The 60948-nt window shown below is 41.3% G+C and overlaps 4 protein-coding genes across 4 annotated transcripts; 3 read left to right on the forward strand and 1 right to left on the reverse strand.

Annotated features, from left to right (window-relative positions):
• Positions 1-5946: 5946 nt before the first annotated feature.
• fgg (fibrinogen gamma chain) lies at positions 5947-10403 on the forward strand. Its single transcript, XM_034231212.1, has 9 exons — positions 5947-6183; positions 6264-6311; positions 6430-6616; positions 6735-6819; positions 8060-8190; positions 8507-8640; positions 9176-9360; positions 9513-9790; positions 9961-10403. The coding sequence occupies exons 1-9, from the start codon at positions 6121-6123 to the stop codon at positions 10146-10148; spliced, it is 1299 nt and encodes a 432-aa protein (XP_034087103.1). The 5' UTR covers positions 5947-6120; the 3' UTR covers positions 10149-10403.
• Positions 10404-19906: 9503 nt separating this feature from the next.
• Positions 19907-26177, forward strand: plrg1 (pleiotropic regulator 1). Its single transcript, XM_034231216.1, has 14 exons — positions 19907-20070; positions 20294-20400; positions 21217-21353; positions 21471-21524; positions 22415-22508; positions 22677-22767; positions 22875-22970; positions 23092-23184; positions 23834-24085; positions 24533-24635; positions 24732-24840; positions 25063-25202; positions 25337-25530; positions 25622-26177. Exons 1-14 carry the CDS (start codon positions 20062-20064, stop codon positions 25679-25681), a joined length of 1539 nt encoding a protein of 512 aa, XP_034087107.1. The 5' UTR covers positions 19907-20061; the 3' UTR covers positions 25682-26177.
• On the reverse strand, positions 25832-27523 carry LOC117556146. Its single transcript, XM_034231393.1, has 5 exons — positions 27321-27523; positions 27035-27235; positions 26649-26854; positions 26202-26339; positions 25832-26040 (listed from the first exon to the last, which is right to left on the reverse strand). Exons 1-5 carry the CDS (start codon positions 27455-27457, stop codon positions 25832-25834), a joined length of 891 nt encoding a protein of 296 aa, XP_034087284.1. The 5' UTR covers positions 27458-27523.
• Positions 27524-28828: 1305 nt separating this feature from the next.
• On the forward strand, positions 28829-60704 carry dchs2 (dachsous cadherin-related 2). The gene is made up of 20 exons (XM_034231466.1): positions 28829-30690; positions 33699-33890; positions 34037-34268; positions 35552-35788; positions 37602-38627; positions 39150-39337; positions 41275-41374; positions 41457-41626; positions 42433-43273; positions 43928-44167; positions 45961-46095; positions 49033-49242; positions 50553-51413; positions 51502-51615; positions 52864-53075; positions 53187-53338; positions 53910-54040; positions 54139-54425; positions 55491-55632; positions 57173-60704. The coding sequence occupies exons 1-20, from the start codon at positions 28945-28947 to the stop codon at positions 59773-59775; spliced, it is 9819 nt and encodes a 3272-aa protein (XP_034087357.1). The 5' UTR covers positions 28829-28944; the 3' UTR covers positions 59776-60704.
• The last annotated feature ends 244 nt before the right edge of the window (positions 60705-60948 follow it).

Raw genomic sequence — 60948 nt, forward strand, 5'->3', positions numbered from 1 at the left:
TCTTTATAAAGCTAATTTTGCCCCCCTTTTGTCCCGCGTACAGGAAGACTTCGACCGCTGGTCAGTGTTAAATCTGTCTCTGGTTGCCCCAATTAACTCTATAAAGATGAATATGCTCCCCAAATTTCTATATTTATTTCAATGTGTGCCCATTTTCCTACCTCAAACTTTTTTTCGTAAAACTGACACTATTATTTCTAACTTTATTTGGAACAAGAAAACCCCAAGGATACGCAAGCAATTTTTACAGAGACCAAAGGCGCGGGGTGGACTTGCTCTGCCGAATTTGAGGTTCTATTATTGGGCTACAAACCTGAGAATAATACAGTCCTGGCTGCAGTCTCACTCACAGCACTCTCCGCCTGTTTGGCTTGAAATGGAGGCTGCTTACTGTAGTCCAGTATCTCTTTCAGCATTGGCTCACTCTCTCATTAAGACCCCCTCCTCTGCTTACACTAAAAATGTAATTGTCAAAGCAACCTTGAACATTTGGAATCAGTTCAGACGTTTCTTTGATCTCCAAACATACTCTACACTAGCCCCTGTAACTGCAAACCATGTTTTCCCTCCATCCTTAGTAGATGGCGCCTTTACTATTTGGTTTAACCAAGGCGTTAAAACATTCAAAGACCTTTTTATTCACAACACATTTGCCTCTTTCCAACAGCTATCTGATACATTTGCACTACCTAGGCAACATTTCTTCAGGTATCTACAGATTCGCAGTTTTGTTAATAATAGATTTCCTCAGTTTCCTAATCACCCAACTGATTCGCCGCTAGACACACTCCTGGCTTAGGCCGTTACCTACTCTGAAGGGAATGATGACGTGTATTTACGCTCAGATTTACTCTCTTCGTTTGGTTACCCTGAACTCCATTAAATCTCTTTGGGAAAAAGCCCTTGCTAATGTACACAAATCTTCTATTTGTGCTAGACATGGACTGATTCAGTGCAAAGTAGTACATCGCACACACTTCACTAAGCTCAGGCTCTCTAAAATATATAAGGAAGTGGACCCAACTTGTGACAGATGTAGACAAGCACCGGCGAGTCACGCACACATGTTCTGGTCTTGTCCGGTCTTACACTCTTATTGGACTGACATCTTTAGATCACTGTCAGAAATTACTGGAAAACCGGTCACTCCTAATGCCATGACTGCACTGTTTGGTGTAACCCCACCCACATGCCCACTCTCTTCTCTGGAGACAGCCTTCATAGCCTTTGTTACCTTACTAGCCAGACGCCTGATATTGCTCATGTGGAAGTCTCCAACATCCCCTTCACACACCTCGTGGTTAAAAGAAGTCCTAAATTCAGCCAAACTCGAGAAAATAAGGTGCATAGTGAGGGGCTCCTTGGGGAAATTCCACAAGATGTGGAACCCCTTCTACAAGTATATACGGGAGCTGGACATGCCGGATGTCTCTGTACAATAGGGTGGTGGACCTGCGGTGTTAAACTGTGATTAGCGGGCGGCTGACTGACCAACAAGTGCTGTGTTTTTATTTTATTTGATATACTTGGTCTTTTTGTTCCATTTATACACATTATTTGATCTCTAAATTGTATTATGGTATTAATAATGGACTTAGACTCAGAGCCTTTAGATTCTGACTTTGTTTTTTTTTGTCCTGTCCTAGTCCATTTTTTGTTTTGTTTTATTCATTTATTTTTTGTTTTGTCTCTGTTTTTTATCCTGTCGGACTCAAATCACACTGTTGTCATCCTAACTTGTTTGCCAACTGCTATTGTGTTGTCTGTCTGGCTGTTTGTTGATAAAAAATAAAATACAAAGTTTAAAAAAAAAATGGTTGTCAATTTAATAACTGCCTTCTTTTGAATTGTGCACCTTCTTAGTTCATTTTGGTGATTAGACCACTGCTATGAGAAACTAATTGGGCTATAAAGCTGATTGCCCTCCAGACAATGAAGTGCGGAGGACTTAGTTGACTCACAGTGGCGAGTTTGTTCTGTCCCTTCCATAATCGGGATCAGTGTTGGAAAAAATCAGACTGTTCTGGATGTTCTGAATCTTCTCAAAGGAACGGTACGACAAGATAAAACATTCTTTGACCAGATAACCTTAATCCTGTAGGCTTCAGTTACACATCCATCAGAAAATAGAACTGTAAGACCTAATGAACCCACTCCAAACTAGTTGTAAGGAAATTAAACATGGAATGCAAAGCAGAGGAAAATAAATCTTAGCTTACATTAAGAGTAACATCAGTTTCTTCATTTGAAAACTTGAGAAATACATTAGGTGTGTGGAAAACAAAGTGTCAAACTGGCTGCATGTTTTTCCTGCTGATCTACGTTCAGCTCAGTCGACTTACCGCTTCTGACCACAGGTTCAACCCTGGTGGCATTACAACAAACCTTTGCCCTCTGAGGGAGATTTACACCATGGTCAAATTATTCCAGACTCTTGACACATGGGGGACCCTAACAAGGCTCTTTAAGTTTAATTCCTCGTCAGACCTCTTGTGAAATACGCTAACATTGTTTTTCAGGACTTAAACTTAAGTTGATTACTGAAGTATTTCCTCCGGTTTCTTCAAAAACAATGATTCAGCAATAAACGAATAACTCTGAATTTCATCTCTGTTGCTTTGCATTCTGATTCAGTACGCCCAAAGTGACAATGTGACCTGGCATCATTGTCTGATTGCATCGATATAAAACAGCTGAAGCCACGTCTCAACATCCCGGACACGATGTTTGGAGAGTGTCCATGTCTTCATGGCACTTTGAAAAGAAATAAACTCTTTCCATCTGTTTTTTTTCTTCACAAAGAGGCCAGTTCAGGAACAGTTCAGCACTGTTTGGGTTCATGGGCCTGCCAGTTCATTCTCAGGTCAGCAACGCTTTATATCCATCCTGGGACTGTGTTTTTTAAAACCAGGTCACACAGAGGTAGTTAAGGCACGATTTATCATCTAATGCCAACATGTGGCCCACAGATGAAGCCTTATTAAGTTTTATTTTGGGGTTTGTTTTGATGTAATAAAGAGTAGTTTGCCTAGAGTCCTGAAGAATATCCTCTAATTTCTAAATATTATCCATTTGGGTTTGTTATTACCTTGCAGCATACAAAATATTGAAGTGACACAACCAGTGTAAATTGGCTTTGAACAATATGAACTTCAAACATTCCTCGGTCTAAAATGTCAAAATATCATTCTTTACTCATTCATATCACTCACTTTAAAATAGCAGAAGTGAAGAAATCATATAATTCCTAATGTGATCCAAAACCCCACTGAACCCAGACCCACCTAAACCCCATCAGCTACATAAATTGGAAAATACCCCGAATATCAAGAACATTATCTGGCAATTCAGATGTACTATGTGTACATTTGATTTCTCAATATCAAAGACTAGATTGTGTTCTACTGTGGGAATTATATCACAAACAGTTTATTTATTTATGTGACCAAACAACATGTTAGGATTATTGTGTTATGTCACATTTTGTATGTCTTGTTTTGGGTGTTTTGCTGTTCTCCCTGTCATGTTTTCCTCTTGGTATATTATCTGGTCCCTCTCCCTGGGTTTTTCCTCCCTGTCGTTAGTTTCCCTGGTGTGTCTAGTTGTCTGATTGTGTTCACCTGTGGCCCTTGTGTTTCTCCTCCCCTGCCCGGCTGTTTCTCGTCTTGTGATTACCCCTCCCTGTATTTAGTCTTGTCTCTTCCTGTGTTCAGGGTTGGTTCGTCGTTTGTCTGTGACTGTGTTCACCGGGGAGTGTTCTGATTGTCCGTGTGCCATATCCTTGAAATAAAGGTATTTTCAGTTTTTTCTGCATTTGGGTCCTGCCTGCTTCACTCACCGTAACACAACAGTTCCAAAAAAAAACTTGTGACTTTCTTAAAACCCTCAAATTCCCCCAACACAGAGAACATTACCTCAGTCATGAATACTTATTCTTGTTTTTGATTATTCAAGTGTTTAGAGAGATGTTAATTAAAGTACTCACCCCCTTACATTTGGAATTACTTGTCCTATTGAAGCTGTTCTTCAACAACAACCTACGACAACGCATCACTTGCCTCCACTTTTATTTAATTAGATGCATTTTTCTGAAGCCAATCTCCCTCTAACTTTCTGTTAAAATGTTATAAATTTACTAAATCCGTTTTGTAATATATTTAAGGTCCCATGTCATGCTTTTCCGGTTATTAACCGTCCCCTTGTGCTTTTTATGCATGTAAACGGTCTGCAGAGTCACAAACCCTCAAAGTACACCCTGTAGCGAGTAAGACTCTAAACACAGAAAATACCTGTTTATGCTGCCCCAGAACGCCTCGTTGGAGATTTTTCTTTTTCCATTGTTTTCTTCTTATAGTGTAGTAAGTACAGTGACGTATTGGGTATAGTGACGTAACGGGCCAATCCGCGGACTTCCTCACACACACACACTCAATCTTTTCTCAGCTGCAGCTCGGCGGATTTCTCAGCCTGAGAAAGCGAGACGCGGTGGGCCTCGGCCTGGGCTCGTTCTGAGAACACACGCAGACTCACAGCCAGGCTGCAGGTGGGTGTGTGTGTGCTCGGGCTGGGTTCAGGCTGGGATTGCTGTGTCTCGCTGTCTCGCAGATGCCCCGCAGCAACCAGGAAACAACACCAGTAAGCCAGCTCACACTGTCCGCTCCAGCAGCGAGCCCCGCAACGTCCCGCCAACACGGCACCCAGACCCCACGCAGCATTCTCATCTGTTTGTCATTACTGGTGTCATTTTCTGGTTGCTAACGCATAATCACTGATGTTCCGCTGTAACAGTGGTAGACTCATCAGAACATAGTGGGCGAGCTGACCAATCAGAGCACAGTGGGCTCACAGGGAGGGGGGGGCAGGAGCTCCAACAAGGCGCTCCAACAAGGCGTTTAGGACATGTGAATAGTGAATACACATACTATACAGAGGTGCTGTATGAGAAACCAATGTGAGTTTGGAAAATTGCACAATATAAATCTATTCTAGTAGACCTCAACAATGGAATTATGATCAGTAGAAATGGCCATGACATGGGACCTTTAATATGACTCCAAATATTCATCATTCTTTCTTTTGTGACACAAATCAACACACATCTCCATGCAGCATTTCAAGGGGGATACATTTATTTTATCCTGAAAAGAGTGTACCAATTATGTTTAAGTTATAACTAAGATGTGTGGGACAAAAGAGGCTTATGCTTTGAATATACTTTGAATGTGTGCTCACTGATAAGCTTGTTTGGCTTATTGTGGTTCCACTCCCACTGGTGGTCTTACCCATCAGTGCAGCCCTGTTTCAATCAAGAAGTCAAAATCAATAAATTAATGTTTTGCAAAGAAAAATATTTAATTTGTGGTTAAACTCCCAGAAAGTGTCCCCATGAAACCTGAGCGCTCATAGTCATATTTTGTCATTTAATATAAACCATGTTGATTAACCACCTGGAAAAAATAGATCAGTGTCATTGTCAATGTACTTATGCAGCCGAAAACTATATCAAGTACTGTTTAATCTGCAGTTTAACATTGCACTCTGGTGAATTTCTGAAGCGAAACGAAAAAGGGAAGAAAAAAACGTTGCGAGTTGGAATTTTAGCCGTTAAAGTTAAATTGTAGAAAATTAATCAAATACATTTTGACTGTTAGTATCAAGCCTCAAGAAGTCTGCAGTGTTATCTTTTACATTTTGTCCTAGGGAATTTTAAACACGCAATTTTCTAATTTGCCGTAGTAAGTAAAAAGATAATTTCTTTAAATCACCAAATCACTATGAAAACATTTTTTTACCAACAAGTGCTTGGTAGAAAAAAATTCACAATGTACAAAGCTGAGTCATCAGTCTTTTCACTTTTCTTTGTCATCATTACCGTCACTGGGTTCACACAAGTATGCATTTTATTTTCAGATGGCCCACGTACATCTGTCCGTAGAAAAACGTCATATCTGAGAAATGTTTGAGTCAGAGATTTGTCCCAACACAGTGAGTTGGTTGTTTGCAGATGAACCTCTTATCTAACAATGACCTGAGGACCTTGTTCAGATAAATATCCCACCGAGTCGAGCTGCTCTTCATTCTTCCAAAAAGACCAGACCACAACTGGTGGCAAAAGGCAACATGGCTCCATCACTTGTTTTCACAGCAGGAGGTCTCCTGTTACTTTTCTCCTTCTCATCAGCAGTAAGTCACTGAATTTCAATGTTTTCATCCGTGTACTTGAACACAGACATCAAATTCTTTTTTGTCTTTTTGCTGTGTAGGAAGTCAGAGGAGACAACCTTGCATCATGCAACATGGATAATGACTTTGTAAGTATGATGTTACAAATAATAATGATGTATTATTTGCCATATAGATTGTAAGTCTTTGTATATATGGGCAAACTATTATAAATGTTGTATTTGAACTTCTTTTGTCTGTATTTAGGGAAAATACTGTCCTACAACATGTGGAGTGGCGGATTACATGCTGAGGTATATGCCGGATGTGGACAAGGATTTGGACAATTTGCAAGAGACACTTGAAACAATTGCCAATGTGACCCAAGAGGCCAAAGAAACTGTTGTCTACATGAAAGATTCTACTATGTCAGCTCAGAAGGCCACCCTGCCAGGTAACACGCTTCATCTGGTGTCATCTTCTTTAAGTAACTGATCGTTAATGTATTAAAAGTATTAAAGGACTGTGGGGAATGTTTCAAGATCAGCGCTGACACTGGCTTTTTATTTCAGATCCATACTACAGAAAATCATCGAATATGCTGAATGATGTTGTTCAGTTTGAAAAGACCATCATCACACAGGAACAGCAAGTATAGTAAGTCACCTTAGTATTACTTAAGTTATACAATCTAACATCAAACCTTAGTGCCAAGCTACTTAAATGTAGAATCAGTAATTCGGAGATTGTTAATATTTTAACTCAACCAAAGCAAATACCCCCCTAAACATTTACCGTCCCTCTCATTTCCACTGCCTTTCTCTTTATACATCTGTGGCCTTCCCCCTGTCGTAGCCATAAGCACCAACGCCTCCTCTTGCTGATTTGCTGGAATATTTTCTGGTGGCTCTGTCCAAGTCAATAAGTTTGTTGCACATTGACAAAGCCAGGGCTGGGCATGAACCCTTGTTTTGTTTGCGCGCACACAGAACAGATAGCTAGTGGACCATTTTTGCCTAATGTGCCAAAAATGTATTGGTTCAAAACAGCTGACTGCACTTTTTAGTATTCATACACTTTTTAAATCAAATAAATTGATGAGACAGCTATAGGTACTTTGTAGATAAAAAAATTCTTCCACAACATATGCATAGTTTGTGAATCAAAATACATTGTTATAGATTCCACACGTGACATCTTCTAAGAGAAAACTTCGAAATGTGAAATGTGAATTCACAGAAGCAAAACTCAAACTAGTCAGAAATTATAAACAAAGGTCATGTGATGGAAATCTGGTTCAATTATTGGTCCTACAGTAACATAGAGTAGTAGAGTTATCTTGATGTGTGAAGTGTACCTGCCTACTCTTTCGTAAAAGTTTGTTCAAGTAGCACTAACTGTTTCTATTCCACTAATTAGTAGCTTGCTTGTTTCTTCTATTGTGTTTTCACCTCATACTAGTTCGAGAACATTTTACAAACCAACAACCTCTCCGCCTCATCCCTCAGCCCTAAGAAACCACTCTATACTTTTTCTTGTGACACTTTTACCTACTTTTACTTCTCCAAGCCACCCACACTTTCAGGTCAATGCACGCCAACCCTTCTCGCCCACACAGTTTGCACTGTGCACAGATCATGGTGCGATTGGCCGCCCCCTATTCTTTCGCGTTTCGACACAGGAACTCAAACTCACTTCTAAAAAGAAAAAAACACTTATTTTCCAAGTTTCTTTTTCAAATGTGTTTCATGTGTTACTTTTGCTTCTAGTTTGTTCCTATTTTCTTATTCTTGTCGTATCTATTTTGTAAAAGACTGTACATTTGAGCTTCACTGTTTTTACTACACGAGTTTCTCAGGATAAAGCTCCTACAACTCATTTTCTCCCCTTTTTCTAGTGAACTTCAGGATTTAATTTCATCCAACGAGAAGAGAATGTCAGACTTGAAACAGCTCTCCGTGCAGCTGCAGCAGAAATGCGCTGAGCCCTGCAAAGACTCAGTTGAAATCCAGCCCCTCACAGGATCAGGTAAAAAAATCAATCCATTGACCTTCAGACCTTCCCAGAAATGTCTCAATCATGCCTCATCTGAACGGCATTTGTCCTTTTTCAGTGTTTAGTCAGAGAGTAACATCAATAAGGCAAATCAATGTAAAGTAAACAGATTTATTTTAGATTGACTTTATTTCAAAGTGGTTTTTTCTAAAGCTTAAAATAAGCGTGGACATAATGCATAAGCATCAGCAAATAATATGTGTTTATTTTATCCTGTTTTATAGTCAATAAAACCACCTCTAGACAGTCTTTTATGTCTTGCTGTTAAACCTTATTTTTCGTTCATCAGACTGCCAGGATATTGCTAACAAAGGTGCCACCACCAGTGGGCTTTATTATGTGAAGCCAGCTAAAGCCACTGAGCAGTTCCTGGTCTATTGTGAGATTGACAGCTTTGGACGTGGCTTCACAGTCATACAGAGGGTATGTTTCACTTGAACAAATGTTGAGAAAAAACACTCTCTACTGCCTTCATCTGGCCCTGCATGATTCCCAGAGTCTTCTCTCAGAGAACTACAACTACTTAATACTCTAATACTACTAGTAAAACAACCTTCCAGTCCTGATAGCAAACAACTGATAAGAGACCGTATGAAAATGATTAGGGTTGGATGGGGGCGCTAAACCCTTATGTTTTCATCTTTGAAAGCACCAGGCCTTTGCCCAATGTAATTAAAACATTGTTTGACTTGTTTGAAATGATACCCTCCCCCCAATATCTCAAAATGATATGAAAGAAATGAGTTGCTACAATTCATCTTGACTCAAAAAGCCAAAGCATTCAATTGCACGGCAGGGATAGACTGAGGACGGTTGCAACACTTTTTGCATTTCTCTCAGTAACTCTGAGTCAGGACAACTACATTTGTATATATTAAACGTACATCTACAATCAAAGATGATTACATATCACCTATCGTATCGTCATATGACACTGAGGACTTTTTTTTGTCCACAGAGACGCGATGGCAGTGTGGACTTCCACAAGGACTGGGTCCAATACAAGGAGGGCTTCGGATATCTCTCACCAGACGACACCACAGAGTTCTGGCTCGGTCTCGAGAAGATGCATCTTCTGACGGGCTCTACAACCATGCCGACTGTGCTGAGGATAGAGCTTGTTGACTGGGAAGGCAACACAAGGTATGTATACACGATAACAGATTACATAAGAGGAGAGCAAAGGGACTCACTGAAAAGCAAACATGACCCTGATAGTTAATTTTTCCTTAAAAGAACGAAAAAAGGACTCAGCGGAAGTCAACAAAAACTAACAATAATCAATCTTTCTCCAGGTATGCCGATTACACCACATTCAGAGTTGGAACCGAGGGCGACATGTACCGTCTTACATACGGTTACTACTTAGCCGGTGATGCTGGAGATGCTTTCGATGGCTTTGACTTTGGTGATGATGCCAGTGACAAGTTCTACACCTCTCACAATGGCATGCAGTTCAGTTCCTTCGACAAGGACAATGACAAGTACGACGGCAACTGTGCTCAGCAGGACGGCTCCGGCTGGTGGATGAACAGATGTCATGCTGCACATTTGAACGGCAAATACTACCAGGGTAAGACAACAGGGCCAGAATCTTTAATTGGTGTTCATTTAAATGATCTGTTAAGATGTTAAAGGTTTTATTAATATATTTTATTAACAACTATCCTCCACATAACGATATCCAAGCACATGTATTCATATTAAAGGTCCACACTAAGCTGTCTGTGTTTTCTTCTATAGGTGGCAGGTACACAGAAAAGGATGCAGGTGAATTCGGCTACGACAACGGCATTATCTGGGTCACATGGCACAACCGCTGGTACTCCCTGAAAGAGACCACCATGAAGATCATTCCCCTCAGTCGCATCACAGCAGAAGGTGGACAGCAGCAGATTGGGGTGAAAAACTTTGGCGGGCTTGGAGTTTAAAAAGAAGACTAACATGGTTGTGGTCTGTTTTTTGCTTTAGTTATGGTGTTCAGCACCAAATCACTCAATTAAATGCCTCCGCGGTAAAAAATCTGACTTTATGATGTGTAATGCAGATGGGGAAAAAGCATTTGGTAAAAACAAACACTAAAATAAGATGTATCTGAATTGACTCTGCAAAAGTTTAAATATGTTGTCATAGTACAACAAATATACACCTGTATGTATATAAATAAAACCTTCCTTAAATGTAAAGAATGTGTCCACTTCTTTTTCATATGCTGTGTAATATATTATCCACCCATGCATCAGTGTTTATTATTAATAATTAATTTATAATTATAATTATGAAACCTTCGCAAATGTAGTAAGAAGCTATGGTTTTGATTAGATTAAGCTTCAGAAGTCTGAACACTCACTTAAGTTTTTAGAATGCACAGTCACAGTCTTCAAGACAACACACACACACACACACTGTTATGAACCGAGACACAGGACCCAAAAGCAGGACTCGGAGACAGTTGTCCAAAAATAGAATGTTCTTTAATAACAAAAACTAAATCGTACTTTCAAAAAATAGAAAGTAGTTAAACAGCCAAAACTAACTTGTACAGCAACACAAAAACTCACTTGGCAAAAGGTCTAAATCTCAAGGTAGGTATCAGGAGTCAAAAGGCCTAGGTGCTCACGACATGAAACGTAACGAACTGACAAAGGAACAAAGAAACACCAGGGCTATATATAGGTGAGGGGGATGGGCACAGGTGAATACAATCAGGGCAGGGCCAAGCAATCTCACGGGCGGGAAACACACAAAGGCAGGAACTGTGGGATCTGGAATGACAGGAAAGATTACATTCAAAATAAAAACAGGAAGTGACAAGATCAAAACACAAAACTATAGTAAAAACATAACTAAACCTAACATATCTGTCGAGTCAACACATTTCCCCCCCCCTCTAGGGACGTCTCCTGACGGCCCAGGCAGATTAGGATGTTGCCTGTAGAAATCCCTGATCAACTCCTGATCCACAACGTCGCGAGAAGGGATCCACATCCTATCCTCTGCTCCATAGCCTTTCCAGTCAACGAGGAACTGCCTGCCACATCCCCTTCTCCGGACTGCCAGCAGTTTCTTGACCGTATAAACAAGGCCACCATCAACAATTCTGGGGGGTGGCGGAGGTTTAGTTGCGGCCTTGCGGGCACCAAACTGCTTTCCTTGACAGGCTTGATCTTCCCAACGCGGAATGTAGGGCGGACCCGCAGGGACCTGGGGAGTCGCAGGCGCACAGACACAGGGTTCACAATCTTCGTTATTGGAAAGGGACCAACAAACCTGGGGGCTAATTTTCTTGAAGCGACATGGAGGGGTAGATCTTTCGTGGACAACCACACCTTCTGTCCAGGCTGGTACACTGGAGCTGGCCGGCGGTGTCGGTCAGCCCCCCTTTTCATTGAAGAAGAACTCCTTAGAAGGGTTCGACGGGCAGCCGCCCAGATGCGGTGGCAACGTCTGACCAGGGCATGTGCAGAAGGGACCAAGACCTCCTTTAGGGCTGCAACAAACGACTAATTTGATAATCGATTAATGAAACGATTAATCGACTATCCGGACTATTACTGTATGCCTTGCACAATTTCTCAAACGCTCTTATTTAGCCATCAACTTTTAGATTTAGCTTGAGGTTGTTTTAGGCATGTGGAAACTAACAATGAAGACAATAAAGGCAAGGCAAGGCAAGTTTATTTATATAGCACCTTTCAGCACCAGGCAATTCAAGGTGCTTTACAAAAAAAAGACATTCAGACAAAGGCATTTAAAAACAGTAAAAGATAATAAAAGAAACATTAAAAGAAAAACAAAAAATGAAAGACATTAAGAAAATGGCATTTAAAATCAGTCATTAAAAAGAAAAGCTAATAAAATAAACATTAAAAGATTATGCTCGCATAATAATGAATAAAGATGAATACTTGATTCAAAAATACATATATTATTAAATTAACTAAACACATTTTGAACAAAATTAACATTGCTTTTTATTTAAATAAAATAAATAATATTTCACATCAAAAGAAACAACAGTGTTTTAACAAATCGTATTAAATAATCTGATGACAGAACTGTAAACAGAATAGCTGAAACTTTAACAAACTAAATAACTCAGTTACCTCTAATCATTAACCCAAGTTTGTATAATGTAGTTAACTCCATGTGTTGCTGCTAGCATACATAATACCTGACGTGGAAACGTTACTCGTGGATGGGGCTACAGAGCTGCTAGAAACACAGTCGAACCCGGTGCATTCCTCCGTCTGAATGTGGAGCACTTTTGCTAAATGTTTAGACAAATTGCTCGTGTTACCGCCCTTGTATGCTAAACTCTTATTGCACTTTTGACAACGAGCATTTTCCACATCGAGACGGGTAAAGTTTAACCAAACCTCGGAGCGCGTTCTCTCCGCCATCTCCTCCGTGTGTGTGTTGCTGCATGTAGCAGCTGCGTGTGTGTAAACTGCCCCGCCCCCTCGCACGCAGACGGGGGAGAGAGATCTCGTCTGATCGAAAATACATCAGACGCATTTGTTTGTCTTTTTGCATTTTAGAAACGAGTTGGCGACACTAAGACTGCGATATAATGTTTTTGTAGCAATGATACATGACATATATATTTTAAATGTCTCCAGTACCGATAAAAAGACCAATAACGTTGGAGCTTAACGGCGCGTAAAACACATGTGATGACGTCACCAACGAATCGACGACTGAATTAGTTGGCAACTAATTTGGTAATCGATTAAGTCGATTAGTTGTTGCACCCCTACTTTTCAGTCTCAGCAAACACGGGTGGTTGGTAGCCAAAGACGTACTGGAAGGGAGTCAGACCTGTGGCAGAGGTGGAAAATAATTGTGGGCGTATTCCACCCAGGTTAGATGCTTGCTCCACGATGAGGGATTCTGAGCCACCAAGCACCTCAGACATGTCTCCAACACTTGATTTAATCTCTCCGTTTTTCCGTTGGACTGGGGGTGATACCCAGAGGAAAGGCTAGCGGTGGCTCCAATGAGACTGCAGAACTCTTTCCAGAACTTGGAAACAAACTGTGGGCCCCGGTCTGACACAATATCCCTGGGAAATCCATGTATCCGGAACACATTGACCATCATCATTTCTGCCGTTTCCTTGGCCGAGGGTAGCTTGGTCAATGGAATAAAATGATTCATTTTAGAAAAACGATCTACCACTGTTAGCACAGTGGTATTACCTTGAGACACCAGGAGTCCAGTAACAAAGTCCATGGATATGTCAGACCAGGGCCGTTGAGGAATGGGCAATGGCTGCAGCAACCCGGCCCGAGACCTGGAAGAAGTTTTGCTGCGAGCACAAACAGGACAGGCATTCACATATTCACCAACATCTTTAGTCATGGACGGCCACCAGAAACGCTGCTTAAGTGCAAACATGGTTCCTCTAACCCCAGGATGACAAGTGAGCAAGGACGTGTGAGCCCAGTAAATGATCTTGGAGCGTAAGGGCACTGTAACAAACAGCCTATTAGGCGGATACTCACTAGGTGCTGGGCTCTCAACATTTGCTTGCTGCACCTCTTTTTCTATCTGCCAAGTTACCGCTCCTACCACACGGTTCAGTGGTAGGATGGGTTCTGGTTCCTTGGCAGCAGGCTCAGGGTCAAACAGACGGGACAAGGCATCTGGCTTGGTGTTCTGGGAGCCAGGTCTAAATGACAAGGTAAAATCAAAACGACTGAAAAAAAGTGTCCATCTAGCCTGGCGTGAATTCAGTCTCGTAGCCTTTTTTATGTATTCGAGGTTCTTATGGTCTGTCCATACCAGGAACGGCTGAGCGGCCCCCTCTAGCCAATGTCTCCACTCCTCCATGGCTTGTTTCACTGCCAGTTGTTCACGATTGCCCACGTCGTAGTTCCTTTCCGCTGGGGACAACTTACGGGAGAGATAAGCGCAGGGATGGAGCTTATTATCCTTTGCAGCCCGCTGAGAGAGAACTGCCCCCACACCGAGGTTAGAGGCATCCACCTCTACCACGAACTGTCGAAGTGGATCTGGGATGGTGAGGATGGTGAACAGAGGTGAACATCTCCTTTAGGCCTTGAAAAGCATTAGCAGCTTTGGAGTTCCATTCAAAAGGGACATGAGGAGAGGTAAGTACATGTAGCGGGGAAGCAATAGAACTGAAATTTCTGATGAAACGTCTATAAAAATGTGCAAACCCCAGGAACTGCTGTAGTTTTTTCCTGTTGACAGGAACTGGCCACTCTGCCACGGCACTGACCTTGGCAGGGTCCATCTTTATTTGACCGGGGGCAATGATGAAACCCAGGAACGATGTGGTTTGGACATGGAACTCGCACTTCTCTGCTTTAACATAAAGTTGGTTCTGTAGCAGGCGGTCGAGGACTAGACGGACATGCTGGTGGGTTATGTTGTCAGGAGAAAAAATCAAAATGTCATCTAGATATACAAACACAAACTTATTCAGGAAGTCCCCCAACACCTCATTTATGAGGGCCTGAAACACTGCCGGTGCGTTTGTCAAGCCAAAAGGCATCACTAGGTACTCATAGTGTCCACTAGGTGTGTTAAATCCAGTCTTCCATTCGTCCCCCTCCCTGATTCTCACCAAATTATAAGCATTCCTTAAATCCAGTTTGGTGAAAATGTTGGCGTCTTGCCAAAGTGCAAAGGCGGAGGAGATGAGTGGGAGAGGGTACCTGTTTTTGATGGTGATTTTGTTCAGAGGGCTGTAGCCTATACAGGGCCGGAGTGATCCATCCTTTTTGTCTACGAAAAAGCCCGCTCCCGTCGGTGACGAGGAAGGGCGAATGAGTCCGGCCTGCAAGGAGGTCTCAATATAATTGTTCATGGCCTCCCTTTCAGGTCCGGAAAGAGAGTAGAGGCGACCCTTGGGAATGGGCCAGGTACCAAGTTTATAGCACAGTCATTAGGCCTATGTGGTGGCAGGGCAGTGGCTCTGGCTTTACTAAAAAACCTCCTTTAGGTCCCAATAGCAACTGGGCACCTTGGACTTGTCAGGGAAATCTTGCTCCTGTACTTGGATAGCCTCAGTCATTTCTGTACATGCAATCTGAACAACAGCTTGGGTCTCACTCAATCCTTCTAGCATGGGGAGTGTTGTCACCAGTCTTATTGTCTCTCAGACAGAAATGCTTGCAGTCCTCTCCCCATCCCTTAACTCTCCCAGATCTCCAGTCTATGTGTGGGTTGTGCTTGACTAACCATGGGTAACCAAGAATAAGTGGATGCTGAGCAGAGTCAAATAAATGGAAAGTCATGTGTTCAGTATGTGTTGCATTTACGGTTATTTCAATGGGCATAGTACAATGGGTAACGGTAAACAATAACCGACCATCCAGAGCAGAGGCCTTTAACGGTTGCTTCAAAGGAATTACCACACAGTTCCACTTCTTGGCTAACCCCCAATCCATTAAACTTTCATCTGCACCAGAGTCTATGAGAACCCCCTGAGTTAAAACATGTCTGTCTACTTTTACTTGTACCTGTGTCAATGTACGAGGAGGGAATCCAGATGACAGTCGGCTCACCAGGGTCCTCCTCGTCCCTGATGAGCCCGATCTTTTGCTGTACAAGAAGCCAGGAGGTGCCCCTGCTCCCCACAGTAAAAACACCTGCCCTCCTGAATGCACCGAAGATATTCCTCCGGAGTCAACTTTGCCCGACCCAACTGCATGGGCTCCTCTGAGACACTAGGGAGCACTCTTCTCTCAGGAGGAGTATCGGCAGGAGGTCTCCAGGCGGGACGATGGCTTGGTGTGTCCCCTTGGTGTCGAGGCAGACGTGCCAAATTCTTGAACCTTTCTTTTTGTCTTTCGGCCAGTCTATTGTCTATTCAAACTGCCAGTGCAATGACAGAATCCAAGTCTTCTGGGAGGTCCAAAGGTATTAGCTGGTCTTTAATGGAATCCGAAAGACCAGACAAAAAGGCGTCGAGCAGTGCTGAAGAATTCCAGCCACTATCTGCTGCAAGGGTCCTGAACTCAATGGCATAGTCCGATACTATGCGCTGGCTCTGCTTAATCTGCATCAGTGCTCTGGCTGCCTCCCTTACAGGAGCCGTGTGATTAAACACCTTGGTGAGAGTGTCTGTAAATACATCCAGAGAATTACAGGTAGGTGAATCTCTCGCCCATTCGGACGTAGCCCAGGCCGCTGCACTCCCCGTTAAGTGGCTCACCATGAAGGCCACTTTAGAGTGATCAGTGGGGAATGCAGCAGGGTTATATTCATAATGGAGATCACAATGAACAATGAAAGGGCGACAGTCACCGGAATCTCCGGAGAATCGCTCTGGAGATGCCAGGCGAGGCGATGGAGCATGGAGTGGCACATGGTCAGCTGGAGCAATTGGTGTGTGAGCAACAGCAGGAGGCTGAGGGGATAAACCAGCTTCCAGGTGAGCGAGGACACGGTGCAGCTGTTCGGCAAGGTGATTCACCTGAGTATTGACGGAGGCTTGAAAATGTTCTTGACGGCCGGTCAGGTCCCTCACCCCCAGGTTGATGGTGCCCAGCTGCTCCTCATGCTGGTGTAGTCTCGTTCCTTGAGCTCGCAGAGCTATCTTCACTGTCTCTGAATCCGCTGGGTCCATATGTTGGTCAGTTCGTACTGTTATGAACCAAGACACAGGACGCAGGACCCAAAAACAGGACTCGGAGACAGTTGTCCAAAAATAGAATGTTCTTTAATAACAAAAACTAAATCGTACTTTCAAAAAATAGAAAGAAGTTAAACAGCCATGTTATAGCCGCTGCTTTCTTGGTGCTATTAATTCTGTTGTGCGTGTGTGTGTATGCAAATGAGCTGTAAGGTTTCCTCGATGTCCCGCCCTCGTACTGTCCGAAGAGGTGATTGGACTGAAGTCATCCAATCCCTGCCTGCTTCCGGAGATCATTCGGGAGGCTCTGTGTTGTGAGACAGACGCCTCTAGCCTCATGTTGTGCTTACTCGTTATGCCCGTTGATCCATTGAATGTTCTGTGTTTTGTTATACTGCGTAACAGCCTGTAAAGCAGTGTTCTGTGTTTAGTGTTGTGTGAGTTAGTATCCAGGTTAGCTTAGCGGTTAGCGCCTGTGGATTAGCATCAGCTGTGTTTTGTTACAGCCTTTTTCAGTTCATGTAGGCCTACCACGTTTTAGTGAGGTTTTTGTTTCTCTTTTACCAATTCCACTCTGGTTTGTGTTGCTTCCCTTTGGTTCCCCTAGCCCAGTAGGGAACGTAATACTAAAAACTAACTTGTACAGCAACACAAAAACTCACTTGGCAAAAGGTCTAAATCTCAAGGTATCAGGAGTCAAAAGGCCTAGGTGCTCACGACATGAAACATAACGAACTGACAAAGGAACAAAGAAACACCAGGGCTTTCATAGGTGAGGGGGATGGGCACAGGTGAAAGCAATCTCACGGCGGGAAACACAAAGGCAGGAAATGTGGGATCTGGAATGACAGGAAAGATTACTTTCAAAATAAAAACATAACTAAACCTAACATATCTGTCGAGTCACAACACACACACACATAGAATTATAAGAAGATACAGCAGTGTATTTGCTTTTTTCAAAATAACAGGTTTTTGATTAATTAGTGATCTGCCATAGAAGACCTTTTAGGCAAATGAAATTCCAGGTTTAAAAAAAAAGCATGGCTAAAATCGATCAACAACAAAACACAATCCATCTGTTGCTCATTGTCTCCAGTAAATGAATAATTGAAAAATATTGACCAAAGCAGCGACTCTATGGGCACTTCCAACACGCACTTGGAAACATTCCAACATACATTTCAGAAGTAATTCAATCATTTAAACTAAAGTGCTCTTTATAAGGTCACTTCCCGATAGTTGAATAGTGAACTTTACTAACATTTTGAGGTACTTCTATCTACTGAAAGATACCAGCCTTACTACTGTTTTAAATAGACAGCTTGTTACCGCAAGTCTTTTAAAGGGAGGGTTTTTTAGTTGGCTGGTTGCTGCCAAATCACATTGTCCCAAATTGTTATTTGTTTCCACGTTTGGACAGTTTACTTTTTATTGTGCAATGTTACTTGTCCCGATGAATCACAACCCTCACCTCAACAACGACATGTGGAGTCCAAACTCCATTTGGCTCGTTGTAGATGATCTTGCCAAATACCAAATGCCCATGTATGGCCTAATGTAGGTAACAGTCTGTTGTAAGCCTCAGTATTTAAAGTCCCAAAGTCAATAAGTGTTTTTGTGATATTTCTCACAATAATCACAGTAAATCTTGGAATTTAAATTCCAAAAAATGGCCACCTACACCATTTGCAACAACTAGGTAAACTGTTTAGGCATGAAATGATTAGATAGCAATTACTTAATGTGCTTCAGGTAACTAAACTAGCTTGTGAACACTGAGAGTAACCTTCATTGTATCAATATATACACCATCATTATGAGTAAAACACAAAATCTTGTACATCAGTGGTGTAAAGTAATATATTTACTCTAGTACTGTACTGGGACTTGTATTTTACTTGAGTATTTCAATTTGTTTCTACTTTGTACTTCTACAATTCAGAGGTAAATCCAGTACAATGATTTCATACCTTTAGTTACTTTATTTTGATTAATGATGTGAAATATAATCAAGTCACTTAAATGCATAATTATAATCAAGATATATAATATATATAATTCTAAAATGGACCAATCTGCACAATGATTACTTTTACTTTTGGTACTTTAACCCATAAGAACCCACGTGACACAGATGTTACATGGCATTCTGGAAAGTTCCTGCAGCTTTAGCCTTTATTTTATCTCACGAAGTCCCTAATTGACCCACACTGAACAGTCTGGTGGGCCGTGGGCCAGGTCATGTGATTTTGTGTTCCCATAACAACATGTCCAAAATGTCCATGTGCCAAGCTAACAACTGAACTAGCTACATTTCAAGATTGTTTTTTATTGCTAAAGGTAAGATTCAAGCCATTTAAGAATTATAATGCTTACATAACATGTCCTTTATTACATTTGACATGTTTTGAAAAAAAATCTTGATCATATTGATATGAAAAAATAAGATAAATATCGCTGTGACATTAATGTCACATAGGGACATACACTTTAACATTTCTCATAAAATCTTGAGTTGTACTTATGCACAATTAGAAATATTATTATGATCTGCTCAGTTCATTTAGCTGATTCAATGATATTTAGTTAATATATTATATACTTTTCAGCTCAGAGAATGTTGAAACAAATTTAAACCAAAAAAATCATCCTCATGAATTAAGTTATGAATAAGCTTTACTTGAACGCTCAATGTGACATATGTCACTTTTCAGATCTTTGACACTATAGGGGGGGTTACTTGTCAGAAATGTGTGATAAATGATGTTCTCCATAATTTCCCCAAAAGTAGAAATGGTTCCAGGTTCTTATTTAAGTATACTTTGATGCCAACACTTTTCTACTTTTACTTGAGTAACATTTTGATTGCAGGACTTTTTCTTTTAACACAGTATTCCTACACTCAGGTACTTTTACTTTTACTTAAGTACACAATATGAGTAGGCTACTCCTTCCACCTCTGGAATACATTAACCTGTGCAAAATGGAGGTAGGAGTTGTTTATTTAGCTGTTTTACAGAATTGCTTTGACCTGCACCTCCTGGCCGCTCGGTGGCGATGATGAACTCCTCAACTCTGTTGTTGTTGTTTACTTCCGGGTTATACGATCGTCGGCTTGTGGCGGTGCTCATGTTTTCATGATTGTAATATTTTTTTTGAGTGCGACCAAACAAAACTCCATTCAAAAGTAACTTTATCGTCTGTTGTGTTTTCTCCGTGTTGATATCTCAACCATGGCCGAGGTAAGAAGAGCTTTGAAGTCTTTTCGAGGCTTTTTCTTTATGTCCCGCTCAGAAGCTACAGAACATTACATTGTTGGACCAGGCTAATTGCTGGATAGCATTACATTTACTATACGATGTCATGTCTATATAACCTATATTCAGGGGTGGAGTGATTTATAAATGTGGCTTGTTTGTATTGGTTGAATGTTATTGTATTAAATATGACTATTGTATTATACAGGATGTCCAGAAGCACTCAGTCCACACGCTGGTCTTCAGATCTCTCAAAAGGACTCATGATATGTTTGTGTCCGACCATGCGAAATCCATCGCACAGGATGAAGAAAGGTTTGTATTTTCTTTGTTTGTACAATTACATTTGAGCATGTATGACTCCTTTAAAATTCCACTTGTTCCCGAGTTTAATTTGAGTCCAGCTTTAGACTATTGTTTTACGTTTTGAGATGACGTTTTGTTTGCTTGATCTTTATGGTACAAACCTGATTAAATAGTTCAAGTGACCTGTAATGTTAAATTAGACATCATTACAGAGAAAATGATCGGATACATTTAACTTATTTCTGCTTTAATGATTATAATAAATGATATATACATCTGTAGGCTAGTACTTTTATAATGTATATTTTCAGGGCAGAAAAATGTTTCCATTCTCTCTTTAAATATTGCCCAGGGTTTTAAATTCAGCCCTGGGCAATATCCTTAAAATGTTTTGTTGTTATAAATAAGGATATTTCTCCAATATTAATATATTTGATCGCTATTATAATTAGTTGGTGTATAATATAGTGTCGGGGGTCAGTATGAATATATAGTGAGACGGCTGTATCATAATAAGTATTTGTTTGTGTGATGATGGAATTCACCTGTATTTCATTCACTGGATTAACCAACAGCAATCACTTTTTTTTTGATAACATATATATATATATCATCATTATAATGTCAAGTTGAATACCATACCATGAGAGGAGATGTGATATATATTGCTCTCTCCTGGGAAAATAAAGAAATCGTTCAAAGCAACAAACTGCATATTGTTTGTTGCATGTATGTTTATGTATGTAAACATCAGAACAAAATTATGCTTATTTGTCAAGTATAGTTAGCAAGTGAATGATGCATCCCTGTCTACTGTGTTTGCAGCCAGAAGATGAAGATGTCTGTGAAACTGAAAGCAGACTACAATGCAGTTTTGCACATGCCTGTCCTGAAGGAGGGCAAAGACAGAGTGTCCCTTCTTGCTGGCAGTATGCTGGGCAACCAGAGCTACACACAGCCAGGTGAGGACGAAGCAAGCACTGCATATTACCCTCAGGGGATTATGGAGAAATCCATGCATACATTTATTTTCTTGACTCCTGAGTTCCCAGTATTTAAAATCCCCTAATTTGTTTCAGGGGATGATCCAGAATACCTGATCGCCGGGACACATGCCTATCCCTCTGGACCTGGTAAATACGATGGTTTTAATTTAACCAAGCTGTAGTGGTAATACATCCTTACCAGAGTTGGGTAAGAATATTACTCCTGTCGGTAACGGAGTAGTGTAACGCGTTACTTTTGTAATTCAGTAATCACACTACAGTTACTAACATTGCCCCGACACGCGTTACTTCGTTACTTTTATAAAATAATCACACTCACTGACAGACAAGAGGGGTTTCCGCCGCAGGTTTATATCGGTTTATATACATGTAGGCCTATGTAATCTGCGCGACTTGCGAGACCACATCTCCACGTGCAGCAGTGCTGCATAAACATGGCTGAGTCTTTTCATCTGTAAACTCCCTCAACGGGGCCGCTCGCTCTCTTTTGTTGATCGCCCTCTCACGGGTGAACAGTTCAATGTCCCGCTTCATTGTAGGAATTCTGCCATGTCTCTACCACTTTAGTTTGACCATCTCTGTTACTAAGTTATGGAATACTAAACTGGTTTCATTAATTAGTGTCTTTACGTTTCACAGACTGTTAGCTTGTTGTGTGGCTGGTAGCCTATTTTAGAGCATATAAAAAGAAAGACTTGTGTTATGTCTTCCTTAATGCAATAGTAATTGGGGGTGCAAGTGGAGTCTCGCAGAGGCAAAACTGTGGCGCGCTTACACTGTAGGTGCGCCGCAGTCTGCGTGATCTGCCTGTAGGGGCGGGCCGGCCCTGCGAGTAAAGTAACAAGTAAAGTAACGAGTTACTTTATCTAGAGAGTAACGAAGTAGTGTAATATATTACTTTTTTTTTAATGTAATATATTACTTTTTTTTTTAGTAACGACCCCATCTCTGATCCTTACCATGAACATCATCAGCAATATTTGTGTATCTTATACAAGTGTTTTATTATTCAATAGGAGTGGCCTTGACTGCTGACACAAAGATCCACAGGAATCCAAGTGAGGGAGGAATCAACTCCTTGGCGCTCGTTTTGCCACCCTCACAAGCCAGGTACGCCTTTATTTTATTTATCCTATACTGTGAATAATCTGGATTGGTAGCATTTTGCATAAACACTCCTGGAGAACACTCCTGAACACGTGGAGAACTTTTTCAGGATTTTTAAACAACTTATTGATATAAACTAACAGTATTTTTGTGTCGTTATTGAATTTCTAGGCAGGATGTCAGCCGCACCGCTTCCAGTGTTGGTGACATCCATCGACACGCAGGAGGAGGAGAGAGATCTCACCCTCAGTCTTCTTCTGTGGTAGGTCACACTGTTTCCTCTTGATCAGATATCTTGATTGTTTACCCGTGCTGTAAAATCACTGAGAAAAAAGCTGATCTGATAATGAATTAATGTATTTATTTCAGTCTCTCTTGGACGGAGGTGGCACCAGAAATGCGATGGCGAGGAAGGCGCCCACCATGCCCAAACCACAGTGGCATCCCCCATGGAAACTGTTTCGGGTACATACAAATAATCTAAGCTTTAATTTCCCTCTTTGTTTGTATATGTAATGCCAAAGCGGGGCACCTGGGATGTTTCTCTTCTGTGTGATTTTTAAATGTCGTATGTTTGATCTGGTAGGTCATCAGTGGTCACCTCGGCTGGGTGAGATCCATCGCCGTGGAGCCGGGGAATGAGTGGTTTGTCACAGGCTCTGCTGATAGAACCATAAAGGTGAGTAAAGTTGAAAATGACTTTCATTTCCCATGTCGCTTATTGTCTTTTTATTAATTAGTATGTGAAAAAAATTCATAAATATGGTTTAACAAGAAGTTGTTGTTTTATTTCAAAGGTTTCATTGTCATATCCTCAAAGCTACAGTGTAGAAATGGCAATGAAATTCTTCTGACCTGAGCTCCTCCAACATGCTTTTGATGTATACTAACTAACAATACATTAAATGATAACATGAACGATGCTCTGTGATCTTGGTTACAGCAGTTTAACATAGAAACGTAACAGTCTCCAGAGCCTTGAACCACATTTTATGGTCTTTATCAGCAAATTGATATTGGCTCAGTTGTCATGAAGTTATCTCAGTTGGGCCACAGGTTGGTGACTGAGATACCCTAATCATGCTGATAACTCAAGAGTAATATGGCTAAATGAAAATAGGATGTCTGTGAACCTTTAATCAAATCTCTATACATCTATCTTAGTGACCCTGAATGGTTCATTACGACCATATTATATTCTTTGTTGTTTACAGCCAGATACCATCGGTTTTCCATTGGAACCGCACGCAATATCAAAAGCGCTTTTTTCAGTATCTTCTTAAACAGAATACCCTTAGATTTACTTAAATGCTGTTTGTTCTTGACAGATCTGGGACCTGGCCAGTGGGAAACTGAAGCTCTCCCTGACGGGACACATCAGCACGGTGCGCGGCGTGGCGGTCAGCAACCGCAGCCCCTACCTGTTCTCCTGTGGAGAAGACAAGCAGGTCAAGTGTTGGGATCTGGAGTACAACAAGGTCATCAGGCACTACCACGGCCACCTTAGTGCTGTCTATGATATCGACCTTCATCCGACTATTGATGTGCTGGTGACGTGCAGCAGAGACGCCACAGCAAGGGTAAGCTGCTACTTTGCATTCTCACAGTTAAATGGATGATTGGTCACAAAATCATATGATTGGTTGTCGACTCTTGAGTTTTACCTAGTCGAGTCCAGCCCTATTTAAAGAGAGTGTTCAAATGTTCTGAATTCCAGTTTCTCCATGTTTATGCTAAGCATCCTTTATGTTCTGTTTCATGTGTTGATTAACCCTCTGTGGTTTGTGTTCAGCTCTTTATATGTTGTGCTTTCAAGCATGAACAACGTCTAGCTATCAGATATCTTCATCGACACCTTATACCTATACAGCATATATCAAACAATAGGACAATAGTTAAACAGTGAACACAATACTCCTTCTGCACTTTCACTTGGTGTCGGTGTACTTTTAACTGGTGTGCACCCTTCCTCTCACTGTAAGTAATACGTTTATTAAAGAGATTTGATTTATTCCCTGTCCATGCAGGTTTGGGACATCAGGAGTAAAGCCAATGTGCACACCCTGACCGGACACACCAACACTGTGGCCACAGTGAAGTGTCAGGCTGCAGAGCCACAAATCATCACTGGTAAATACATTGTTTTAACCCAAAATGATCTAACAAGTTATCAAAGTCGTACCTGATTGTTTGGCCCTCCGCTAACCACTGACTATCATCTTGCAGGCAGTCACGATTCAACCATCCGGCTGTGGGACTTGATCGCTGGAAAAACCAGAGCGACTCTGACAAACCACAAGAAGTCTGTCCGAACTCTGGCAATGCACCCCAGGCAGTAAGTTACCTTACCAATAACATATTCTGTTTAAGTTTGAAGTGTTAAGCATCACTGTTGATAAACGTTAGCTGGTTTGCGCTTTTTAGGATTAGTTGCCTGCGTTTTGTATCATTACATTTAATACATCTAAATTGCTCAAACAAAAACAATTCTAGTTTAAAAGAATAAGAGTTTGTAATATCCTCAACATATGGTCGCCTTACTTCCTGTGTCCTACAGATACACGTTTGCCTCTGGTTCTGCTGACAACATCAAGCAGTGGATGTTCCCCGATGGAAGCTTCATCCAGAACCTGTCGGGCCACAACGCCATCATCAACACTATGGCCGTCAACTCCGATGGCGTGTTGGTGTCTGGAGGTATTCAATTCAAGCTAAACTATCACTTGTTTTGTCTGCAGTAATGTTTAACTCGTGTAATAGATTATCATTTCTTAGTTGTGTTGATGCTGTCTCAAAATTCTGATACATGTGGATGTTTTTGTTCTCTGTAGCCGACAATGGAACCATCCACATGTGGGATTGGAGGACAGGCTATAACTTCCAGAGGATTCACGCCGCTGTGCAGCCCGGCTCTCTGGACAGCGAGTCTGGCATCTTCGCTTGCAAGTTCGATAACTCAGAGAGCCGGCTGATCACTGCCGAGGCTGACAAGACCATTAAAGTATACAAGGAAGACGACACCGCTGTAAGTTATACCATCATATTTAAAATGTGTATTTGAATTGGCTCTGAAGCAGTAGATAGAAAATATGACCGCTCCTTTTTCTTTCTTACAGACAGAGGAAACCCATCCCATCAACTGGAAACCAGAAATCCTCAAGAGGAAGAGATTCTAATCATTTTTTATTTGTTTCTTTTGTCACAGTGATGTTTAATTGTATTTCTACCAATCCTCCAGTTGTAGATACACCTATCAAGTTGGTCTCTCTACTTGTTTTTCTTAACAACTTATGTGTCATTGACAGAAGTGCCCACATTGTCCTGTTTTATTCTAAAAACCATTTGCAGTCTTCATTGTAAGATGTGTGTCCGGTAAAGTGGCCATTTTGGACTGCCAGGAACATCCCAGAGTGTTTGTTCTTGACGATGACGGCTCTCTGATGGCTCTGGTCCGTCTGGTCCACCAACATCAGCCACTCTTCTCTCTCAGAGGGGCTGACCTCAGAGTGGACCTGGTTCCTGCTGGGGTCGAATCCTGCAGAGCGACAAACCAAGACATGTTGAATAATAGTTTGGAGAAAAAATAAAATTGTATTGACTCAATTTTCCAGTTGTACAGACTTGGAAACAAGCCTTTTTCTTCCTTTAATAAAAAGTGCATTTTTCACATAATTGCTGTTTGACTTGTGTACTTACCCAGGTATCTGTTGGTGACAACGTTCCTGTAGTATTTACAGCCGTTGCCTTTAATCTCCAGCCAGTAACAATTCTCTCCAGCTTTCTCACTGAGCTCCACTGTGTTCCTGCTGCTGACAGTCGGCTCGATTATCTCACCTGTGAAATCATGTCGCAGCAAAAGAGATGGCCAAAAATACACAAGTGTTAGTAGGATTTTACACAGTTTGGTTTAAATGTGCAGGGCTCGGATTGCTATTCAGATAACCCTAATACAAGTAATACATTTCCTGTCCAACAGTTAGAACATTAAAAACAATGTCCCAGTTAATCCTAGACATGTCATGCACTTGTTGGAACTCCTTCTGTCATGTCAGTGTCTCAAATTCCCAGGGATGGCAACTTTGGAAGGATTTTCCAGAAACATTTACCCCAAATAAACCATTTTTCTTTTAAACCCATATCTACCTGAATCATGGATGTAGAGCTTTGAGAGAGCATGGCGAAACCCTCTCCCAGGTTTCTTTTTCATGCGGGGTTTTGATGGTTCAGGCTGACCCACCACCTCTCCCTGAGGTTCTTCAACTGCCAGGAGGTGACCCACGTTAAACATGATCTCCTCCTCCAGAGAGCTGAGACACATCTCAAAGTGCTCCTCACCCTTCTCTGCATTTCTAGAACGACAACACAGATGTAGGTAACAAAAATATCTAAGAGCTCAGACGTTCATATTGAATCATACCATACAATCTCTATAATAGACTTTATTTGACCAAGAATGTTCTGCAATACATTTCCTTTAATCATTTGAGTGTCTGAAGTTGTCTCCCTGTCTGTTTGAAAGGCCTCCTCACCTGAAGTCCACCCACAGCAGGCCTGCAGTGATCAGCCCCAGCCACTCGCTCGCCTCCCAGTTGTTGGTCAGCATGACGGGCACGATGCTGACCTCCCTGCTGTCTGCGTAGTTGAGCTCTTTCTTACAGCTGCGGGACGCCTGGTAAGCTGGAGACATGAATGGACAAATCACCACAGCCTCCTCCACACCTGCAGCCATCCTGAAAGCACACAAGACCAAATGTATTCTGATTGATCTAATTCATTCATTTAATTACTCCCATTAATTCAGATTTCTCTACTCACGAATCGTTTATATTTCCCGTCACCCCTCCTTCTATATCCAACCACACTGGCAGACCATCATCTTTGAGGCGGTCATAAATCTTTTTCACCAGAGCCTGGTCATCCCACTGGTAGGAGAGCATGATATGAGAAGGCATTTTTCCTAAAAATCTGAGAAAACACTATATCGAAAGCTTCTATGTTGGAGTTTGTGGAGTTGCTGAACAAACTGACCCAGACAAAGGGATCCTCAGTAGCTATGCTGCTTGTTTACTCGGGTATACAGCTCAGGTTACATCTGTTGCTTGGTAACTTCGCTTGCAAGCACCATGGGAGGCTGTGTGATGGATACTCTGCCCTGCAGGACCAATGAGAGCTGCAACATCATTATCAAGGTGCTGGGGCTATGTGTCTAAATAATTAACATTAAATGCTTCGTAAAATGTATTCTTTTTTTAAATAATGTTGAATACAATGTGTATTTTCTTCTCTCAAAAGGGTATTTTCTCAGGGTATTTTGAAATACTTTACGTTTTTCCACATTTAAGGTTAATTAAGGCTTTATTATAATTATAAATGTACTTTTAATGTCTATCTAGGAAGCAAATAGCCACATTCAGTTTGAGTTTTTGGTTTTCTAAGATACAGAAATATATGAAAAATAAAAACAATTTATGACCATTTATTTTATATAATTTTTTTGAGTGACTTAATTCGATGTTATATGCAAACCTGTCAAATATATTGTGCAAACTGTTCTCAATCTTTTTGCAATTTTTTTATTTAGGGCATCAATTTATTTTTAAAGATACAAATGTTTGGACACATGCAAAACATTATTTTAAAGTATTACAAAGGATCATAGACAGCTAGACACTTTTTCATGAGCATCTTTTCAGACGCTTAACATGTTACTAAATTATTCGAGCCCATAATTGGCAAAATAACTTTATCAAGCTCAGGGTTCTTTGTTTGACTGTATTTTAAAGGGTGTTGCAGTTAAACATTTCAGTGCTCTGCCTGCGGTTCTTGTTTTTGCCGTTGGAGGGAGCCATCATACAACTAAATGGACATTCGCCAAAAAATGAACCTCGTCGAACTCAATTTATATTTGATTTATTCTAAACACTTCTCCAAAAGCATGCGGGCCGAATCACAGATTGTATTATTAACTTTCTGACAACAGTTCTCTCCATGAGTTGTTTCCCCTACTTTGCACACCTTGATCTTCGATTGGTCAACTATTGACTATGGTACCTTTCAGCACGCGGCACTAATCTCCCGGTCTAATTAAATCTTAAGCAATCCGCGCACAGATGGAGGCGATCAGCGCGAGACGATCAGCGCGAGACGTGGGCAGGAGGTGTGTTCAGTGCGCACAGTGGGTACTCTGTGGCCACTCGGTGCCATGATGTGTGAGAAGCCCGGGGGGATTTGCGCTCCTAGATGTGTGGATATCTCTTCTTCAAATTCAAGCAAAAAAACTGCTCGAATATTGTGATGGAGAATGACTGCTGGCTGTTTTCCTGTGCTCAAAAATGCAAGGTGCGTTTACCTGATTTATTTTTGGAGAGGTGCTCTGAAATGTGATGGAAGAGTTTGACTTGGACACTGAAATATGTAACGTTGCTTAAAGTTCAAAACCATGTGGAAAGGAGCAATGGGTCGCAAAAAAGCCTCACCGTCGCTTATCTGGACCCTCGTGCTGTCGCTGCTTTGCGCGCGGTCGCTCGGGCAGGTGTTCAACCTGACGCTCTCTGTTAAAGAGGGCTTGCCTGCTAAAACCATCGTTGGAGATCTGGGAGCAGGATTAAGCAGGCCAAGCACCGGATTCTTCATCTCAGAGAGCAGAGACTCTTATGTGTTCAGAGACTTGGAAATAGACGCAGACACGGGGATCATCTCCACAGCTGTGATCCTGGACAGAGAGAGCAGAGATAAGTATGAGTTTGTGGCAGCCACCCTGACAGGGGAGATGATCAAAGTGATACTAGAGGTTACAGATGTGAACGACCATTCCCCTGTGTTTCCCTCAGAGGAGGTCAACTTAGAAATATCAGAACTGAGCCCCCCTGGGAGTCAATTTCAGCTTGAAGTAGCTAAAGATGGGGATGAGGGTGAGTTTGGTACCCAGGGATACAGGATCACAGAGACTGAGATGGGGGAGTTATTCCACCTGGAGTATCGCAGTGGATCTGAGAGCCACCCGAGCCTGGATCTCATCCTCACCAGCAAACTAGACAGGGAAACTCAGGAGCTTTACTCCCTCACCATCGAGGCCTTTGATGGTGGCATCCCAACCAGGACGGGGAATCTTCATGTGAACATCCAGGTCCTGGATGAGAACGACAACCCTCCCGTGTTCAACCAGACTGAATACCACGCCTCGCTGCCAGAGGATGCCCCGCTGAGGTCCTCTGTGTGTCAGGTCCACGCCACTGACCTCGACATGGGCAACAACGGTGTAATCATTTATGAGATCAACAGGCGGCAGAGTGACCCAAATGAGGTTTTCTCTATCAACCAAATCACCGGGGTGGTGTATCTCAACAAGCCGCTTGATTATGAGACTCAGGCTTTCCATGAGTTGATCATCAGCGCGCGAGATAACGGGGCTCAGCCTGAGTACAGCAGCACTTTTGTGGGTGTGAAGGTGGTTAATGTCAACGACAACAGTCCCACCATAAGCGTGCTGTTCCTCAGCGAGACAGGAGATGCTTTGGTTTCAGAGGCAGCAGCGATTGGGGACTACATTGCCAGGATTTCAGTATCAGACTCCGACTTTAAGGAGGAGAGGGTCACCGTCACGCTCGAGGAGGATGATGGGAAGTTCACCCTGAAGCAGACAGATGACTTCCTGTATGCTTTGTGTGTCAACTCAGAGCTCGACAGGGAACAAAAGGATCTGTATGAGTTGAAAGTGGTAGCATCAGATTTTGGGAGCCCACCTCTGAGCAGTGAGATTGTCTTCCTCCTGAGGGTCATCGACACCAATGATTGCCCCCCAGTTTTTGAGAAAGATGTGTACATGATTGATATTTCTGAGGACGCACCACAGGGGAGTTCCCTCATCCAGGTGCGAGCACAAGACGCAGATGAGGGGGTCAACTCAGATGTTAGATACTCCATCCTTAAGTCCAACCAGGACAGCTTGTTCAGCATCCACCCAGACTCGGGCCTGGTCACAACAGCTGCAGCTCTGGACAGAGAGACACAGATGGAGGTTTGGTTCCTGGTGGTGGCGACTGATGGAGGAGACCCGGCTCTGTCATCCACAGCTACAGTCACTGTGCTGGTGGAGGACGTCAACGACAACGAGCCTGTGTTCCTGCAGCAGCTGTACAACGTGTCCATGCCCGAGCACAGTGATGTCGGGAGCTGCTTCTTACAAGTATGTTGCAAAAAATATTTAGCACATATATACTTCCCACTCCCGAGTTCATAGTTTTGTTTAATTGTCCAGCTTTTGAGATATCTGACCCTACAATGCCTTCCACACCAGTATAGGTTTAATTTGTAGGCCTCTATTAGTTAGAACGTTATGTAATAATAATAAAGCTGACAGGAAATGAAGATGGAGAGAGAGGAAATTACATTCAACAAAAGTTTGACTGGGTGGGGACACGAAATGACATGGTGAGTGTCTTAAACACCATCACAATGCCCTTTACCCAATAACATTAAATTGATCAAAATGTAGTTTTTGTTGGTCAGAGCAATGCAACATTAAATGTATCTTTATTGACACTGTGTTTCCAGGAAACACTATCCAAGTATACAGAATATTCCTGTGAAAAGATGATGCTGTTGAGTGTTCAAAATGTAATGTTTCTATGTTGTGAGCTCCCCAAAATCCCATTCACTTGTTACTGGCGTCTTATTTTTTGTTAAAGGTCACCTATTATGCAAAATCCACTTTTTCATATCTTGTATGTATCCCCTCTGTGTAAAGAGATTCTGAACGTTTCAAGAGAAAAGATTCGCTAATTTTTTATCCTGATCCATTTATATAAAAAGTAAACCTGTCTGAAAATGAGCTGATCAGATTTTGGCCACTTTATGATGTCATAACTATTTTTTGGCTTTTTTTGGCAAGGTAAGCCCCCCCCTTAACTCCTGAATCTCCTCCTAGAGCACCATTGTGTTCTTTTTAACCGAATATCTCGCAGAGGGGCGTGGGGGAGTGGCCCCTTATTTCCATCTGAAGTAACAGACAGAGAATCAGCACTTTTGAAACAGGGCTGAAACAGAGGGGATTATGGGTACAATGGGTGATCTGTTTGGTATTTGGAGCCAAACACTTGCGAGACATGTTTTGTATATATCTGAGACCTATAATATATTGATGAAAAACAGTATAATAGGGGATCTTTAAGTGAAAGTGTACACCAGTTATTCACAACCTGAGGCTCGGGACCCCCTTATTAAAATGATTGGAAACCAGAAAAAACAGAAATACGAAAATACTACTCAGGCGAGTTCATCATGTCCTTTTCAGGCTTATAAGCCATATACAATAAAGAATGCATTTCAGAAGAGGCAGGGAGTATTCAGACAAACATGATTCATTAGACAGAAAAGCAAATGATAAGTCTTAAAAGTTATAGCTCTAAATATACATGTATTTTTCTTATGTTTTTCTTGATAAGGACATAAGTAGACGTTGTTTATTCTAAAGGTTAATTTGACAAAAATCTTTGGAGCCACAAGATAACTTGAACCGTTCTTATATATCGTATAACAACTAGATTTTGAGATTATGGTGAAATCCAGAGTAGTTCAACATCTTATTGTCTCTGTCTCATAAGACAGATGCAGCCTTCACTGTATGCACAAAGACATCAGTGTTGCTCCTAAACACACGCACGCACGCACACACACACACACACACACACACACACACACACACACACACACACACACACACACACACACACACACACACACACACACACACACACACACACACACACACAACCCTTTTTCCAGATGACCACTGTGACTTTGATGTGATGATGACAGATGTGATGCCTGGTACCACACTCTTGCAGCCTGGCACAAGCTGAAGCCCATAACAAAAGAAACCTTATTGACCAATGAGTTTCTATAAACATGACAGATATTTTGCACTCAATCCGATTAAATAGGAACTATAGGAATAGGAAAATCATTAAGGATATTTCACTGTTACAGTGGATCTTTAATGAAAGAGCTAAGACTAAAAAACAAGTCAAAGAAGTGAGAAAAGAGTGAGAGATAAACAGTGAAAGCAACCAGGGCTCCTTTCATAATCAATTTAAGATAATGATTTCATTTCAGTTTCACTATTTCGTTTTTTTAAATCTCAAACTATAGTGACAAACTACCCAGCAGTCTGAAACACAACAATCACTTTTTTATAATAAAACACAACAGGGCAAAAGCTGTATCTTCAACTTTGAGGAGTCAATTGGCTTTCTTTTTTAACCCTGCAAACGTATCCATTACAAAGGCCCATGTGAGATTTTTCTAATGTAAGCATACAGAAGTTGTTAATGGTTTGGTTCTGTATGTGTTGGAGTTCAAATTCTCACTGCTTGTACTATAACTGTGTAGCCAACACAACTACAAACAGAAATCCAAGATTTTAAAATAGTTTTCTTGGCAGACATAAAGAGATGTAAAGGCAGTTCAAAATCTTTCAGGGAGTGTATCTAATCAGACCTTGATCCATGGGCCATGACTATAAAACTTCCTCTGATCAGAGTTCATAAACTCCGCGATGATATCATCTTTATGGCAAGCGAGCGCTGTAACTGTAAAATGTGTCTCTTGTCACGGCACAGTGAGACATGAAAGGCTCTCTGTTGGATCGGAGGCGTGTCTTTTACTCCGCAGTTTGGCCGGCTCTTCTTATTCCCGTCAGTTACAATCTTCACCCTTTGATCGTGGGGATTTCTTCATGCTTTTATTATGTTGACCTTCTTTGGCAGAACATGAAAATAATTATGATGCACGGATACTACAGAGGTTAAAGCTAAACATTGACTAATAACTGACACTGTGGCACTACCATTCATTACGGATATGTAGCAACAAATTACAACTTATTTGATAAAACTGCAATCTTTATACTGGGAATAGCATACTGTATATAAATATATTTTAATGGAGGAATTGGTCTGTGAGACTGCGTCTTTGTACGTAGCAGATATAGCTGCGTACAAATGTTCATAAAGTTACAAAACTTGCATCTATTCACCGAATAAGGCCCTGAAATACAGACAAACGCTCACAAATTCCATATTCCTTCCCTTTTAATACACATACTACATGCTATATTTTTTCGTGGTACTTCAAATGTTATTTACATTGTTTTAGTGGCATTTGCGTAACTGTATGTTTCTTTACTTCTTCAAGGTTGTCGCCACAGATGCAGACAGCCCTGAGTTTGGCTCACTGCTCTACTCTCTGTCTGACGGATTTGACATGCAGGACAAACATCCTCTCTTCAAAATCCACCCACAGACCGGAGAGCTGTGCGTCTCTCAGGATATTGATCGAGACTCGGGGCTTACGGTCCATGACATTCTGATTAAAGCTGAAGATCCAGTGAGTGTATAAATAATTATATTTGACATACTGTGTTAAAGCCTCATCTCATAATTTATAACCTGCACTGTAGTCATAACAAGATTGTGTCCTTTTACTCACAAACTACATAACACTTCTGTTCCCTCTACTTTTTCAAATGTCAGGGAGGCCTGAGCGCCCAAACCTACGTGCACGTCGAGGTGGAAGACCTGAATGATAACGCTCCGGTGTTTAACCCTGACGAGTACACCATGAGCATCAGCAGCCACACTCAGCCCGGCACAGAAATCCTCAACGTGGTCGCTACTGACCGAGATTCTGGAAGTTTTGGACAGGTCACCTACGATATCCTACCTGGAGACATGTCCAGTTTGTTCGCACTGGACAAACAATCAGGTAGGCAGGCATTTGAATACTCAGACTTGTTAGTGTGTTCATTGTTTTGTACAAAAAAGGAGAGATGTCGGGTTGCAGTTAGAGAGTAAAAAGAAAAGGTGAAAACAGAGCAGAATATCAAGATAAAATTAAGTGTTTACCCTGCTAGTGATTCATAAATGTGTAGTGCCTTCCAGATAGTTGTGTGGGCCAAGTCATTTTCTTTCTTCAGTGTTTTTATTTTATCTTTTACTTTGTTTAATTTGTTAGTTTTCTCTAAATTGTGGTTTGTTTTCAGAAGTGTTTTACTTCAGTGCTGCCATACAAATGGCACTTCACCAATCAACGAGCCTGTCATGGTGCAAATCAAAACCCTGCTCACAGTATTATCAGAAAGTAACTCAACAGTTACACATCATTATGGTTTTTAATGAGCTAGTCACGCTTCAATTACGTTTTTTAATTGGTTTTGATTAAGACTTCTCACTTACTAATGAAGTTGTGTGGCTGGCAGTCCCAGTGTTTGGGGATAAACAACAACCTACTTTGTGTAAATCCCGATGAGATGATTGCGCTCAGCAGGGGTTGCTAAAGCTTTAGATCCCCATGTGGCAGAATGTAACGCTGAATTCACACTCAATTTAGTACTGAATTAAATATTTTAAATAAACGTTTTTGTTTCAAAATCAAAGGATTTTAAAGGATGTCTACATGCACATGAGTGCTAAATACAATATGAGCAGTACTGTTTATTGTCTGAGATCATATTATGTAATGGGTTGTAAGGTACATTCAGTCGACAACCATTCATAAAAATACCTGAATGTGCGTTTTTTGTGCTCTATTTGTGCAGCATAGATTTTCTTGAGCTTTTTTAATCTAAATTGTGGTCACAGCTGTCTTTAATGCAATTTATTTTAGTGAACAGACAGGATGATTTTCTTTTCAATTAATTGATTAACCATGTGCTCTATAATTCCCAGAGCCCAATGTGATGCATTCAAATTGTTATTTTTGAAAAACCAAAAGTCCAAAATCACTAAATTGGCACGAAAGCATTTGATATAGCGGATTGAACCAAAGAAAAAGTGGCATTCGTGTTTGAAAAACATTTGACATGTTCAAAGGCTAAAAGTATTCAATCATCTAATTTTGGAAATAATCTTAATTCAAATGTAACCTATTTAAATTCAGAAAAATAAATAAAGAGACAATTCAATTGAGTGCTGTTTTTTAAACAAAGCAAAAAGCCATACTTGTGAATGACTGTTTGACCTGACTGTTATCCTTTTCTGTGCCTGCAGGGATGCTCCTCCTGACCTCCACCCTGACCCACCTGGGTGCAGCCAGTGTGAAGCTCTCAATATCAGCGCGGGATGGGGGGGGCTTGACCTCTGTCCGGCCTGCAGAGGTCACCATCAACGTTTTACGCAGCGCTCAGGCTCCAGCCGTGTTCCAGAGGTCGCGCTACACCTTCTCAGTGCTTGAGGACGCTCCACCCGAGACTCCTGTGGGGACGGTGGAGGCCGTAAACCCAGCAGGTGAGGGCATATCTAAAAAGAAGGATAACCTGATTTTACTATTATTGGTGAAGAAAAAACAACAACAAACGATGAATCCCAGGAAAGTTCTGGTGATAGAAGAGTCTTTTACTAAGTATTTTGAGGAATAATTCATGTTTATTTGTAATGGACATTAGAGATGATAATGATAATGTTTAAAATGTGTGAGTAATTTAGAATTTAGAAATATGGCAATACTGTCTGTGTGTTCATGATTGTGGTCAATTTGGGCAACAGGTGCATAAGGTAAAAAGCCTTACTAACGGTGTCTGACGGGGAAACGAGCTATAACACATTAGGAAAAACACAAATGTTCCAAAAAACATGCAAATGGAGACATTTCTTCACCAACACATGCTGCAAATAAAAAAAACCTGCAGTTAAGAAAACTCTGCAATAAAAAACTAAATGTACTTATTAAAAGATGTCTGCAACATTGGACATGGCAGAAACAGTATTTAACAGGATTTGTCAGAGAGAGGATTGTGACAAAGACAATTGAGCGATCATTGTCATTGTTCAAATCTCCTTCCAGACATTAGAAGGCAAGCTGTGAAGATTAATCTTTAATCCTCATTAGCCACATGTTCACATGATAAGGGTCAAAGACAAAAGGTACAATACATTGTACTTATTGTAGTTATTGTTCTTAAAGGTCAAAGATAATCCTGAAATAACTATAGGAAATGAGTGTAGGATTAATGGTAACTATAAATATGTATATTAAATAAATACATTATTTGTTTTGTGAGAGTTTATTTGATGTATTTGAAGGTTTAAGAGAGTAATGTTTTATATTTTATGAATTAAAATAGGACCTTGATTAAAGGAGTTGCAGCAGTTAGTATTTTGTATTTTTCTACAGTAACATAAACTAGTCTCCTCTCTCTGGAGAGTTTCCCGACACCCCAGTTTACAGGATTATCTCCTTATAGTCCTCGTGTTAGGCACCTCCACACCTCTTAGCCTTCAGCAGCTAAACCTCTCCACCTCTCAGACAGTCATTTAAGGTTGTCCATTAACAGATTAGCGCTGCAACTCAAAGTGGAAACAGCAGAATGTGTTTGGCAGAAGTCGAGGAGCGCTAAGCTCTCAGCTTGTTTCAGTGGTTTGATAGTTACTGTTTGAGACAAACAAACACTTGGAGGAGATTAATGCAATCTTCTGAGCTGTACTGTAATTAATGTTTGTTGCTTACTGTGCATGTGTTGTGATAATCCTTTACTATATTGGACATACAAATGAATATACTAATTTAAAGTTGCAGTTGGCTTAATTTTCAAATATATATATATATATATATTTATATATATCATTCTTTATTTTCTTAATGAACTATGTTGATTCATAATTTAAAAATGTCCTTCTACCCTTTTTTTGTATCTCACTTTTTCCTTTACCTTAACTCTCAAATAACCCTACCATAACTGTTTTCATTGTGCCATCCTTTAACTATAAGTGACTTAAAATGTTGCTTTTTTTGTCTCTTATCTGCTGATCTCAGCTTTTACGATTGTAAAATATAAATGTAGCACTATTTTAGTATAGTTTGTTTACCCACATAAAAAAAACCCATAAAATAACATATTTTGCACCTTTTTCCTCAATTTATGATCAGCAATCAGCAATACAAATAAGTATTAGATATTGTATACAAATGTTGTATTGCTGGGAGCAATAAAAGATGAACAATCAATTTACGTCCATTGGTTTGAGGAGGATTCAGAACTGCTTAAAGTAATGCTGGGACATTTTAATGTCAGTTTATAATAATAACTCTTTGTCTTCACAGGCTCCGAATCCGTGTCCTACCGGATCTCCTCTGGAGACCCTCAGGGTTTGTTCTCCGTTCACCCGAAGTCGGGCCTGATCAGCAACATCAGACCTCTGGACCACGAGGTTCAGCCGTACGCTCTGCTGGTCCTTCAGTCCTTCACCGACACCTCTCCAGTCTACAGCACCACTCAGGTCAACATCACTATAGCTGACATCAACGATAACGCTCCTGTTTTCCCCAAACTGGGTGACAGCATCACAGTTTCTCAGAACACACGCCCAGGGACAGTGCTATTCATCGCTCATGCACACGACTACGACAGCGGGGCCAATGGGAGGGTGCAGTATCACCTGAAGAGTTCCAGAAACAGCACATTTGTTGTTGACCGAAACCTGGGGACAGTTACATTAAATCAGAGTTTAAAGGTGCATTATGAGCAGAGGTACAGCCTGGAAATCATGGCTAAAGATCAAGGAGAACCATATCTGAGCTCTTCTCTGACCCTCACGGTAAATGTGGACCGCACCGCTGCTGAAGACAGCCTCGCCTTCGAGACACTAGTCTACCAGGTGGAGATAGGTGAGGGCTACAGGAAAGACTCGAGGGTCATCCAGGTGAGAGCGCACCGCAGCCGGGGGGCTCACATGTCCAACTCAGGCCTCACATACTCCTTGGAGGGAGAAGCCGGATTTCCTCCTGCTCCGTTTCGAGTTCACCCAAGCACCGGATGGCTGTATCTCTCCCAGAGTCTGGACTATGAGACAGAATCCATGTTTCGTTTCCGAGTGCTGGCCAGCGGCCCGGAGGCCTCGCTGGGGAACATGACGGCCACAGCCACAGTGACCGTGCTGGTGCTGGACATCAATGACAACCCCCCGGTGTTCAGCAGCAAGGTCTACTACTTCACTGTGTCCGAGGGGCCGTCGCCTCAAGGCCTGGTGGGAACCGTCAAGGCGCTGGATAAGGATTCTGGGAAAAATGCCCAGCTGTCCTACATCCTGCTCACAGATGGGAAGTTCTTCCGCATCAATGCTAAAACAGGTAAAAGGATTCAGAATAATATCATCATTTTGAGGGGAAGCTTAGACATACTTTATTGCTCCCAAATTGTGATTTTTTTTCATACATCTGCATGTTAATGAGGCATTGCACATTAGTTAAAAAATACAATGTAAATATTTACATATTAACAGTAGAAAGATATATATCTATAGAGTATCTTTAAGATAAACAGTATACAAAATACAAAATGGGTTAAAATAAACTATAATAGACCCACCTACTACTAAAGAATATATACAGTACACGTGTGCAAAATAGTTGCAGTTGTTTTTTTCAATTACAAATGTTAATTCAAATCCAATGTGTGAGTAAATTGTATACATATTGTCCAAGGTTATTGAAAGGGAAAACAGAGGAAAAATCTTTTAAAAAAGAAATTATGATGCTGGAAGTTTTCTGCTAGCCAGAGGTGAGATTTCCTGTATCTGAAATCCTCCCTGCCAACCGTAACAGCCCTCTGCTTACCTGCGCAGCCATCCTCACCTTCATGTTCCCTTCCAGGTGAGATTATCAACTGGGTGGCGTTGGACCGGGAGCAGCACAGCCAGCACAGTCTGAAGGTGATGGTGACCGATCAGGGCCACCCTCGCTTCAACGCCACCGCCACCGTTCACATCCTGGTCACTGACACCAACGACAACACGCCACAGTTCACACACCTGCCCGCCAACAAGGAGCTCAATGTTCAGGTAGGGTTTCCCACACATAGACTATACTTGGGCGGGCCGCCCAGTTATATTAACGGCCGCCCAAGTATAATTCGCGACCCATTTAGGTTTTTTTTTTTTTTTATAATTTTTTTTTTTATTCGTCCGTGACCACGACGCCATCTGCGATCGATTAACTTGTGGACAATTATCCCTCGCTCCCTTGCTCTGATCTCGCCTCCTTCTGGCCTGTTAAGTGGCCTGCCACAGGGTGACTGGCTGTCCACATGATGTGGCCTGCCGACATGGCCACTGTCATACAGATCATAAATCAAAGCCCTTGATTGGTCTCTGTGTGTCATTCAAGCTCAGGATAACCTCAGCTCAGGTGAGGTAAAGGTCTCTCTGAGTGTTTAGATAGTTAACTTAGTCTAAGTTCTCAGTGGGTCTCAAATGGTCTGGTCACCATTTATGTAAACACATATTTCCATTTGAGAGGGTAGTGATTGGTCTAATCATGGATAGTGAGGTGGGCTGAAGATCGGAAGGCTGTGAGTTCAAATCCCGCCAGGAACACCACCACTAGTGTGCCCTTGAGTAAGGCACTTAGCCCTTAGTTACTCCAGGGAGAATGTCCCTGTAATCGGTCATTAGAAGTCGCTTTTGATAAAAGCGTCAGCTAAATGAAATGTAATGTGATTCGTAAAATATGCATGAATAAATAAATAAAAAGTTAACTAGGTGAAAAAAGGTAAGATACACTTTTAAAACTAGTTGAGAGAAAACTCGTCTTTGCTGCTGCCTCAAAGCAGAGCAGGGGGAGAGGAGGGAGACATGAGAGGCTGATTCAGGAGCACAGACACACTCACAACTATAAATGAACCAAAAATAAATTAATAAACAAGTTTCAGTGTTTTTTTCATATTGGAAATGGTATGTTATTGGTTATGGCCTTGATTTTATGATTATTGAAATGTATACAGTTCTGTTTAATATAGGTGTTTCCATAGATAGTCTCTTTATTTTCCCCTCAAAATGCACCAGATTGATGCATTGAACTCCAAAATAAAAAATAAAATCTTACCGGGGGGGCATGCCCTTGGACCCCCCTAGAGGATTTGAGGTCGACCCCCACAAAAAATCACATGGATAGGTTCCTAAATACATTTATAAATACATTTATTTTTTAAAATAGTAAACCATTTCCATATGTTCATGTGTGGGTAGTAGATTTAAACTATAGGGCTATCATTATGGGCCCTGCCTGTACCTGTTCGCTCTGCCATCGCGTGAAGGGTCTGCTAACAAGCGACCAACAGAAAGGTTAATGTTAATGTTGTTGCACGTCACCTCAACCCCCCCCCCCCCCCAGCACCAGAGGCGTTCCCATACACACAGGCGTTGGAGCTGTTCTTCATGAAATCCCAGAAGGATGAAGTGCTCTGACAAACAGTGCCATCTTTCCGCAAAATGATTAAGCAGGAATGAAAAGTCAATAAATAAACATGTCGTTAAAACTTTTTTTTTCGCGCACCCCCCCCCCGCCCGCTGCCACCACCCGCCCAAGTATATTTCAGATCTGTGGGAAACACTGATTAACCTGTTATAATCTTACCTGTGTGTTGTCCTTTTCCTATCCTATAAGAAGCATTCAAAGTTGATGTACTAAAGGAAAGACTAATTCAATAAATCATATTATTCACATTATTCAAATTTGTTTTAAATTTTTTCGTGTTTTATTATGGTGTTGATGTGATAAATTATGAGGACAGAAAAACAGCCCTAATTTTCAGATGACTAATATGACTAATAACTTCCATGTGTCTATAGCCATAGTGATATAAAACATCTGAATATGCATAAGCATTACTTGCTACAAAGCAGGAAAGAAGTCCTAACCAGAGATATGTGTACATCTTTTAAATGTGCAGAGTTATTGATATGTTTTTTTAATAATACATGCTCCTCTCTTTATGCAGATATGGGCTGGGCTACCTGCAGGATCCTTGGTGACAAACATGTTTGCCAAAGATTTAGATGCAGGAGAAAATGGAACAGTCACCTTCTCAATGGTCTCAGGTAAGACATGTACATCATTGTTATGCACTTCTACAGTATTATTGATGAGTTCCTGAGTATCATCGTCCTGTGTTTCTCTCAGCTGATTCAGAGGATGATGGTTTCGAACACTTTGAGATCGACAATGAAAGCGGAGACATGAGAACAACAGAGTTTTTTACTGATAACACCAAACCATACTACACTCTGAGAGTCAGTGCCAAGGACAGCGGAGCCCAGCCTTTGGAGGACACTGCAGTTGTTCATGTACAGGTACGATCATCCCTCCACTTTATGCTGTCAGTGAATATATATTTTATATCTGTATGATACTTATATGACTTACAATTGTATAAATGACCGTAGTATCGATGCCCTTTTAACAGTCTGCCTTTCTCTGTTTTCAAAAACAACATATTGAAGTTTGTTCCGTTCCAGTAAAGTAAACGGTCATCAGTTTCTGCCTCAGTTGTAGAACTGATATATACGGTTATTTGTTATGCTTGTCTCTTCAATAGCATGTTCATAAAGTCATTACTCTCTGCTTGTATCCTGTGATTGTGACTTTAAAATGATAACAATCCCATTGTAGTTTGCGCAGGGACATTAAATACCCAAAGGTCCTAAATGCGTTCATTTAGGAAATAATATGATTTAAAAAATATATTTCATCCAAAATGATCTATTTAAATCAAAACAAAAGTAATTAAACTAAACTGAACTCCATCCTTTGCATGATATATGCTCTAGACACTTTTACAAATGTACAGACCCAAATTGTACAATTTTATGATTTTCCATAAGAAAAACCGATGTCTAAGTTGCCCATGTTTGGCACCGGAGGGAGACATTTATTATCATTTTAAAGAGGCTTTATATCAAAGTCTTAATTTAAAGCACAGGCTGTTTAGTTTTATATTCTAAGAGTTTGAAATGTTTGTCCCTAAAGGGACTCACTTCATTGCTTTTTTGTCTCTATCGCCCCATATTTTGTATTTTTTCTAGTGTTTTCTCTTATTATAATATTACTGTTACTCCTCTGACATTATTGTCTGACAGTGTATGTGTTTGACCTGCAGGTTCATGAATTAGAGGCTCTCTACAGCCAAACTAACCAGCAAACCATGAGGCGTTTCACGGTGAAGGAAGACACGGAGCCAGCGACTGTCATCGGCTCTGCTGGGGTTTCATACAAAGGGAGATTCCAGTACTCCATCTCCGAGGGCGACGGCAGCGTTCACTTCGGCATCGACAGCTCTTCTGGTGACATTTACATCAACCAGCCGCTGGACTACGAGTCGGCCATGCAGTACTTCCTCATGGTGCGAGCTGAGGACGCGGGTCTCGGCCCCGGAGTGAACATGTCCGTGCTGGTGTGTGTGATGGTGGAGGATGTGAACGACCAAACACCCTGGTTCCCTGACAAACTGGTGATGTTGGGCCTGCCGGAGGACGCTGCGTCAGGATCGCTGGCGTTTGCTTTTCATGCCAGGGACGCTGACGGGACTTTTCCTAACAGTGCCCTCCGCTACTCCCTGACCTTTGACCCTCAACTCAGCAGATCATCCCGCTTCCCCTTTCAGATCAACCCTCTCACGGGGAGCCTGACTGTAACAGCACCTTTAGACCGAGAGACCAACCCCAGCTACGCCTTCACTGTGACCGCCACCGACCAGGCGAAGAGGAAGGAGGAGAGGAAGCAGACGTCAGTGACGGCTCAGGTGTTCCTGCTCGATGTGAACGATAACCGGCCGGTGTTTGTATCAGCGGACACAGTTCAGGTGATGGAGGACGCAGAAGTGGGGACTCTGCTGCATCATTTCATAGCCATAGACGGAGATCAGGGTGAAAACGGGGTCGTCTCCTTCATCATCATCGCTGGAAACAAGGAAGGACTGTTCACACTGGAGGAGAAAACAGGTAGGATTCTCACAGGGTATGGATTAATGATAGATAGATAGATAAATAGATAGATAGATAGATAGATAGATAGATAGATAGATAGATAGATAGATAGATAGATAGATAGATAGATAGATAGATATATAGATAGATAGATGGATAGATAGATACATAGATGGATGGATAGATAGATAAATAGATGGATAGATAGATGGATGGATAGATAGATAGATAGATAGATAGATAGATAGATAGATAGATAGATAGATAGATAGATAGATAGATAGATAGATAGATAGATGGATAAATAGATACATAGATGGATAGATAGATAGAGAGATAGATAGATAGATAGATAGATAGATAGATAGATAGATAGATAGATAGATAGATAGATAGATAGATAGATAGATAGATAGATAGATACACTATTGGTATTGGCTTTAGACATCCAATATTGGTCAGGCTTTCATTTTTATTTAAATAATTGTCTTATGTGTGACGACATACCGTAAGCAACAGTAAATGTTAAAATGTATTACAAACATCCTGATAAATCAGTGGGTTTTGTGATTTGTTATGTTCCAAATAACGTTCAGAAAGTTTGAGCCACTTTTACTTGCAAGTTTTAGAGACCAACAGACTTGTTTGATCCTCTTCCATCTTCTCCAGGCCTCCTCTTCCTCTCAATCCCTCTGGACTATGAGACTCAGCGTTTCCACCGCCTGACCGTGCGTGCGGTAGACCGCGGGCTGCCCTCGCTCTCCTCCACCCAGACTCTGACAGTGGAGGTGGGGGATGTGAACGACCAGGCACCCGTCTTCAGTCAGAGCATCTACAACGCCAGTGTGGCGGAGAACAGAGACCCTGAAGAGCCAGTGGTCAGGGTCTCTGCCACTGATACAGACTCAGGTAATACTTGTAAGCTTTTTCATGTTATTAAATACATGGTAAAGTAGGATTAAGGCTCTCAGGTAAATGTTAAACACCATTCTATATAATCAATGGCTGCAACAAGATATTATTTTTTGACATTTAAGGACAGATGAATTTGGAAATTATAAGAAAATAAAGTGAGTTTTCATTCTTCTATTCTTCTAACTATTATTTATGTTCTGGTTCTTAGAAACTCAGATGAGCTGCAGTTTTCATCCAGTCGCATACAAGTTCAAATAATCCCTCTGAGCTGAAGATAGCAGTACGCCTTTAAAGGGCCTAGATGGCAGCACTATCATGTGTCCTTGAGGCCTCAAAACCACTGACTCAAGATGCATAAAACCAAATACTTACACTTAATTAAATTAAACTCTTGCTAAAGCGTCTAACCTCCAACATAATGTTTTGTAAATTATGAAGACATGAACAGTTGTCTTGTTTCCTTTTCTGTTGCATTAAACCCTGTTGTATTGAAAATATATGATATATTGAATCTATTAAAACATTATTCTGTTTTAGCTTTAGTGTAATACTGTAGTTCGTTTGTATTAAGTACCACATGACAGAGCACAGTCTAGCAGCAGCTCACTCTGCCATGTTTGGGTTAAAGTTCAGCGCTGCAGTGAATCGAGGTTATCGTCTGTTTTTTTTCAGTCCATTAGCACTTTAATTCAAACCAACCCTTGTCCCTTTTTCCCTCATGTTGTACCATTTGTGTCTTTTTCATGATCACTGTATAGCCCAGCAAATCTCATTAATCTGAACCCTAATATTAGTCACAAATCCACACATCAGTCCTGTTTATTTTAACACGTTGTGCACAGGGCCTCCTATATCCCACTTCATCCCATCATGTTGACAGTAGGAATCCTTTTAAACAGTGGAGGTGGAGGGGCATGTGGCAGGACGATCTGTACAGGAGGGGTTTCAATGTGAACTTTGAATTCTTGGGGGTGAGAATTGTCCAAGAACAGCAAGCACACAGATCCTCAGGGAGATTTGAAAGGTCTTCTCTCATGATGATTTCCATAATCCAAGCCATCTGTGACAATAGACGCCGTGTTTTCATCCGTCTCCTCGAATCGCCTCGTCTGGCAGCGCAGCCCGCTCTCCCACCAGTCTGATTTGATTATCATTTGTGTTGCTTTCCCCCCCAATGCTCCCCAAAGTTGACCATTGTTTTGTGCCTGTGTATCCAGTTTCCATGTGTTGGAGTCAGTCAGAGATGTGCAATATCAGCGCGTGACAGCTAACCTTTGTAGTACTCTGCGTGGCCTGGACTTCACTTTGTTCAGCAAATGTTATGAGTTTAAAAAAAAAAAAAAAAACTTTTCTGTCCTCTGTGGCAAAATGATATCATAAATGCAATAACATAGGAATGAGCATGTGTCATTCAAAGGTTTTACAGTTCTGTCTGCGCACAAAAGACTAAAGTCTAAATTGATCAGCAGGGCTTTTTTGAGTTCTTGACATGGTCACTCAACGCCCTTTTCAGATGGATGAAAACACTGTTTCTAATCAAATTGGAGTTATAGAACCATTGGCAGGGAAATTGTTATCCTGAGATACAACCAGCATACATGTTGTTTTAGTCAAATGACAAAGAAAAAACATATTTTCTCACTTAGCTCCAGAAAAGAAATGTATACATCCACAAAATAAGCTTTCAACACTTTGTTTAGAGATTTCTATTTTAATATATTTCTGTTTATATTAGTGCTTCTAGTTTTAATGTAATGTAAAATATACATTTTTCTCTTATGTTCCAGAGGAGAATGCCGTGGTGTGGTACAGCCTGTTGCCCGGACCCGGCTACGAGCTCTTTAACATCAACCCGTACACCGGTCTGATCGCCACCGCCTCCCACCTGGACCGAGAGCAGCAGCAGCATTTCACTCTCAGAGGTAAAACCCAAGCACATAAACACACACTGTTCAAACCTGTTGTCAGGCAAGGCAAGTTTCAAATTAAAATTGCTTTACAAAAAGTAAACCTTAAGAGCATTTGATATAGTGCAATGGAATCACATCACAAAAAACATTTCAAAACAGTCATTAAGAGAATGTAAAAAAAATTGAATAAAACAGATATGTACAGTGTAAAATAGTTATGTTATCTTATCAAAAGCAGCAACAAAAAAAGCCTGGATTTAAAATAATAATAATACATTTCATGTATATAGCACAACGTCATATAACAATGCTATAAGGAGAAAATAATAAAACAAATAAAATAAAAAGTTATCTAAGGAGCATATTGAATAGAATATGGTAATATAACAAAAGATTAGGATTAAAAATAGGATTAGAAGCGGTTATAATTGCAGCTGACAGACACAGCAGTGTACATAACTTCTCTGAAACACCCTTTTGTTGCTAAACTGTTTGGATGATCATCTTTTGCACAAGTGTAACATGTGATTTAATAAAATCCTGCCCTTTCAAAAACCCTGTGTAAGTCAAAAACACATGCACATAAGCTCCCTACCTTACTTTAAATAAAAGATGCTTCTGTTCACGCCAGAGGAAGCTTTATTAATATTGTTTTAAGCTTAATTTAACTGCCAAAGGAATATGAGAAGTGGCACACAGCCAAGGCCACTTATTTAATGGTCAAGTCAATTGTTAAAACAGCCATTTTGGAGCTACATGGATAACACTTTGATTGGTTGAGCTCAGCAGGTGAGTAGATGATTTATCACATCGAATGTTTTCTAAGCTGAAATTAATCAAAGTGCCCATGATGCAATGTCAACGAGGAACAAAGAGTTTTTACAAGTTGGGAAAGTGCTATCAATCCAGACCAGGGCCAGGCCCTCCCATTTCACAGTTTATTTTATATAAATAAACTGTGAACTTTATTGCTACGATGTATGTGATGTCAGATAGTAATATAAGAGTAATAAATTAAAAACAGTTATGAAATACTATATGACAGTAAAACAAGAATACAGTTTAAAAGGGGAGTGATTTGTAAAATATCCATAAAGAAATTGAAAATCTGTTTACAGTTCTGTTTCAAATAGGTGTTGAGATATGTATCCATAGATCTCTTCATGTTGCTCTCAAAGTGCACCAGATTGATGCTTTTAACTTCAGTATTTAAAAAACAAATCTTCCCGGGGGAGCATGCACCTGGACCCCCCTAGAGGAGGTTGGGTCCGCCCCCCACTTAAAAAAATAGCACTTTACCCCTGATTACACCTATATGCCGTGAGCTGATTATGGAGCCTTCATTGTAACTGTTGCAGGTACACTGTGTGTGTGCGTGTGGGGAGTGTTGCAGTAGAAAATTCAACTGTAGCGCCCGGTACCTTAATGGGAAACCCTACATGTTTGAGCACCCTCTATGAAACGTCAAGCTACCCCACAGCACCCCCAAAAGAAAATATCTGGCGTCGGCACATGACGGTTTTGTGTGCCCTCCCATGAAAATCATATGCCCTCTCTGTAGATTTGATCTGGCGCCGGGTCTGTATCAATCACAATGAATTGTTGATGGTTTTAAAAAAACTGTAATGTTGATTTCACAATTACCAGATGGACGTTAACCATGTTGTCTGCAAGTTGTATTGACCAGAAAGACGTGTATCATCTATGGCTGTGATCTGGATTTACTGCATGAAGTGAGAATATAAGCACATCCAAATATTTAAAAGTCTGTGATTCTATTCTTTGTATTCACTGTTCCAGCTTTGCTGCACAGTTAAGTCAATGTTTGGCTCACATATTCTCACTAAAAGGGTTATAAAATGGCCTAAAGCGGCTAAAACAAAACATATAAAGTCTCTAGCAAACACAGATATTTCTTTCTCTGTTTCTCATTCTCTACCTTCTCCCTTGACATGCTTCACAGCCAGAGTCATAAAGAATTCAAGGTCGTTGTTTCAGGGCAACATAATTCAGCAGTTTGATTCATGTTAAGGAAACAGTAGACTTTTAAAGGGCTGAGGTACAGTTTATCTAACCTCTACTGACGGCACACTATGCCTTTTGAAGTGTTTGCTTTCACTCTGTCGTGGGAATACACTGCAATTACATTCAAGCTATTCATTGGTGTTTAGTGATTGCTTTCAGATGTTTTATCGTGATATTTGTACAGTCAGCAGTTTGATTAAACATAATACAACAACATATAATAACAGGAAAGAATAAATGTCTTGAAGCTTTGCCAAAATCATGCAAGGCTTATTGGGAAATACAAAAATATGTGGGGATAATTTTCTCTGGCTGAGGATAAGTTTGGAAAGAAAGAAAAGTTATTTTCAGCTTGTATTAAAAACTGTTGCAGTATAAGTTATCTTGACAGGACTTTTATTGTATATATTTATTTCCCTTTCAAGGTCTGTACTGCCATTAAAATCTAATCTGGCATCAGTCTTTGGTCAGCAGAGAGTTTTGACCTCTTAGAAAAACTGTATTTTTCCATACTGTGTAGATTGTCACATGTAAAACATATGTTTCACATATAAAGCTACAGTAAATTACTGCATCTTTGACCTCCCATTTCATATTAAAGTACTTTCGGGACGGCTCTATGGACGGCATTATCAGTCGTTTGGTCTGTCAGTCAGTCTTCTACTTTAGTCAAGACAACTCAACAACATGTTTCTGCATATAATGTGGCACAGATAGTGGATGAATCTAAAATACTTTGTTATACACTGGACTTTACCTGTAGCTCAACCCTCGGCTGAAATTAGTATGTGTCCCACACGTTCAGACCAAAAACATGCAAGCGTAATGGCATTCCTACCAGCCTCACTTGTTATTTTGTGTGTTAAGTGTTACAAATTAGCACATTTTAGCATGCTTTTGATTCCTTTTGATTCCTGTGTGCAGTCCAGGCTCGTGACAGCAGCACGCGGCCTCTGTCAGGGACGGCCACAGTGCTGTGCTCGGTGCTGGACGACAATGACAACCCTCCGGAGTTCATGCAGTCATCGTTCCAGATCAGCCTGCCAGAAAACCTCCCTCCTGGAGTGGTGCACACTGCTCAGGCCTCGGATCCAGACCATGGAGAAAATGGAACTATACACTACTCCATTTTAGGTAAGGAACCCAGAATATTGCTCTGTATGTCAAGCTAATTGGATCACAATTTGATAGTTTTTGCAAAAATGTTATTGGAACTAACATTATACTCACCAAGTCAATAGCTCAGATCTGGGAACTCCTAGACATGTGAAAAATAAGTCTAAAAGGGAAAGAAACTAAGCGAGCAAACAGGTTTTAACACATGCTGAGGTAAGCCAAAAATGATTTAGAAGAGAAAACGGAAGAACATTTCCACCCAAACTACTACTACTACTACTACCCATGTTAACATCCTTCCCTGTAAAGTTAAACCAACCAATGTCTGTGTAATGACAACATATTAGGTTTTACATTCAATGAAAATGATCTAGATCAGGGGTTTTCAAAGTGTGGGAAGGTGAGCCTCCCCTCAGAGAACATAAGAACAGCCGCGCCCCCCCCCTCCCAATTATTATTGCTATTATTATTATTGTTGTTGTTGCTATAATGCAGGGGTATTCAATTGCATTTCAAAGAGGTCCAGTAAGAGAAAATGTAATTAAATGCTCTGTTTCCGCTGTCTACCTTTCTCTTTTTTGAGCACGCCATTTGAAATTACTCCGACTGTTTCTCTCTTCTTGTCTCGTCTCTGTGTTTGAATCTATCGTGCTGACTCACTGACCTTTTTATCTTTATGCTTTACATATTTATTTTTTTACATTTTAAACATTTTCAACATTGTAGATAAATCCTTATATGCTCCCGGCAACACACTGAACGTCAACTTTGCCTCCTTATTACACTCACCCCTACTTTAGTGGGAACAATGAGTCTGCGTCTTTGATGCGCACAGGCGGATGATGCGGGGATGCAATGTAGACAGGAATAAACGCAGATCATCCTCGGGCTGCAGCCTTGACCGGCACTTTCTTTTTATCAAAGTCAATGTGGAAAACCCACACTCACACAGGTAGGTGGAGGTGAAGGGAATGAGCACTTTTACAGCCTTTTTGGCGAGGTGGGGGAACTCGGTCTCCACAGACAGCCAAGTATTGAAAGCATACTCGTCTTTTTCTCGTTATTTATTTCTCACGCTGCGCCTCCCCTGAAGCTCTATGGCGCCCCCTCAGGGAGGCGCGCCTCACACTTTGAAAACCACTGATCTAGATAATCTAGCTTATCTTTAGTCTTTTGAAATGCTTGACCACTCGTTGTCAAAATCCCAGCTATTACTTTGGTGAGTTCAATGCTACCATTATAGATAGAGGTGATGAACAAATCTACAAAGATACTCCGAAGCTGTGATTTAACAGATGTATTCTATAATCTCTTTCCACTGTCTTTAGGTGAGGACTACAGAGGTCGTTTCACCATCAACAGCCACACAGGGGCTGTCAGCACCACTCAGGTCCTTGACCGCGAGGAAAGGCAGAATTACACTCTCACCATACAGGCCCGGGACTATGGCCCCACCTCGCTCAGCTCCACCACCCAGCTCCAGCTGCTGCTGCTGGACCAGAACGATAACATCCCCTCCTTCACCCGTAAGAGCTACCACGCCTCCGTCAGCGAGGGCCTACCTGCGGGAGAGGAGATGCTGCGGGTCAGCGCCTTTGATCCTGACGAGGGGTCCAACGGGGAGCTGACCTACTCTCTGACCGAGGACAGCAGCCAGGGGGCCTTCTCAGTGGACGCCTTCACAGGAGTGATCCGCTCCACCAGGGCTCTGGACAGAGAGAGCAGGGCCCAGTACACCTTCAGAGCTGTGGCCACTGATGGCTGCTCTCAGGGGCCGCTGAGCTCTGTGGCATCGGTGACCATTCAGGTGGAGGATGTGAACGACAACGTGCCAATCTGTGAGCAGAATCCCATCAACGCATGGGTTTCTATGAGGACTCTACCAAACCAGATAGTAGCCACGCTGTCGGCAACAGATGGAGACCAGGGTGACAACGGGACTATTCAGTTTACGTTGTCTGATGAGGAAAACCTGTTCGACATCAACAGCGAGTCTGGAGATATTTCACTGAGAAGGCGAGTGAGAGCAGGTTTCTCTGAGAGGAAGCTGCAGGTTCTGGTTTCAGACAAAGGACAACCTGCTCTGACCTCCACCTGCCTGGTTTTCATGTATCTCAAGGGAGAACACGAAGGACTGCAGTTCACAAATAAAGTGTACAATGCTACTGTCAACGAGAACAGCAGAGCTGGTACGTTTTAACCCTCTTTATTCTTCCTTTTTTCACTGATCTCACTGATTTAAAACCTCATCAACCTTTTTACCCTCTTTTTGTCAAGGCACTTGGATTGCAAAAGTGGAGGCCAGTGACCAAACCAACAGCAGACAAAGGATCACATACAACATATTTAGTGGCAATGAGAATGATGTTTTCTCCATCAACCGTCACACAGGTAAGAAACGTGAAATCTTGAAACGGAAAACATTGCTTTTGTTCCTTTTTTCTCACCGTCTATCCAAAGTTGTTGCTGGAGTTCACTGTTTATGATTAGCAGATGGTATTTCTGTTATATGCAGGAACATTATCCATGCTTTCATAATTTCAGTTATGCTAAAAGCTCAAATTATCATTCACTCATCCATTTTATTTTCCACAAAACCATCCAGAAAATGACTTTTGATTTCCAGCCTTAAATTGTTTATGTAGTACAACCAATAAGAAAACCCTTGTTGTTTTCCGTTTCTCTTTTTAAAATGCTCTTTGAACTAATCTGGTTCATCTGGTTGTTTGCCTGATTGTATTATAGTCTAAGCAAACTCTTTTTTGGAGTCATGTTAGCATAACGTAGTATGTAAGATACAATTAAACACATTATTATACTGACATAGGAACAAATACTTTCTTAAGGTCATCACAAAAACTTGAACCTAAATATGCTTCTGTCAGCACCTTTCTTAATCGATGAAGATTCATGTTTTTGTTTCAATTGCTTTCCTCCTATTTGATTTAAAGGTCCCATGTCATGGCCATTTCTACTGATCATAACTAGAATACACATTGGTTTCTCATACAGTATCTCTGTATAGTATGTGTATTCACTCTGTCCTAAACGGCGTGTTGGAGCTCCTGCCCCCCCCCCTCCTTGTGAGCCCACTCTGCTCTGATTGGTCAGCTCGCCCACTCTGTTCTGATGAGTCCACCACCGTTACAGCGGAACATCAGTGATTATGTGTTACAATGGCGTTAGCAACCAGAAAATGACACCAGTAATGACAGAGGTGAGAATGCTGCGTGGGGTCTGGGTGCCGTGTTGGCGGGACGTTGCGGGGCTCACTGCTGGAGCGGACAGTGTGAGCTGGCTTGCTGGTGTTGTTTCCTGGTTGCTGCGTGGGGTCTGCGGGACGGCGGGACACGGCGAGGCCCGGCCCGAGCACACACAGACCCGCAGCCTGACTGTGGGTTTGTGTGTGTGCTCGGACCGGGGCCGGGCCTCGCCGAGTCGCCTTGTCCCGCTGTCTCAGGCTGAGTCCAGGATGAGAAATCCGCGGAGCTGCAGCTGAGAAAATAAGGATGACAAGCATGACATGGGACCTTTACATTTTTTTTAATATCGACATAGAAAGAGCTTTACCAGTGTCTGATGTTGGGTTATCACAGTCTTTGGGATATGTCTTACTAATGGCTTATTCCTCTCCTCCAGGTGAGATCCGGGTGCAGAAAGATAACTCCCTGGACTTTGAGGCGAGCGCTGAGATCCATCTGGTGGTGCTGGCTGACAGCAGGCTGCAGACGGCCCACTGCAGGGTCTCCATCAGCCTGCTGGATGTCAATGACAATGCACCGGTGTTTGAACACAGCAGCTACAGAACAGCTGTCTGGGAGGGGCAGGTGCACAACACCTACATCATGCAGGTAGATGTTATGAATATTAAACCCTTTGACATTAGAAATACCAAGCAGGTATCATATATTTAGTTGTGATGATTGGTGTTTAGAGGTCATTAAACACCCACATGTTTGCAGATGTTTGCGTCTGATGCTGACAGCGGGGTAAACGGACAGATTGATTACTCCATGGTGTCCGGTAACTCTAACGAAGCGTTCGTCTTGGACTCTGTTCGTGGGATTCTTGCTACCAATGTCTTGCTGGACCGCGAGATCACCCCTTCATACAAGTACGATGACATCGATTTAAAAAATAAATATGTTACTATTTCTAGAAAGTATGATACTTGAGACAGAATAAATGTATACGTTTTTACTTGAACTAAATTGTGCCATCCTCTCATAGATAGTCTCTGTATAAGCAGCCTAAGTGAGTTTACTTCAAATATCCATGGTATATTTTGTCAATGTTTAAAGTTATCTGTATTACATGTTTACATTTTTAGCAACAAACCATTTAATTATAATAAGAGTTTCTGCCTTTGACACTTTGTCAAACCCTTGCAGAAGCTGTAGTTGTTCCATGTTGACCAAATAATCTATGTTTTATCTTTATTAGGATTTGTATGCAAGACTTTATATTTATTTTATATTTGGCACTGCTTGCTTCTTTAAATATTGTAGCTCAAAGTAGTTCAGCTCAAAAGTCTGCTCGAGTGAAAGTCGTGTTTCTTTTAATGTCCTCACTTGTTATTGAGAGTACAATATCCCATACAATTCCAGCCCTGCATAAAACATAAACTACCTAGCTATAATATCCAAAGTGCCATCATTCATTTTTTATTACATTTTATATTACAGACTGGTCCTGCGGGCCGCAGACAGGGGGAACCCTCCGCTCAGCAGCACCACCACCATCAGGGTCCAGGTGGTGGACGTCAATGACAACAGCCCCGCCATCCCCCCCATGGAGCCTGTAGTTATAGCAGAGAGTAAGCACTACTGCTGTCATAGATAAACACTATATAAACACTGCGTTTGTTCTTTGTCTGTTTGTAGACTTATTTTGACATCTTCTTTGGTATTGTAGATCTGCCAGCAGGTTACATGGTCACCCAGGTCACTGCCAATGATGTGGACTTGAGCTCGACCATCACCTTCAGCTTTTCAGGCAACAATAGCCTCAATGACCCCTTTGCCATTGATCAATATACTGGTGTAGTCACCCTGACTCAGGCCCTGGACTATGAGGAGCAGACAGAGTACACCGTGGTAGTCTGGGCCTCTGATTCCCTCCACCAGACCACTGGAGAGGTCAAAGTTCAAGTGCTTGACGTCAATGACAACGCTCCAGTCTTCACCAAGGTTTCCTACCAGGTACAAATTATTATATGTGTTGAAGAAGATTAAAGGTACACATACATACTGGTGTGTGTCACAATGCCATGAATAACACAGTACATGCATGGTATTACTGTGAAATTACAGAAGGTGTAACCTTCCATTACATTTGGAAGTTTACGTTATTTTTTTATGTTTTATTAAAGTGATTAAGAAGAACTACTTTTTGGTTACAGGGTTATAAAAAACATGTGTCTGGTGCACATTATACTTCAGTATAACTTGTTCTGTTTTGGTGCATACTCCTTATGTCATCAAAGAGACACTCCTGTGGTTTGGTCTGTCACTTTCATAAAGTCGGAGAATTCACATGAGGCAGATTTAAAAAAAAAAAGAAAAGAAAAGACTGGTCCAAAAGCAGGGTAGTTAAAAGCAGCTTACTTTTCTTTCTTTAGTTTAGGTCAATCTCAAGAAATAATGTATCCTACATTTCACATAGTGGAAATGTGTTGGGTAAACAACACTTCTTATAGTTCTATAGCACTTATTGTATATACATATTTTATATCTATATTGATATCCTTTATTTTATTTTATACCTCGGGACTGTGGGAAACAGTATTTCGATCTTTCTGTGTGCACAAACATATTTTGAGATTGACAATAAAGTTTACTTTGACTTTGACTTCTTAACCTGGTGGAGCACACTTTAAATAAATGGTCACAAGGTTGGCACGTTATACAACGCCACCAGTTGTGTTTTGACAAATATTAGTTAATTGAACGATTCTTCCACTTCAAAAACTCCATAAAAGTCAGAACTAAAAAAATCAAGTCAGAACTTTAAAAAATGTCAAAATGTTGACTGAATTATTTGAATGTTTCTGTTTTTCTAAATAGAAGTGGGACTGTCCATTTGAAGGATCCTCTGAATTAAAGAGTTATTACACCGTACAACTCAAAAGTCCTTCTTACAAATGTTGAGTTCTGGAGCAGTAAAACAAATGTATTAACCTTATAAGAAAGTGGTAATTGACTGGATATAGACTTTACATCATAATCTTTCTTCAGATGTGACTTACTATTTGTTCTCTGTTCAAGGTGGAGTTGTCAGAGTTGGTTACGGCAGACACGTTCATCTTGTCAGTGTCTGCTACCGACAGAGACGCTGGACTCAATGGGAAGATCACCTACAGGCTTCTTTCATCTCCTTTACAAGGCTTTTACATCGAGCCAGACAATGGTGAGATAGTTTTACTGCTTTACTGATGGAAAAAACATCCTACAATAGCTCCAAACAAGCTTTCATTGACAGTAAACCCTCAGTAGCTGTTTACACATATATAGAAAAGGGACAGGTTAAGAAGTCACCAAAAGGATAAAACAATTATCCAAAATAGATTGCAGTTTTTCTGTAAAGACATTACCTACATGTAGGCTTTACACGTTTTATGACTGTCTAGTGGTCTGATTTGTATACTCTACCCTCTTCTTCCCTCTTTTAAAGTTTAAAATAAGTTTTTCTGGCATCGAAAAAAGGGAACAGGCCAAAAAAAGGGTGCGGATAAAGTCTATGCGTGGTTCTGAGCAGCTCAGCAAACAATATCAGAGTTGTCATTCTGCCAATCGCAGTATATTTCTCTAGTGTATATATTTTTCATATTCTTGGATGTGCAAGTGAGTTTCTGGGGCAGTGGGAAGAGAAGCAGCAGAGAAGGCAATTAGAAGTAATTGAGATAAAGTGCTTCAGAGGAGCCATGCCTATCCTAGTATCTCCCTTTTTAAAATGTCTAAACATTAGCGGGAAGATAAATCCTACAGAACTGAAAATAAACCACTGCTCCTCATTTTTGGCTAGTCTTTTCCACTCAAGAATGATTCATGGGCATCTATCATTGAACTCCAGAGTTTGATATTTAAATAAATATATTTCCTCCATTTTGCGGTGACCAGCACCAATGAAAATTGCAATGTTGACAAAAGTCCTCTAAAACCGAAATGTTAATGTGATGGTTTTTGTGGTGAAGTGCCTCTCAATGCATATTTGTTTACTAACAATGAACAGTTCTGCTTTGGAGTATAGTGAATGAAGTCATCATGTACAAAAATTGAAGTGGCAGTGAAGTGGAACAATACATTGAAAAGACAAACACCTTATTGTTATCCAAGAGGGACATTTGCTCTCAGTCTGCACATGGAATTCATTCAATAATAATCACACAGGAAATTATAGTGCATTGTGGTGTCTAATGACAGAGACCATTTTGATTTAACTTTTAATATATTGCCTTACAAGCAGACATGTTTGGAACAATCTGTGAAAGTGTATTTGTAAAGTCATCCATCATTTTTGTTACTTCAGAAAGACTGCTTAATGACTGGCTGCAATATATTGTTTGAATAAAACTGAAACACACTTTAGTAGAAGATTTACTTGGACAGTGAAATCTCCTTTTAAGTACAGTTGCCTATTCACACTTTGGTCGACACAAAGCAACATTGTCATTCATCTGGGGTCATGTTTAAATCCGACCTTTAACTTGAATTTACTTTCTACCAACAGAAATATCTGGGTCTTTTGAGCGTGTTATATTTTCCGCTATGATTACAAATCTACCAAAAATAGGGTATTGTACAGTTAGGTTGAAAACAACAAGAATAATGTAAAGTATCCTAAAAGCTTCATTTAACTTTGCCATTGGATACATTATAAAAAGTATTGGTTAGTACATCTTATAATAATGACAATTGATTCACTCCTGAAAACATGTTTTGTCTTGCAGGGTCTATTTTCACCAAAAAGCCCCTGAAGGCCATCACAAATAGCAACCTGGTCCATCTGCTGGTGGAGGCCAGAGACGAAGGCGATCCTGTGCAGTCCACTGTCACCTCCGTAGATATGCTGATTCTGGATACCAACGACCATGCACCTTTGTTCCTCCAGGACATCTTTACACTCACTGTCCCAGAGGACATGCCCACAGGCACCACGCTACTGACACTTTCTGCAGAGGACCAAGACTGGAGCCCAGAAAACACCCATTTGGACTACACCATCGTCAGGGGAAATCAGGAGAGGCGATTCTGTCTGGAAGTAAAAATGGTTCAGGTTGAGAATCAGATGAGAAACGTAGGAAAACTGGTTCTGTGTAACCCTTTGGACCGTGAGACCAAGGAGAGCTACACACTAACAGTGAGTGTGTCTGATCGAGGAACTCCTCCACTGAACAGCTCTGCTGTCGTTATGGTGACTGTGACAGACTGCAATGACAATACCCCTGTCTTTTCCAGCACAGGATACCATGCACAGGTTAGTGAAAACAGTCCTGTAGGTACCAGGCTGGTCCAGGTCAGTGCTCAGGATCCTGACCTGGGAACCAACGGCCTGTTGCGGTACGACATTATCTCAGGGAACAGCAAAGGTCACCTCAAGTTAGACCCTCAGTCTGGCCTTTTGGTGGTCAACAACTCACTTGACTATGAGGAAGACTCAAAATATACCCTCACCATCCGAGCATCTGATGGTGGTGATTCATCTGAAGAACGTAAAGTGGCTTTTACTGTGGTCTTCATCACAGTGTTGGATGTCAATGACAACACTCCATACTTCATGTTCCCTACCATTAACTGTTCTGTACTGGAGAACCTCCCAGCGTTTACCCACACCTGTTCTGTCCATGCTGTGGACAATGACTTAGGCCCCTATGGCCAGCTCACCTACTCTATTGTGTCCTCTTGCTTCATGGACTATGGCAGTGGCAGTCCCGAGAAGAAGGAGGCCTTTGCCATCGACCCTCTAACAGGAGACATTCACACCAGACATACCTTTGATTACGAACGAGAGAGTGAATACTGCTTCGTCGTGGAGGCCAGAGACAAAGGGGACAAAGCAGCTACGGTGAGAGTTCAGGTGACCATCAAAGGAGTGGATGAGTTCAGTCCCGTCTTCACCCAAAAGCGATACCAATTCCTCCTGCCAGAAAACGCCCAGCTTGGAGAGACAGTCGGTTATGTGATGGCGATGGACCATGATGGAGGGGTGGACGGGATGGTGGAGTACTCCCTTGTGAAGTCATCACAGTTTTTCTCAATAAACAAAACAATTGGGGCCATTTTTGTGTCGGGTCCTGTGTATCGCAGAAGAAGCCCCTATGCTAAAGAAGATATGGTGGAGCTGGTCGTGTCTGCAGGTAGTCCCAGATTGGCTTCCAGGACCACCGCCTGCCTAGTTTTGGTCAACATCTCCAGCTCAGCAGAGGCCCTCACGGGGGTTCCTCTTGATGCACATATGCTTAGTTTGAGTATCTCGCTAATCATGTTCCTCCTTGTGCTCCTCATTTTTGTGGGCTTGGTTCTCAGGTACAAGATCAAGGAAGCGTCAATCAAAAAGGCTGCTGCCATTGCGGTCAACTTGAACAACGGCACAGGCTCGTTTGGTAGAACCATTGGCCCAAGGGCCATCCCTCTGCAGGAGATAGAACAGCCCAGCGTACCGGATACCACGAGGGAGATTTCCAATCCATACAATCCATCAGACTCGAGCGGACGTGGATCAGCAGAAGGTGAGACAGCCGAAGACCAGGAGATCAAGTGGATTAATCAGTACACATGCCATAGAGATGAATCTGTGCAGGGCAACCATGACACAGAGATCCCAGACTCTGCTTTACCAGGGGACACCATCTCCTGTCACTCCATCGATGTAGGACCAGAGCATATTACATCTGTCAATAAACGTTTTATCTCAGGAATGGCCAGCACAGAAAGCCTCTACCACTTCAAAGAGGAGGGTGGAGGTGAGGGACTACTCCCTGCAATACTTAGGGTGAGGGATTTGGAGGAGAGCATGAGGACAAATGGGTATGCTCCGCTCTCAGAAGCCCACGCCTCTGCAGATTCTCTCTCTTCACTGGTTTGTCTAGAAGAGGAACTGCAGGGACAGTACAGCTGGGAACAAATGTTGGACTGGGAGCCACGCTTCCAGACTCTGGCCTCCGTTTTCACCGATATCGGGATGCTCCCCGATGAGGAGCTTCAAGGTGGACGTGAGGACTTTGCAGCAGAGGCTAGCTTTCTCATGTACCCACCACCCCTTTTAACAGGAGTGGCTCAGCCTGGCATTAGGACTGTACCTCCACGAAAACCAGGGCGTATACCAAGCATGAGAAGAAAGTCCTCTTACCGCAAATATGCGTATTCCCCCTTAGCAAGGAACACAGGACTCACCCCTTCAGCCATGACGCCAAATTTCTCCCCATCGCTGTCTTCCCTCACCATAAGGACGCCCAGTGCTTCACCAGTTGTCTCTGACACTGGGGTTGGGGGTATCAGACTCGACTCAGGGCCCCACACTGCAAGTCTATTGGAGGCAGAAATCCAGGTGTAGACACAAACTTTGATCAAGTGTTTCTGTGACATTCAAATCTGTCTTTCTATCCAGCATCTGAAGTTATTTCTCCTACCATTTAAGTGAACTTTAAGGGACACATTTAGTTTTCATTTTGGTTTCTTGACATTAATCACGTTTTTTTAAACTCAGCAATATCATGCATTTAGTCTCAAAGGGGTGATTTCAGGCTATTTCATTTGATGTCATTTGAACATAATGGAGTAATTTCATTACTTAGATAGAACTTCATTTCATTACTCTCCTCTGTAATAAACAGAATATCTGGAAAAGCCTGCATACACTCAATATATTCTTATATTGCAGCAGATGTTCGAGTCGGCAAGTAATTACTGAATGTTTTACTGTAAACATATTTCTATGAGCAGAAAATGAAACACTTTGTTATTACTGTTGGTTTGCGGCTTCTAAATGAAAACCTTATATGGTTGGTTTAACTTCAATACGCTAAGAAAAGCTTCATTGTCCTTTGGTTAATTCCATCCTCCTGGAACCATAAAAAATACAGACTTCTCTAATATATTCTGCCAATTAAATGCCAATAAATCCAATGACGAACATCTTTTATTTGTTTCCTTTAATCTACAACTGCTCTTAATTTCAATGTTTTATTGTTAAGTCTTAGGAGTCGAGGTTTATGAAGACAAGGAAAGTTAAAAAGTGATATGCTTCCCTTTTTAATGGGATTATATTGTCACTTGTTAGTATGATTTCATATTTTTCTAAACCAATTCCAGATTCTTATTTTTTCTCAGAACAATAACAGAAATGATCTGTTCCTTTCACGATTGTTTTCGTGCTGGCTGATAACGAGCAAAATGTTATTAAACGGCACTTTATGTGCAGTTACCAGAGAAATGTATGATTTTACATATGAATACATTTGCAATATAATTTGCAATAAAGAAACTTTCTCCTGCACATGTCTTGGATTCAGCATTTAAAACTCACGTGATGTTTGGTACTGATGGTCTTTTTTGGGATGATTTAGCTTTTGTATATACTGTTATATTCAAGGACAGGATTTCTTACTGTTGATGAGAAAGAATAAAATGCCCCATAATAATGACTCTTAAATATGCTAAATATGCATGAATCGCTAGGTAGTAAAGATAAAACATATAATAAAACAAGGACAGTTATTTTATGATG

The sequence above is a fragment of the Gymnodraco acuticeps genome, unplaced genomic scaffold (genome assembly GCF_902827175.1).
Source record: "Gymnodraco acuticeps unplaced genomic scaffold, fGymAcu1.1, whole genome shotgun sequence".
Classification (NCBI taxonomy): domain Eukaryota; kingdom Metazoa; phylum Chordata; class Actinopteri; order Perciformes; family Bathydraconidae; genus Gymnodraco; species Gymnodraco acuticeps.

Coding starts and splice junctions, on each gene's coding strand:
- fgg (XM_034231212.1), top strand. CDS start 6,121: ATGGCTCCATCACTTGTTTTCACAGCAGGAGGTCTCCTGTTACTTTTC. Junction 6,184..6,263: donor TTTTCTCCTTCTCATCAGCA/GTAAGTCACTGA, acceptor TTTGCTGTGTAG/GAAGTCAGAGGAGACAACCT. Junction 9,791..9,960: donor GAACGGCAAATACTACCAGG/GTAAGACAACAG, acceptor TTTCTTCTATAG/GTGGCAGGTACACAGAAAAG.
- plrg1 (XM_034231216.1), top strand. Junction 20,401..21,216: donor ATCGCACAGGATGAAGAAAG/GTTTGTATTTTC, acceptor CTGTGTTTGCAG/CCAGAAGATGAAGATGTCTG. Junction 25,203..25,336: donor TGGCGTGTTGGTGTCTGGAG/GTATTCAATTCA, acceptor TGTTCTCTGTAG/CCGACAATGGAACCATCCAC.
- LOC117556146 (XM_034231393.1), bottom strand. CDS start 27,457: ATGCCTTCTCATATCATGCTCTCCTACCAGTGGGATGACCAGGCTCTG. Junction 27,236..27,320: donor ACGGGAAATATAAACGATTC/GTGAGTAGAGAA, acceptor GTGTGCTTTCAG/GATGGCTGCAGGTGTGGAGG. Junction 26,340..26,648: donor GCTCTACATCCATGATTCAG/GTAGATATGGGT, acceptor ATGATTTCACAG/GTGAGATAATCGAGCCGACT.
- dchs2 (XM_034231466.1), top strand. CDS start 28,945: ATGTGGAAAGGAGCAATGGGTCGCAAAAAAGCCTCACCGTCGCTTATC. Junction 38,628..39,149: donor CCGCATCAATGCTAAAACAG/GTAAAAGGATTC, acceptor GTTCCCTTCCAG/GTGAGATTATCAACTGGGTG. Junction 44,168..45,960: donor TGCCACTGATACAGACTCAG/GTAATACTTGTA, acceptor CTTATGTTCCAG/AGGAGAATGCCGTGGTGTGG.